Source organism: Fukomys damarensis, unplaced genomic scaffold (assembly GCF_012274545.1).
Source record: "Fukomys damarensis isolate Sample0158 unplaced genomic scaffold, DMR_v1.0_HiC HiC_scaffold_16, whole genome shotgun sequence".
Lineage (NCBI taxonomy): Eukaryota > Metazoa > Chordata > Mammalia > Rodentia > Bathyergidae > Fukomys > Fukomys damarensis.
Genome location: NW_022900928.1, coordinates 47,577,128 through 47,649,216, shown reverse-complemented (window position 1 = coordinate 47,649,216; position 72,089 = coordinate 47,577,128). Strand labels below are relative to the sequence as shown.

At 33.7% G+C, this 72,089-nt stretch overlaps 1 pseudogene; it reads left to right on the top strand.

Moving 5' to 3' along the window:
- The first annotated feature begins 12,420 nt into the window (after positions 1-12,420).
- On the top strand, positions 12,421-53,202 carry LOC104874833 (annotated as a pseudogene).
- Positions 53,203-72,089: the final 18,887 nt, after the last annotated feature.

Here is a 72,089-nt window from a genome sequence, read left to right as displayed (position 1 = left end):
TTTTACCCTTCAGGAATGAATTTGGCAGTGTTCCTTGCCTTTCATTTTCATGAAAGAGTTTGAAGCTTATTGGAAAGAATTCTTGAAATTCTTGAAAAATGAAATGATAAGGCAGTTGGGCCATTGGGTTCTGGGTTTTTCTTAGTTTTATTACTCTCTCAATTTCACTGCCCTTTATTGGACTACTTAGAGTTTTCCTATTTTTGGCTGAATTTTTGTAATATTTATGTGACAATAAATCTATCCTTTTTTGTAGATTCTGCAATTTTTATTGGAATACAGATTATCAAAGTTCTTACAGTCCTCTGGATTTTGGCAATGTCCACTGTGATTTCACCTTCTCTGTCTCTTATTGTATTGATATGGATCTTTATTTCTTTCTTTCAGTAAGTTTGGCTGAGAGTTTGTCTATTCTGTTTATCCTTTCAAAGAACTATTCAATTCATTGATTCTTTTTATTGTTATTTTAAATATCAGTATCATTAATTTACAAACTGGCCTTTATATCCTTTTTACCTATCCCTATTGTGAATTTGGATTGTTCCTGTTTTTTAGAAACTTGAGGTGCATCATTAGGTTATTTATTTGGGATCACTCTTTTTCTACTGGCATTCAGAGCTATAAACTTGTCTCTCAGGACCACTTATATTTTATGGTATAAGTTCTGGTATGTTTTATTGCCATTACATTTGACAGTAAGAATTTTTAAATTTCTTTCTTGGTTTCTTATGACCATTAATTATTCAAGAGTCTATTATTTAATCTCTGTCTGCCTGAGTTATTTCTGTGATTTTTTATTGATCTTTACTTTCCTTGCATTATGATCTAATAAAATGCATGAGGTTATTTCAGTTACTTGCATTTCTTTTAGTGTGCTTTATGGCCTAGTATATTGTCTATTTTGGAGAAAATTATATGTGCTACTAGGAAGTATGTGTTTCCTGCTATTTTTGGATAAAATATTGTATTAATATTCTCAAGGGAGCAGATTTATTGCTGGACACAGAAATTTACAAGAGTAGCATACAAGAGTTCTCCACAGAGTCAAATGTAGGAGTGCAAGAGATCTGTTCACATGCTAGAGTTTCAAAGAATGCAGCCAAGGGCCTGGATCCCATGGCAATGTGCTGTAGGAGTCCAGCCAAAGGCCCAAAGGCCACAGCAGTGTCCTGCACTGGAATCTGCCATGGAAGACTGCAGGGTCGGCCCCAAAAGACCAAGAGGTGGTGCTGGAGGATAGAGAGTCCGTATGGGTAGAGAAGAAGGCTGCTGCAGGAAGCCGAAAGTATCTGTGACAGAAGCCAGGAGATAACGATTAAAATGAAGGTGGAACTGAAGGTTTAAATAAGGATCCAAAGGCATAATAGATAATGTGAAATAGGAAGAAGAGGTCAAAGGGGAAGGGGAGTGGCAGGGGTTCGGGAAAGGAACTGAATTTATATGAGAAAAGGAAAAAATGGACACAAAGTCATTGTAAATAGGGAGCAGTAGAGGGGTTGAAGGGCGGGCAAGAGAATAGGGAAAAATAAGAACTAAGATATATTATGTAAAGATCCAATTTGCCAATGATGAATGTCATAATATTATATACCTAAACTATACCAGTACATAAATAATAAAATGATGAAGGTGCAAACCCAAACTCCTTTGAAGAGAATAGCAGACATACCTGGCAAAGGCTCAGCTGAAGAGAACAGCCTAACTCCTCTGAAGAAAAGCAGTCAGAATGAAAATCAGCAGCAGGAAGCTCTTACAAAGGAAATCAGCGTAACCCCCCACACCCGGTCTCCCCTAATTTCCTTCTGATCACAGTCCTCCTGGAGTGGGCCTTCCATGCCCAGAACCACGCTAAGTCAGTTCAGGGAGTCGTTCCAACTCAAACTGACCTTTAATTAATTAACCACCATTACTATAGATATCTATTAAGATATAATTTGTTCTAACGTGAATAGAAATACTGGTATTTCTTTATTATTTTTCAAGTTGACCTACTTGTGACAGTGGTGTGTTAAAGTTATCCACTATGATTGTGTTGAGGTTTATCTGATCTTTTCTGTTCAGAAGTTGTGTAACAGCATTCAGCGCATATATATGTATAGTTGTTACCACTTCCTCTTGAATTGGTCAGTTTACCAGTATGTAGTGATCTTTCTCTTTTCTGGTCGGACTTGGCTTGAAAACCCCTTTGTCTGAAAATAGAATATATACAACTGCTTCCTTATAGTCTCTTGTTGCAGGAAATATCATTTTCCATCCCTTGATTTTTAGTCCATGAGTTCTAGCTAGGTGTATTCCCTTGGTTTTATTTTTTATCCCATCTGTCATTCTCTTTTTTTCAGGGGGGAGTTGAGATCATTTATATTCAAATTTATTGCTGAAAAGGTATTGACTCATTCTTGCCATTTGGTTATTTTTCTATTGCCATTTCCTTTATTTTTCCTTTATTCTTAAATGCTCATCCTGTTTGACATATTCAGTCTTTTAGGCTCCTTGGTGTTGTTTGTTCTCTGTCTGGGATTTCTTTGAGTACTTTTTCTAGTAGTGGTTTGGTAGTTATGAATTTATTAAGTTTATTATTTTTCATGGAAACCTTTTATATTTTGTCTATTTTGTAATGTAGTTTTGGAAGATATATTATTATGGTCTGAAAATTTTTTTTTCTTTGCTTTTTGCACTTAAAAAACAAATGTGAGAGAATGAAAAGATGAAAGTAAAGTGTTTGTAGATGGGGAGGGGAGGAGGGGGTGAAAGAAGGGCAGAGGTAAGGGGAAAAAATGAGAATCAAGACGTCATGTAGAGGTACAAGATCCCAACAATGAATGTAACTGTACTGTATCCCTAAAATGTACCAATAAACTCAATTAAAGCTGAAAAAAAAACATCATTCAAGACTCTCCTGGCATTTAATGTTTGTGTTAAGAAATCTATTATAATTCTATATAATTATAAAGGTTTGCCTTTATAAGTTATTTTTGGCTTTCTTTATTTGCTTGAAAATCGCATGTTTGTGTTGAAGTTCTGAGATTTTAACTATAATATATCATGGAGAGTTTCTTTTCTGACTGTGGCTATTTGGAGGGTTATATGTTTTATTTGTACATTGAACTTTTGGCCTACACTTGAGTAATTTTTTGTTATGATGTCTATAAATATATTTTATATCACTTGTGCCGACTTTTCATTTTTCTTTAACTCTGGTGAGTTTTCACTGAGTCATTTAGTGTGTTTTGAATCTATTTTCCACAGTCTGTTGTTTATAAGTTATCTCTGAGTATATATATGGTCTTATGAATCAATCCTATCTTCTAGCTCTGATACTTTTTCCTAACATCGGTTATTTCTGCTATGTCCTGTATTTCTTTTTGATATTTTTTCTTGGAATCTAATTTCTAAATAAAATAGTCACTCATGTTTTGCATTGCTTTGCTAATACATCCAACCTTTTTTAAGCTTCCTCATTTGATTAATTCAGTTCTTTATCTGTTTAGTTATATAACCTTTGAGCTCATTAAATATCTTATTGATCTCTTTGTTTGTTTCTTTTTTTCTTCTTTTTTTTTCATACCAGGGATCAAACCCTGGTGCTTCCACTTGCAAGGCAGGTGGTGGCACCACTGAGCTAAATCCCCAACTGTTTGATTTGGTATTTATATACCTCTTTAACCTATGCATCTTTTTTATTAATTTTATTGGTACATTTAATGTATACAATATAACAACATTCATTGTTGAAAATTTGCACCTATACATAATCATTCTTGGTTCTTGTTTTTTCCCCATTGCCCTGCCCTCCCTCCAACGCTTCCACCCCTCCCTATCTACAAAGACTTTGTTTCCATTTTTTTCTTTTTCTCATATTAATTCCATTCCCTTCTTTCTTTTCCCCTACCCCTCTCACTTCCCCTTCCTCTTTGAGTTCACAGTTGGTCACTGTGTTGCAAGGTGAGAATCTCTAATGGCTTTATCAATATCAACAGATCGAACTCTATAATAATCATGTACATTAAAACTTCTTTTAACAATTTCAGCTTTTTTTCTCAATGATCAATAAAGACTGTAATATAATACTGACAGGTAGGCTGGGATATGATAGGGAGGAGAAAAGAAAAAAAGAAAGAGAAAGAAGGTAGATCATAAGGAAAAGAAAGATGAATAAAGAGATAGCAAATGAAAGAAAGATGAAATAGAACTGTGTTGATGTTATCTTTAAACTGGAGTAGAGAGGAGATTTGAGAGAATATTTTGGGGAGCAGGAGAAGGGATTCAGATGCAAGGAAGTGTAATTGGAAATTGAAGGCAGCTATGAGCTATCGGAACCTGTTACTATGTTGATAAATGCCAGGTGTTTGAATTTTTGATACATAATTTTCTTGACGGTCACTGTGACTTGCACATGACAAGTACTATTTAGGTTAAAATATTGGTTAGTTCTTATTCTACTTTAAACACATATGTAGACAATTTCCATATAGTTTGTATATGAAAGGAAGAAGAGCAGGAAGTTAAAGGAAAAATAATTTAAAAACTCCACAGTTCCAAGTATAAAAATTAAATCATCCTCTCAATTCTTTTTATACTGCAGTCTGAATTCAACCACTGAGCTCTTCCCCCTATTGCCATAAATTAATCTTTGATTTGTGGTGGTTTGAGTATCTGAATGGATTTCTGGATCTAGCTCTCTCCTGCTCCTCTACTCTCTGTAGAGTAACACTGTTTTGCAAAGGCGCTTTTTGTCTTTGCCCTTCAGTCCATAGCCTGTTCCTGTGGGGTTCATCTCCTGCGATATGTTCATTTTCCTGTCAGTGAAGGCATCTGGGGACACTGAGGCTGCCTCCCCTGCCCAGTCTGTTTTTTGCTTAATTCCAGTTTCATCTCTGTGGGCATGGCTAGCCAGAGGTTTTGCCTTTGACTTGTGATTGGACACTTTCGGTTAAGTTGCACCATAGCCCTTCCAAGTTTACAAAAACAAAAAAAAAAAAAAAAAAAAAAAAAAAAAAATTGGTACCAGGGATAGACTCAGGACCTTGTGCTTGTGAGGCAGGTGTTGACATCACTGAGCTAAATTCCTGGCCTCACAAGTCCACTTTTAATTTGTGAACATAGAGGGATGTGAACATACTGGTTGTGCCTAACAAATACATGAGTTTCTAAATTGCTAGATGTGGTCCTGGAGCCTGTAGATTTAGTTTGTCTAAATTAGAACTAAGAGTAACTTTGGTACAATGAGAATATGACTCAACACACAGGATGAAGGCTTAGGTTATATTATTTTGCTATCATTAAACATCCATAACTGATTCAAAATAATTTCCAGTTGAGTTGAAATAACTTCAATCCTAATTTTCTTATATGTAAAAGAATTTCTTTTTTTTTTTTTGCTTTTTTAAATTGAGTTTATTGGTACTGTCTAGGTACACGGTACAGTTACATTCATTATTGGGATCTTGTACCTTTACATGACAGGTCTTGATTCTCATTTTTTCCCCTTGTCCCTGCCCTCCCTTCACCCCCTCCTCCCCTCTCCATTTACAAACACTTTATTTCCATATTTTCATTTTCTCATATTTTTCCTCTCCCTCTCCCTTATTACCTTTCCCCAACCCTTCCCACTTTCCCTACACCTTTAGCCCTGTACTTCCTATTTCACATTATTAATTCTAAACAGTATCCTAGAAAAAGACAATGAAGGTAACAACACCATGAGGCCCAACAGAGCTAATCAAATAGGCAAGGCAAGAAACTAAAAGGAGAAGGTGAAAAAGTAAAATGAGTTAACAAAAGGCCAACAATAAGACAATAATATGTCAGTACATATCAGTTATAACCATCAATGTCAATGGCTTCAACTCACCAATCAAGAGAAATAGACTCACAGAATGGAATAAGAAGCAAAATCCAACAATATGTTATATAGTGCAAAAGAAGCCCATAGACTGAAAGTGAAAGGATGGAGAACAATTCTCTATGTGACAGGAGCCCAGAAAAAAGCAGGGGTAGCAATCTTATTTGCAGACAAAGTAAATTTCAAACCAAAACTGATTCTAGTATTATAGATGTAGGACGACGGTACTGTAGCATACCTCTGTGAATGTAAAATATCTTGCACCTGCTTTATGATACGTAGTAGTGACTATGCTTTATCAGAGCTATTTTTAATGATGTCACTCTAGAATGTTCTTTTTCCAGATGATAATTAAGATGCTAATAAAAAAAAAATGGTTCCAGGTACCACAACAGCACCAGAACTTTGCTATTTTCTGGGTATCATTCTTTTGTTTTTTGTTTTTGTTTTTTTAATGGAGTGTGCTGAATGTCTATAATTTTGTTCAGATGACTGCAGAAACTGGAAAAGCTGTTGCTGCTATTGATGCATAACATACTGCTATTATTGGTCTTTTTATATAAATATAAATATATATATATTTGTGCTGCCAACTTTGGAAAAAGTCATCCTAAATTTTTACTGTGTTGAGTTGGCATTGTACAGAAATTAAAAGCCATACTGGTCTAGAAATGTTAATTTTTTTTTCCATTTGTACAGGGGTAACGCACTGTATTAAATATGTAAGAATTTCTTTTATATTAAGTGTTTTTGATGTCAAGAAGTTTGTTGATGGTAAGATGAAGCAAGATAAAAATGATATACTCTATACTGTAAAGACAGGAAATTATTACATAGAAAAACTGAGCCCTTAACTTTCTTTCACAGGAAGCATATTCCAAACATAAAATTCAGAAGCCTGATGAATTAGAAACAAATTGCTTTGTCATTGAAGTAATAGGCTGGATAAATTATAGCTCCAGTTTGAAAAATGTGTTAGATATAAAAGCATAAATGAAAACGAAGATGCTTGATGTCAAAAAGGTAGAAATAGTAAATAACAATTACTGTCTTAACAGTCACTCCTTAAAGCTTTTACATGACAATTAGATACCTCAGAAATCTTCATGACTGTAGTTTGAAAGTAAGAAATATTCAAGCATCTTGTTTCATCACCTTGTTTAGCTACATCTATTTCATAAAATAATATAAAAATATCTTGAATAGAATACATCATTTCAAAGTCAGAGTCAAGGTTATTTTCTCAGCTAAGCTTTATTGTATACAAATGCATTCCCTAGACTTTTATCAACTGTCCTATCCCCTCTGTAGGCATAGATGGAGAGTAGCCAGCTGGTAAGTATTTAAAAGGCGAGTCTGAAAGCAAAACAAGTCTTAATTTATAGCATCCCAATTTCAACCCACCAGTGTATGGCCACTAAAGTCAGAGTTGCAAAGAGGTGAGTATAATCAAACATTAAAAGACCAACACACCACTGTACGCCATGGCCCTTCATCTGCTCTGTCTTACATTATGTAATCACCAAGACTGCACCATGCTGCTTTGTTCAGTAATTTATATTGTAAGCATTCCATATGGACAGTGCCATATACTATAATTTTAGGCTTTACTCAGCAGCTTACATGCATTGAAATGATAATGTGAAAGGCAGTTTTAACTATTTAGCTTATGAGTTGGCAGTCTGTATTGGACAGGCCTAAAATAGAGTCAGGGGATTACAAAGAAATTAGCAAGTACACTGAAAGATCCTTCTATCCCTTCTTTACTGCCCTCCCCTGGAGAATAACGCCTTTAAAGGCATTTACCAAATATCTCATATTCTTAAGAGAAATAGCACTATTAGTCTTGTGGGGTCATTATAAAACAATAGATTTTTTTTTAGTTTATTGGTAGAGTACAGTTACATTCATCATTGGGATCTTGTACCTTTACATGACAGATCTTGGTTCTCATTTTTCCCCTTGTCCCCACCCTCCCTTTGCCCCCTCTTTCCCTCCCCATTTACCAACATTTTATTTCCATTTCTCATTGTCAATTATTTCATTAGGATCTTATGAACTGTTATAGTTTTTTACATCAGAGAAACTATTAAGTATTTACACATGTGTAACTTATTTATTTCACTTATGAGTATATCCTCAATGTATCCATTTTCCTATGAATGAATCTAATTTCTCATTCTTTATGGCTGAGTAGTATTCCATTTTATAGAAGAAACACATCTTGTTTATCCAGTTTCCAATTGATTTCTAAGTTTTAGCTATTACAAACTGTGCTGCTATAAACATAGGTGTGCATATATCACTGTGATGTGATTCTTTTAATACTTTTGGAAAGATACCCAGCAGAGGGATGGCTGGGTCAAATGGAACCTCTAGCCCCAGCTCTTTGAGGTATCTCCATATTGATTTCCATAGTGGTTGCATCAGTCTGCACTCCCACCAACAATGGAGAAGGGTTCCTTTCTGCCACAACCCTGCCAACATTTGTTATTGTGTGATTTCTTGATAGTAGCCATTCTTTGTGGGGTGAGGTGGAATTTCAGTGTTGATAAAACAATTGAGTTAATGGATAAATCAAACAGTTTTAGGGACCCTTACATATTTAATATCTGCTTTAGACAAAACAAATAAGAAAGCTAATAGTTACTGCACCAGGGTCTCTAAGGGACTGCATCTCTCCTTATGGTTTCTCTCTGGAGCGTATTGCAAGGCTGGCAAATGAGTTCTATACTCAGACATATGTTAACTGGGGATGAGAAAGGAGCAACCAACTGCTTGTATGGACTATGAGGTTACAGGATTGTGACGAAAGGAGGCATACAAATTCTGGTAAGAGTGAGCAGTCCAACCCTGACCACTTCTTCAAGCAACTCTAGCTTGCCATCACTGGCACTAGAGGGATCAAGGCTGAGAGACACTTTAGCTTAAGAGACAAAACAAATAAGGTTTATAGAAACACCGTTTTTCCCTCCTTTTTATTTCCAGAATGGGAACCCTGATATCAATTCAACTTCCCCTATCTTTTGAAATGTATAATTAGAAGCTAGGACTTTTTTGATTCCCAGACTCTATAGACATTCATAACCTGATTTTTTTTCTTGCATTCTTCCATGGCATTGATATGCCTTGGGAAATGGGAAAAAGAGTTACAAGAGGAAAGTATAAAACACAACAGTACAGTTTTAACAAATATGTCTCATTGGGAATATTTACATGGAGAACAGCTGTGGTCATCAAAAGAGCACTTTCCCCTACTAATTCTACTACTGAAGACCTCAAGAAATCAAGAAAAAGTGGAAGGAGGCCCATTGAGAGGTAACAGCTATTCTAGAGATTAAGTTACTAAGTCCAGAGGTCAACATGGCTAGGTTTCTTCTTAAAACAGTTCTTGCTTTCACAGACATAAGAGAGACAATGCCTTGAATTTTGTTTTGTAGTAAAAAGCAATATTGAAAAAGTGACCCATCTGGTGGTAATCTATAGCTCTTTACTTCTTTCTACGTAGAACTCATTGGCTATAAGTCTATTGTATTAACTAATAAAAAAAAAAACTCAGTAGCTTAAGACATTAAAAAATAATACTGCCACGACGTTCTTAAAATAAATTAGCACTGATTTATTACCTTGAAGGAAATTTCTCCTTAGTCTATTTATAGTTTCATACTTTAAAGTACAGAAAAGATTATTATACTTCTATATGTTTTGTTATCTTTCCATCTTTTTTGTTAAATTTTCAATTTCATTGTTTATTTTCATTATTTATTTGCATATCAATTTCTTTTTTCTTTTACTTTTCTTTCTTTTTTACTTTTTTTGTGCCATGTAATCTTCTGGCTCCATCAGGGCTTTCCTTGGAAAACCAGTTTTACCAATTTTCATCCAGGTTATTATCCAATCAAGAAAATATTTATCTTAACAATTGTTGTTATAAATGCAATGTCCATTTTATTCTGTGTACAATAAGGGTTTTCTTGTTTAAAAATATTACATACATAACTTACAAAAGTTAACTATGCTGTTTTGGTTCTCATGAATCATCTAAGTAGTTGTTAAAATGAGGAAGTAAGTAAATGTAAATAGGATTAATGCTTATGAATATTTTTCAACAAAATCTAAGCCATCAATTACCAAATATAAACTCAAGTACTCCTGGGACTGAAAAGCGACCAGACAAGACTCCCCTGAGTCTTTGAGCTGAAAGCAGCTGCCTGAATCAATTTGCTTCAGTTTTGTCCATTGAAGGGTGACTTCCCTGGTTTTTTATGAGTCTTACTGCAGCTCACTCCAACAAGTGTTATTAAAATGTATTGTATAAATAGGCTGGGTATAACTGAAAGTTTTTTTTTTTTTCTGTCTAAGCCAATTTATGTTTTAATTTTGATTGAGTTCATTGGTCCATTTCGGTGTAGTTTATGATCACATTCATCAGTGAGAATTTGTAATTGTACATGATATATCTGGATTCTTATTTTTTCCATTCCTCTGCCTTCCTTTCAATCCCTCTACTTCCCCATATAGTAGCTTCATTTCCATTTTTTCCTTCTTTTGTTTTTTTTTCTTTCCCCAAAAAGGTTTTCTAAAAAATAATAAAACACTTTTTTACACTTACAAAAACTTGATTTAGAAAGTTTTTATATTTTACTAAGAGAATCTCATGTTTTCCATTGTTAGGCTTACTAAAAAAAAAAAAAAATCTTGGTGTTAAGAGTGAAGGAGTACTTATTTTGATTTAAAAAAAAACACAAGGTCTAATTATGTAGTTTAGGCTGGTCTTGAACTCATTATGTAGCCTAGGATGGCCTCAAACTCATGGCAATGCTCTTGGCTCAATATCATGACTTCTGGGATTACAGCTGCTGTGGCACCATGCCTAGCTTAAAATATTTTTAATAATCAATTTTTGACTGGTTAAATTAAAAAAAAATCATCTTAGCTTGACCTCTATATTTGGGAATAAGGATATGAATACATCCAAATATAAAATATGCTCTTGGTCTAAGCTTTAAAGTTAAATTTATTGGGTTGATTTAAAACTATATGTTTCATACATACAAAATAACTGAGTGCTCTCTGTTATACAATATATGTTATTTATTTATTTATTCATTGAGACAGGGTCTCACTATGTTGTTCAGGGCCTGGCCTCAAATTCACATTGATCCTCCTACATCAGCCTCCCCGGTTCTGGGATTAAAGGCAAGCACCACCATACCTACCCTTATACAATGTCAAATCTAGACTTTAGACATTTGAAATGATCAAAATTTTTGTCATTTCTTTAAATTTAATCCATCCAGTTAAAATTTCAACTATGTCTATTGTCTCTGATTCTATTGCTATATAAATGAGATATTTATATATTCGGTAATAAGCTTATTTGTAGTCAATATTATTGTTTGCTAGACTTTTAAGAGGGCTAAAGATTTTTTAGAAATTCTGGTACTGTAGTTACACTATGTAAAATGGTTGAAGGCTATATATTAATTGTGCTAATTACTGCTAATCTCATGGTATATTATATACATTTGTGTTTTCCAATTAGTATTGGCTTTTAAATATTCAAAACTGGAAAATATCTTACCATACTGATAACCTCTAGACTAATGTTATTTATGATGCTGAACTTCTTTAGGTATATGTTTGTGTGAATATTATGTAGTCATGTTTTAAAAGTTAGATGTACCTAGACACTATACATTTCAGGCAGTGTCACACTAATGATTAGAGGTTGAACATTAGTAACATCTATAAATAAGCACAGTTTCCTTAAAAGACACTATTAAAAGTTAATAAATCTAGATGAGAGTTTGTCATTTAATATTTTATAATTGTATAAAGGTAGCTGATGAATAATATGAAAATTTAAATATCTTTCAAGATAATAACAAAAACCTAATAGTTTTCTATTAACATAATAATGTCAACTAATTGTTATACAAAATTCCATTTACTCTCTTGATTTCAAATTTTCCCTGTGAAACATTAAAAATTCTATGTGTTAATATTGTACAGGAAGTTGACTTTTATAAAACAACCATAACTTATAAAATAAATAGCAGTTTTCTGGCCATACTTTTAAATTTCCAAATGCCCAGTATCCATATGAGAATATAATAGTTGAACCTACTTCTTCCACTTAAATACAGGTATAACTGACCTTCTGGGTATTCAAAAACAGGCTTGAAGACCAAAGCTAAAAAAAGATATGTGGGCTACAAGGACAGCCAATATTTTGGCCCTTGCCTTCCAAGGTTAGCCACAGGACCATGGATGTGATGGGATCCCTCTAAAAATATCCTGAAACTCCTGTGAGTCACACAAACTCCTGCTCAGGGAAAGTGCTGCACCCCAGAGGACAGGAGACAACCAGTTTACATTGTGCTAAAAGGAGATCACCAAGAGAGAAATGTTTCCTATGCTTCCAACTATGGTCAAACAGAACCATGACACATCCTGGCAGATGACATTCACGGAGCAAAAGACTATAGAGGAGTTAAGAGGCTCCTCACAACATTAGAGGCAGCCAAGTTAGATAAAAGCTAATATACAGTCAGAGAGAGGCTGAGAGGTTAAGTATGTCAGTGAAAGATGGAGATATCAGAATTGTGGCTGGAGGTGCATCTGAAGCAGGTGAGGCATGCAGATTAAAATCATAATGGCCAGATTTACATACTTCCCTAAGAATGGATAAAATTTGAAATTATACTTTAGTTGTACTACCCAGCCCATTAAGCCCAGGTATGGATAAAACAACTGAGTGAGTCATGAGAACTTTACCTGAACCCATCCCTTCTTCAGAAAGTTACTATTTTAGAAGTCCTAAAAAAACCAAGGTTAAAGATGCCATTCATATGCCCTTGCTACAAGCCCCTCTTCCCTTTTGGCTCAATAGTAGCTAAGTGGCTCTACTGGTAGCCTTATTGGTTGATGATAGTTTGACCCATGATGTACCCACTTCATGTTTTTGCCTTATAAAATATTCTCAAAAAGATGACCTTGGTGGCAAGCAACTTGGAACACCTGCTGTCAGGAGCTATTCCTATTCTCCATTCCTATTTTCATTTTTCATCAGGGGACACAAATTTAAACCTGGCAGATCTGACTAGAGCAGGTTGGATATTATATTTCTCCTATATTATTTTGTCTCCAAAATTAATCCCCAAGGAGCTCTAACTAACATTAACACACAAACACTCACATGCATATACGCATATACATGCTATATATGTGAATATCTATATATGTTAATTTGATTAACACAGTCTTACTTTGACTTGGTCTCATATATCTAGCAGAAAAGAGTACAAACAAAAAGATAAATAGAGAGAGTAAAAGTAATATTAAACAAAAAGCTAGGATAGATATAAAGGGTAGCTCCAAACTCTGCTCTAGTCTCTGGTGGCAGTTTCCAGCTACACCTGTAATAAATTGCTTATGGTTTGTGAAAACGCCATGGTAAAGTTATGGAGCCATACAGAAATCTTTAAATTCCTTAACTAAAATAGTCATTGAAAAATGTGGATACCTCAATTTCCTCACAGCCAAAGCAGAGAAGTTTAAGCATTCATAAATAAAACTTGTTGTCTTTGGATAAATAATTCCCATCATGTGGAAGAAGATCTTAAAACAATTTTGTTTTAAAAAATAAGATAACAGGAAACATCCATGAACAGGTAGATATAGGCCATGCTAATTACAAGCTCTATTTCGGTCTTAACAACAGTGTCTGGACTTGGTGCCTTGCCTTAATCACCCCATCTGACTTTTCAATCATTTTATATGTTTGGGCCATAAATTCTTAATCTCTTGTAAAATGTGTTTCTTTTCACATAGAGGATGTCAGATGGAGCCAATAGTAAATATGCCAGACTCCTTTTAACAGGGTCCACTACACTAACCCTCCGGAGGGAGCCCATGACTGCTGACCACCAGAATAATTTCTTTCATGGGCCTCTTGTATCAGTCCTCTAGAGAACATCCAGATGCCATTCCTGCTTCCTCTTAAGCTCAAAAACTTAGATTGGTCATTGCCCCCATACCTTAATGGGAGTTAGGGATGCACCTTCAGAAGGGGAAATGTAAAGGCAGATTAATTTAGTTTACAAGTAGGCCATTAGTAAGAAACAGGCACAAGAGAGTCAGTGGGTTACAAAGTAAATAACATGTACACTGAATTAAGAGCAAATTCAAGCCTTACAGCTAACTAAGCTTTAAAAAATGTAAAAGCACACACAGGAAAAGGGGATAAAGAGTCAAGATGAAAACCATAACTCTCAGGAAACAAATTTCTCAGCCAGAGTACTCTTAGTTAACAACTCTTCCCTGTCTCCAGGATAAGTTTTGAGGAACTTAGAAATATAGAGCAAGAGATTTGTTTTAAACGTGTTTTCCTTTAAATTTTGCCACCTAAGTAACTAATTTTCTTTAAACTGTATCTTACAAAGGCTAAACCCTAATTGCTTATTCTAAATCATTGGAGTCACATGCAGTAGGTAATCACTAGATAACTAAAGGAGTTCTAGTGCTTTGCATGTCCATAAATGAATAAGGCAAAGTAAAGAGCCCAGCATATTTTCTAGAACTCCTCTTGCCTACTAGGAGCCTTTTCTTTTCTTCTTATATTTCCAATAAACAGTTATCCTTTAATCTTTCTGTCTTCAATTTTATTTTCAACTTAATTAGACACTAGGCTCAGTTTGCAATGTGATAGCTGTGTCAATAATATCCCTAATTCTAACCAATCTGTTTAAAAGATTTAAGAACTAAATAATAAAATCAACAACTTTACAGTATAGTTACTTAGCACATGAAATTTTATGAATCTTTGCACATAGAGTATCTCAAATCGCTCAAACTTTGCAGTAAATTACGTATTATTATTCTCACATTTTAGATAATCAAAATCAGATATTTAAAGATTAAGAGACTTGGACCTGATCACAGAATGAGAGTCTTTATGGAATCAAAAAATTCTGAATTGCAAAAATAGACATGCTCATCTGTGGAGCTGTTAGCTAGGTAGCCAGTTGGCAAAATGGGACTTCAAAAGTTAGATTTTCTTTTTTCTATAAAGACAAGATGTTTTCCCCGTACTTCCTTAGACCTACGGCAGAAACTGTTAACCCCATTCTATTGTCTTAGCCCAGATGAATGTAAGGAAGATGCAGATGTGGGCACTAGGAGGCCAAAGTCCAGTGTCATTTCTACTGACGAGGGAGGGTTGAGGGTAGGTTCTAGAAAGGGATGAAGTAAGTCTGGGTATATCTATTATCTCAGTCTGCTATCTCACTGTATTCTCTCCCTCCACTCTTCCTTGCTATGAAAGATCCTAGCACAACTATATAGACAGTGAGATGGTGATTTAGTTGTGAGACGTCTCCGTTTCCTTGGAGCTAGCTTTGAATAAATCTTTTTTTTCTTTTTTACCAAAATAAATGGTCCCCTTTGATTTAATCAGAAGAAAACAAACTTGAGAATATGGACCTAACTGGACAGTAACAATTGCATTTGTTTCCTCAGCCAACTTTAATATAATAAGATCAATCAAAACATTGTACGTTCTCTGCCAAATTCAACAAGGCGTGGTACTGGTAAGGTTTCAAGAGTCATGTCTGACAAATATGTCATGTAGACATTTAGAGAGAAAAATCAATGATAAATGCCAGGAATTATGTTTCTTTACATAAAATTCCATTCATTTCCACAATGTTGTAAGTTATACATTATTACCTCTATTTGATAGTCAAGGAATCAAAATTCAGAAAGAATAAGTAATATACTCCAAGAGACAACCCTAGCAATAACTGAAATGGAACTCATACCTAATTTCGTACAATTCCACATCCCCCAAATTGCCTTCCACTCTACTTCACTCTTTCTTAGAGGTATAAATATATTATCAGCAATTTATAAACCAGAACATAAGAGGTATTATTTCACTCACAGGATGAAATCACCCCTGGCCCAAATGCCTGCAGTTAATATGTAGAAAGAAATGCTAAAGAATCAAGAGTAATTAAGCCTTGAGCCCAAATTTCTCTATTTTTTAGGTTGATTTTTCTGGACCTTTTTTTGTCTTTTGCTCTTAAATATGTAGAATAATTAGTTCAAAGGCTACCAAAGAGAAGGCTTAGATGCTGTATAATTAACTTACTTTGTTAGAGAAGAATTTATTTTTTTCCACTCAGCTAATTTTAAATGACATGATACTTAGAAAGTAGAATATGGTAAACTACAGTTTTGTGCAAATGTTGAAATTTTAGAATTTAACACAAAACTATAATATGCTGTAACAAAGGAGATATCAAAAAAGATACAGTGTTCAATGGGAGGCCATGCCTTGACACAGTGAGAATTTAGACCCTCACTTTCTTGGTCCTTGCTTGTTTATGCCCTTCTGAAAGAAAGTCAAGGAACAAAGGCCATTTGTAAGTATAGGCCGACTTTATTGTGAAGTACATATATAGGTAGTTACACCTTCAAGCAAGAAGGCCAGCAATGAAACATGGAGTTTGGATACATTTTTTTGCACCCAAGTTACTCTTGGGGTTTGGCATACTGAGGCAATTATAATGTTCATCAGTCACATTTTACTTAGATGTTACCTGGGAATTGTAAAATGTCTTCCTGTACTTTATAGATGGTCAGTGTTTCTTTGGGGATTTATTAATGTAGAAACTTACAAAAGATACTTTCTTAATTTGAGCCAAATCCCAGTGTTAGCAGGAAGGTCTGTAAAGAACATTCCCCTTCCTAATATCATTGGATAGCAGGTTATGGCAGCCAGGAATACGGTAAGCCTTTCCTGGAGTTAGAAGTCCAGGTAAACAGGTATCAGAAGGAATTTGCTCAATGTATAAATTTAAGATGTCACTGTGATATGTGCAATCTCTCTGGGATTGAAACCTAACAAATGATTATGAATGTATTGTGTGTTGATGTATTTCTATAACTAAATAAGCAATACAAACTATTTTGGACACCCCCTTTGTCTCTCAGGCCTGCTTACATCTAACCATCTGCCTAACATTATTATCCGCAAAGAAAGAGATATTCCCAGAATAAGAATACTATATCTGTGCTAATGCAGGTGCCAAGCAAGACAAAGGATAGAGGAGTAGATACAACATCAGATGACAGAGCACATCAAGCTTATCCATGTCAGGTTACAAAAGCAGTAACCAAGATCCAAATACCATTCATCTTACAATAGTTTAAGGTAACAGGATGAAATAAGTCTTGCTTATAGGATTTCTCTTATTAATGTCATTGTTTTCTCTAGGATTTCTGAAAGAATTGGATGTGTAATAGATTGAAATATATGTATTAAGTTTGCAAATCAAATTGAGTCCAAACTAATCATGTATTCTATGAATTACACTTGTTAAGTGTAATTATGTTAAGATGACAAATTTTTTTTTTAGTAATGCCGTGAGCTCTACTGATTTTCTAAATGTATCAAATATTTATGTTTATCCTAGACATGACATAAATTGAGTGATAAGGACTCCACAAAAGTACCTAAATAAAAAGGATTATAAAACAATATTGCATAGAATAACCTCTAAGTTGAAATATGGTAGTCTTTAAAAACAGGGTTAAGAGTCCTTAAAGATGATAATGAATTCTTCAAATGACATTCTTTTCTTTATTGGTACATTTTAGACACACAATACAGTTACATTCATCATTGGGATCTTTTACCTTTACATGATGTATCTTGGTTCTTATTTTTTCCCCATTCCCCTGGCCTCCCTTCACCCCTTCCACCCTTTAGACTAATGAATTCTTATAAATACTGAGTTTTATGTGTCACCTTTGAAATCATAACAAATGGATTATTAGAAAGCTTTTTAAAATATTTACATCTTATACTTTTAACAAGATAATTGATGAAGGTGTGATGAAAATTTAGATAATTCAAGGAAAAAAGTTTTAAAATTATCAATGACCATTAAAGAATTTGTGTTATATTTTATACCTATTGTTATTTGCTATATTTCTATATCTATTATGTCTATTTCCATATCTATTATATCCCTCAAGCTATGCATATATCCTTAGTAAGAATTAAAAACTAGAACAAAACATTTGAAACTTATTCTTGCTTTCAGCATACTCAGTTATAATTATGTTAATGAATCATAATTATCATTTAATCTATAGTTTCCCATTTTACAGTCACACAGTAATGCATTTTACCATCTTTCAGTACTAAGATTTTTCAGTCATTTTCAATGTTTTATAAGCATGAATGTATGACCATTATGTCTCTGTATATCTTTGTGCACTTATTCAATCATTTATTTTAACAATGTGCTAGAATTGTAATTAACAAAGAAAATCAATAAATTTTTTAAACATTTTGCAGCATATTCCAAACTATCTCCTTGAAAGTTGGTACCAACCTAGATTCATGCAGAAAGTGTGAGCATGGGAAATGTCCAGTGAGGGCTGAGTTGATTTGACATTTGGCCTATTCATATGCTTCCCACAAAGTTGTCCTTGGCCTATCCTGTCGGCCTTATGCAAAAATCAAATACCATCTAAGTAACTGACACAATGAACCTGAAAGAAATGAAACTACTGGAAAGATTACTGAGCTCCTCCTCCAAAGCTGGGAGAGTAAGTGTGCCATGTGTGACTGATGAAACCACATTTAATGAATCCCTGGGGTCTTCAGCTGCGGCTTCCACATTTCCCTATTCTATGCTTCTTTTATTTCCTCAAGGAACTGCCAATTTATTTTGAATGCTAAACACAGTGAATGTTGTTCCACCCACTCCTCTCACTGCCTTGTCATAGCTATACCTCAATCTGAAAGAAAAGCCTCCTTAACAGTTTCCACAGTTTGCTTTCATTTGATTCTTCTTTTCAGACTTCTTTAGCGGTCTCACAGTGAGTTAATGCATATATAGTTTCCTAGTGCAGAAATACAAGAGAAGTAAAACTCTTTGTGTTTGAGTATGTGCTTATACACTAGCTTGAGTGCCTTGATCTATCATTAATGTATTTCTAACCATATTTTTATAGATTATTCAAAATAATGTAAATAATAATACTTTTAAGCTGTTCCAGCAGGTATTTTCCTCAGTTGTCTGCCATCCTAGCCTTTTAGTAAGTCCTTGAAGAGAAATTTAATTATTTTTTTCACACAATCACTAAGCTATAGAGAATTAGCTGTGGGTTAGAATTATTTGTTGTCTTGGTAAAGTGTACCAAGCACCATTCTTTATTTTCTTAAACCTTTTTAAATAGTTATTTTAATGGATTTAAGCATTTTGATTACTTCCTACTGAGACTAGAGGCTATGTGTAATATTGGCTTTGTTTTAGAAATGTTTGTCCATCAATATATTGTTAATGTCTATTTTTATTTTTCTGACTACAGAATAGTTTCAGAACTCCAAACTTCCTATGGCTGTATATGTTATTTTTTGACGGAGTTATCTATTTTTCCCAATCATGATGAAAGTGTATCAAATATAACAATAAAAATCAATTAACATTGAAGGGCTGTCTACTAAACAATCATATGAAATGTGAACAATATTTGAAGAAGGCTGTTACCTTTTCATAGTGCTCACTTGTCTATCAGCTTAACATTTTGAATCTAAAGTATTTCAAACAAAAAAGAGCTATTGAATGTAATATAAAGAGGAATGCATTTTAAGATTCTTTTCCCCTAATGCTTAAAATTTAGAAAATATAGTTGCTTTCATTGAAAATGTTTATGTTTAATTTCTATGCTATTAAAAAAATCACAATGTGGTGAAACATATATTGACTGGAGTCTTTTTCTAACAGGTTGGAAGTATAAATTTACAATTGCAATTTTGCAAATTTTCTTTTCATTCTTAAATGCACTGAATTTTGTTAAAATATTTTGGAAATAGTCTTACTAAAGTTTTTGTAGATTCCTTATGCTGACCCCTCCTTATGATATATGAAATATGGTGAAAATAAAATGTACATATCCCAGACAGTGGTTAATGAGACTACGAAACCCCCATTGTTTTCTACCTGCTAACTTATGCAATTATTTTCCAGAATAAATCCTATATTTGTTTTGGATAACCCTTTCCCTAAAAGAAAAGGGATAAGTGGAAATACTGGATGTGCTTCAAGGTAGTTCAACTTGAGAAACAATTCCTGAGATCTACTCTTTATTAAAAAACAGACATGATGAAAAAGTATTGGAAAATATTAGAGAAATGTTTCACATTTATGTAAATATTCAAGAACAATCAGACCACAGTGGTAACCGAAAAAAGAAAGGTATTAAAATAGATATGTGATTTTATTGGGGAAACAGATGCTTGACTAATTCAAGATATCAACAAGGATGTGAAAACAGTAGGCTATAAAGTCACCCCGTGATGTGTCAAAGCTTAGAATTTGTAAAACATGCAGTTCACTGAACTGTTGGCTTGTGTGAACTGCTGTTGCTGTTAAAACTGGATTTCTAAAACTTTCCTTGATTTCTTTATTACATAACCACCCACAGCTTAAAGTATACTAATTATAGCTATAACTTTAAAACATTATTCACTGAAAATGTAGCAATGCTAACACTAAAACAAAAAATTGGAAGGGCAGCTACAAATTGTAAAAGAAATTATTACAACATTTGCTTCAAACACCTCTTTGAGGGGGAAGGAAAATTCTTTTTTTCTCAATCCATTCTCATTTCCCTAATGTTTCTGGCAGTGCCTAGGCTGATTTCATAAATATGTTAATCTAGGTAATTGTTGTAAAGTAATCTGATCTCAATTAAATTTCTTAGCAGGAACATACCACATTGAGTGGCCTGTCAATATGTTTAAAACTATAGATTATAAAAAAAAAAGAACTTTATCTAATGGAGATCAAAGTGGTATAAGAATTCAGAAAGGAAAATGTGCCATATCTAAGATTCTTCATTCAGAAAGTACGTATTATTTGACTGAGAACTAACAGATAAATACCTGCATACTACAACAAGATCAATCCTGACCGGTCAAAATTTAACCCTCCCTAGGGAAATGGTATTCACATACAAATCTTTTTCTTGATGTTCACGAATTGTATCTCCTGATTTCTGTTTCCTCTTATCCCTCTCAGATTCCTTTGACACTGGGTTATTTGTATTTCTTTCAGCTAGCAGTTTCCAGATTTAGTCATGGATTGTGTGTGCCCTTTGTATTAGAAGGTAATACCAAAAAAAAAAAAAGTAATACTTATATAGGAATAATGTTATCCATATGATATAGGGTAAATATTATAACTCCCAACCTGGTACATGTCATACTCTTGAGTTCTTGTTCCAAATCCAAGAATTAATTATAATTAAAAAATGGGGGTTAAAAGTAGAAAGTATTTATTGAGAGATCCAGCTCCTGCGAGACAGAATGGCTTCCCAATGCATTGCCAAGGACTTCAGGGGATGTTTTATAAAGCATAACCATTTGGGTACAACATGGGTTAAAGCTATGATCAACCAATAAGTTTACATTTATAGTCACTTAATAGTGATCAAATGGAGAAGCAAGTCACTTAGCCAGTGTACATGGAAAGAAAAAAAGCTTTTCAGAAAAGTGATGGGTCCAAAAGTCTTAGTCACCTACCAAGGTGACTGATGTCTATCTAGACTTTATTAGACCAGGTATTACCATTTATCTCATCTCTTGGGGAAGTATGTAGGATTGGTCATTTCCTCTTTATCTTGATGACTGATTTCCAACAGACGAGCCTCCAGTCACAGTAATGTGTTTTTTATCTTTTGCACTGACTCTCTGCCTATAGGGCCCAGTGTTATCTGACTGCCTATAATATTCCTACCTAACTTAGCTATCTATAATAATTGCAGCTGCATTTGCTCCTATTCTTCAATTTTATTACATTCAAGACAAATGCAGTGGGATTTTGAACATGCACTAAAAATTCCAGGAAGAATTTACAGTCCAGAGAAGATAATCCAGTGTGGATCTTGGGAATACATAGATCATGATTTTAGTAGTTTCTGAGTTATAAATTTGCAGGAAGACACAGGGAAAGTGGTTTTCTTGGTAATTCACAGTTCTACCCTTTTCTGTATTATTTGTTTATCTGTGTTTTAGGCCATTTTTTAAAATCTGCTTGACCTACCTTGTTTATTTTCCAGTTTGAATTCCCTGCTGAGTGCAGAGAGAGACCTGAGCTTTTTATTTCGGGAGGTACAAATCAAGAATGGGGTTGATATAAGGAGAAAATGAGACAGACAGAAGTTACTCACTTTATGTAGAGTTTGGCTAGTCTAAACTCAATTTACCAAATCAGAAATTTGGGGCTAAATCACAAAAAAAATGCAATATTCATTTGCCACATTTGGCAGATACATATTCTAGATCTATTAGCCTCAGAATCCTGTAGTAGATGCTGGAAATTCTGATCCTGATCTTGACTTAACAGTCATTCAATTTATGACACCCCATACACATGCACACATTGACACACTGTGGGGAGTATTGAGTGTTTTAATTGTAGATGCATATTTAATTCACACATAGGCTTTTATTTTCATGTTAATAATTAAGACAGTTCAAAAATATTGCAGCTTTTTAGAAAATTCTATAAGAGGAGGGCCAAATTAGCTGTGTTCTAGTCTCTGTCTACCATACTGTCACAATGTTCTCAAATAGATCATGGATATTCTACATTGTAAGTAAAACAGACACAGAAAAAAGTAACCACTAACTGGGCTGGGGATTTAGTTCAGTGGCTCTGTGCCTGCTTTGCAAGTACAAGGTCTTGAGTTCAATCCCCCATACCAAAAAAAAAATTCACTAACCAAATTATGACAAATATACAGTGTTTTGATTTATAATAAATGTCTCGCCAAAACCTCATGAGCTCATAGATGGGACTTTTGGAAGGTATCTTGATCATGGGGTTATGATATTTATCAATGGATAAATCTATTTATGAGTTTATAGCTAAATGTGGTATTGGGAAGAGAAGCCCAGTTGGAAGGTTGGGTCACTAGGGGTATGGCCTGGAATGGTTCATCTCTCTTCCTCCTCCCTTGATCTCTCTCTCTCTCTCTCTTTCTCTCTCGCTTCCTGTCTACCATGTCATGAGCAACTCTCCTCTGCCGTACTCCAACATGTCATCCTGCCTTGGAGTCAGATGTCTACGGACTAAAATCTCTGCAAAGTGTAAGCCAAAATATACTTTTCCCCCTTTAATTTGTGGGTATTTTGCATTGTGCCTAGCAGCAAGGGAAGTAACTAAGACATAGTAAGAGCAGGACATAATCTTTGCTGTTTTAAACTACTGTAAATTTGGGCTTGCTTATCATAGCATAACAAAGTCTATCCAGAAAGTTACATGAAGAAACAATGAATAAAATATATTTTGGCCTTTAATATAAACATCCATAACTGAAAATATAACAACCTAGATTTGTGTAGTTCAACGCAAATTAGTATAAAATGTATTGTTTTGAGTTGTGTTAGTAAAGCTAAACTGGATCACTAATGTCAAAATACGTATGGTAAGCTCATGCATTGCATTTATATTTATTTTGTCAAAACTGTGTAAACTGGGGAGTAGATGATACTTTTAATAAAACTGATAAAAATATCTGTTTTATAACATTCACAATTTAATAAGTTAAGATATATGATAAGTGAAAACATCAGTTCCTTATACAAAGGGAGATAATAAAGCACATGAGAGAAACTAAATAAGCTAAAAACAACATACTGTATGATACATCCAGGCAGTGAAATTTTAAGAGGTTTGTGAAAACACTTTCCTTGAATTTCTCTCAAAATAAGTTCCCATGAGTCTTATGTGTGAATGTGCTTTTAACAAATTCCTTTTCTGCCTTGAAAATGTAAACGCTGTTCCTCATCTCCAGCTTTTTGGCTAAATGTTTTCTTTAGCAACAATTGTTGGGACAATTTAATTTCAGTAGTTCTATATTGTAAGTGTTGGGCAATAAGAATTTGAAAGCAGGAGTAATTTTATTAAAATGTTTAATTTTCTCCTTCCATGTATTATTTTGGAAACTTATGTATTACAGTCAATAACATTGATGTTATGTTTGCTTGTATAAAGTTAATGAGGTTCTAGAGGAACATCCTAGAAAATGGCACCTTAATATTTAAAGAAATCACAGGAGCGGGCCATAAAAACTAGAGAAGATGTTCCTCAGGTCTTTTTTCACAAAGTAGGCCAGGAAACTTCAGTGATCATACTCTAAAAATATATCTTAAGACCATCATTTCTGTAGGGTCTTGTCTAGTATCCAGACAAAAGTAGTACTACATGGGGAAGCCAAAATCCCAAAAATCTGAATAGGCCTTCCTAAGCCCTTTTTGACCCCATTTACAACCATTAGGTCAGACTTCCTTCTATTAAAGTATATTTGCCACAACTACCTACTTATTAATCAGACTTGGCATAAAATAGGCAATTTCCCCTATTCTTTCATTCTTCATTTCTGAAGGCTCCAGTGTTATACAAAACTTCAATACATTTGTCGCTCTTTTCTTATTACTCTGTCTTTTGCTATAAGCTTCTCTGCCATATACCTAGCCATGGATAAGGAAAGATAATTACTTTTTTCCCTACAAATCAACATACTGTAACTTGGTAGTACAGAGCTTTAAATTATTCCCTGTAAACTTTCAAGTCAAAACGAAATTTTAAAGAGCTCTTTACTATATCATGTTTCTTAAATTTAAAATATGAAGATTTTTCTGTGGGCAAAACAAAATGTACTTTACCAAATCATATTTTTAAATTTTAAAATATGTAGCCCTGGAGTTGGGGACTAATGAGAGGGGAGTGAGTCATGAGGGCAGAGACTGATGAACAGATCGATGCTAGTATTTCAGGGTAGGTTGCTTATGGGGAGAGTGGGATATTTTAAAAGCAAATGCACTTCTCATGCTTTTTCTTTCACACATACTCGCTTAGCATCTCACTGCCTGGCAGGAAGTCCTGTGCCAGAGGCCACCACTTACATCTGTAGGCATCTTAACCTCTAGAACCAGAAGCTAAGAAGTCTCCTAGTCCTTACTATTATAGCAAAATGCCAAATAATTTAACAGTGCATTGCTCTAACAAATGACTTAGAATTTAGGGAAGGCTTCTTTTACGTAAATCACTACAAAACTCCTTGGGATCCTTATTACAAAAGAAATGAGAAAATTATCAGAGAATTACTTTTTGTTATTGAAATCCATTTTTCTGAAGCTCTCTTTCTTGGTGATATCTATTTATCATTTAAAGCTCTATTATACTACAGAGTTTAAATGTTTCTTTTACTAACTCAAGTGGGTAGAAATAGTATAGGTTAGTGGGAATATTCTAAAAATTAAGATCAGAAATGGTGCTCTAGTTTACAGCCTTACTAAAAAAATTTCACCTCTCTCTACCCAATTTTACTCACAAGAGAAGAATAAAACACTTCTGTCATTATTTCTGTTAGGACTAGAAGAAAATATTTAATAAAAAAAATGTGTTACTTGATGTAAATAAAGAAGAATACTGAAAAAAAGTTGGTTTGCCTCTTTTTGTTTTCTGCTTCATTCCCTTAACTAGAGGGACAATCATCTGGATTTACACACCTGATCAAAATAGTGGCAGAATTGAAATTGTGTTTCCAGAGGCTAGCATTGATTGTTCTCTGTAAGAACAAGAGGCTGAAATCCAAGCTGTGAGTTTACCCCCCCAGAGTACTTGACACTCTTTTTTTTTCCCCCTTTGAGCCAATATTTTTCTTCCAGGAGTTTTCCATTTGGAGTAATAGTAGGTGAGCCTCAGGCAGGAATTGCTGTGGCATTTTTATCAAATAGATGCAGTAGGTATTTGCTTTTAGCCACGAGTCTGTTATTTTAGATAGAATCTCAGTTCTTTGTAGCAGGTGAGTCTTGAAAGAATATATTTCTGCTTTACATTAATTTCACCCCGTTTGAGAGTTCTCTTGTTTGTATATCTGAACAGTATGCATTTTCATTAATTTAGGTGGTGAGAGTAGATTATTCATGTTTTCCAATATCTATTATTTAAAACACAGTTACTGTGCTTTATCCCATGTTTTGTACAGTACTTAGAAAACCAACAGTGTTAGAATGCAAACACATTGGTGTCTTACACATCATTCAATATTTTATCTTCCTTTTGCTTAATGTTTGGTACTTGGAACCACCTTCCCTGAACTAAAATATAAATTTTCATGCATGTGCACACACAAAAACTTAGGAAACACAGAGATTCTTACATGATGCACTGTGTGTATCTCAGCAAAGAAAAATCTATTATGAAATATATTGCTAAAATTTAACTGAAAAACAAATATTTCAGACCTGTGTAAAGTGCACAGAATCCTTTTGTGATTCAGTGACCATGCTATCCATTGAGAAATGCTTTCCATGTACTACACTGATTTTTTTTTTTTTTAACCAGGGATTGAACTCAGGTCCTTGCATTTACAAGGCAGGCAGCAGAACCACTGCGCTAAATCCCCAGCCCCAACTTTCCATGTACTACAAAATCACTGAGCAACAAAACAATCTTTCTAGTCATTTACCAAAAAATCACAAATCTATTATTTCAAGAAAAATAAAAGAAACACTAAAATGAAGAAATGAAACAAACTACATCTTTCTCTCATTTATTCAAATTTTTCTACATTCCAAAGAAAAAAAGACAAAAATGTAAACTTATCTTAGTTGATACAAAGAATGACGGCAGTCAAAAAAGAAAAAAAAATCAATAAAAATAGATGTAATGTTTCCTATTAATTTATTAAGTGGAAGAATTTCCTATTTTATTAAATATGCACATATGTAAAATATGGAAATTTAAAAGAAATGTTTAAATTTTATTGATACATTGGACTTATAAAGAATGATGGAAGGTTGGGTAAGATTTTGCTCAGTGGTTCCGGCGCCTGCCTCGCAAGTGCAAGAACCCAAGTTCGATCCCCAGTACACACAAAAAGAAGAATGATGGAAAATGTATACAACAATCACTTAATGTGTTGACAAATCACAAAATTAATCCTATCATAAGTATAAATTTATTTAATATACACATAAAAATTTATCAGACTCATTCTGAAGAGATAAGTATTTAGCACCCTTTGAGTTTTCTTTCAAAACTCAATTTTTAATTTTTTAAAAAATTATTTTTGTTCCTTAAACTTTCTGATGATTATACACATTGGAGGTTAAAACTCAAAACATTATGCCAATATAGTGCATTATTTTTGCTTTTCCCTTGGTTTAAATTTATTTTAAAATGTTGATTTTATAACATTTCAACATTTCATACTCTATTATCTTTATCCTCAATCTCCCAAAATGAATTCCTATATACTGTCAATCATTGTTCAATCTTCTTACAACATAAGACCAATGACATGCAAATTTTTTTGTGATTAACACCCCTTATCTTATTCCATTAATTTCTGCATCTTCAATTTCAGTTCCTGGCTGCCTCCCAACTCTCTCTAACTAAATTGTTTTAAGATGACTCCCGGATGTGTAGGTACTCATTATTTCTGAAAGCTGTCTCCTACCTTTCAGCCTTTACTTGATATATATACAGCTGTCAAAAACCTGGATGTAATCCCAGGCACTGAGCTTTCTACTAAGAAAAATATTAAGGCTGTCACTAGGATATTTCTTGAGAAAATAGCTAAAAGATGCTGCATAATTGTCAGAGTCTTAATCAAACTTTTTATCATTACTTTACATTAGCAAATGTTAATATAGATTGCCAGGTTTATGCTTTCAACTAAGTTTATTCTATAAATAACACTAAAATAAAATAGATTTGCTACAGAAATTACTATGTGCATTAATCTATAATAAAAATTAATTGATATTCCTAATACCTATAAAGAACTGAAATTTATGAAAGGATTCTGAGTCTTTTAAAAAATACCTACAAGCTTTTTGTTCATTTGCATTCTTGGAGTTACTTTTCTTTTTTGTGAAACTTGATAATGGCACTGAAAGTTACAGCAACATAAATTATCATGTTTACAGTCTGCCAAAATTACTTAAAATTTTAAAGTATTATTTTGTATTCATTGTATAGCTAGTTATTCATATGACTAGTAATACCCAATTGTCTTTTTTTTCAGCTTTAATTGAGTTTATTGGTACATTTTAGGGATACAGTACAGTTACATTCATTGTTGGGATCTTGTACCTCTACATGACAGGTCTTGGTTCTCATTTTTTCCCCTTGTCCCTGCCCTCCCTTCACCCCCTCCTCACCTCCCCATCTACAACCACTTTATTTCCATGTTTTCATTATCTCACATTTTTTTCTTTTCCCTTTTTACCCTTCCCCTAGCCATCCCACCTTCCCTACACCTTTAGCTCCTTTCTTCCCTTTTCTCAATGTCAGTAATCTTATTAGGATCTTCTGTATTATTGCAGATTGTCTTTTAAATTTATTTTATCTTTAATTTTCTGATTGATCTTTACTTTTTTAAGTTGTGTGAATTCCAGTGAGAATAACTCCAAACGTGTAACATTCTCATCCACTTTATGAGATCTTTCCTAATAATCCAAAACTAACCTGACTATAGAAATCCATGAAACCTAAGCTTAGAACTGTTGCAACAACTTTCCTTAAATAAGTTTGAATCATTTATACTAACAACTAAGAAAGGTTACACTAAGTTACCAACAATTAATAATGTAAAGTTCTCAGCTATCAACAATGAAGATATATTTATATTTTTCCAAACAGGTCATACCACTTGTTCAAAACTTCATTGCACATTTCACTTATCATTTTCTCAAATACTTCTAGATTTATTTTAAAGAATCCATAAAAATGGTGGTTCAATTTAAAAGAGATTGTTCTCACAATAGAAATTCTGCATTATATTAATTAAAAACTCCTCATTAGCATTTCCTTCAGGATAAAAAGTGAGGGTGAGGGCAGTGCTTTAACTGCCCATTGAAACATGCAGGATATGATTCTTGTCAACATTTGCGTCATCTTGAGGATTTCTTGCTTATGTTATACTGCTCCATATTTCTCTCACAAGCACAGTGTCTCCCTCGAAGACATTCTCCTGTTACTTCTACTAATGCAGTACCCAATGATGCCTAAAATGTATATTTTGTAGCCATTTTTTTAGATACTTAAGCACTTCTTTCTGTGATACTGTCTCTTAGAACATATTATTTAAATATTATTTATTTTCAGTTTGAAAATATTGATTGTACTGATGACTTGACAAATATTTAACTTTTCTACTAAAATCCTTAGTATTGATATTTCTACTTACTGTTTTTATATCATCTAAAATAATGACAAGTAACTGGGCACCTAAAACTAATACAATTAAAAAATACCTGATCATGGCATCATAATTTGAATCAAAAAGATGATGAAAGATTAGTCTGTCTTATTTTTCTCATTGCTAAGATATAATATCCAACACCCAAAGTTAAAGGAGGAAAACTTTATTTGGATTACAGTCAGTACAGGTTTCAATCCATAGTTGGCTGGCTCTAAGACAGAGTGGCACATGGCAGAAGAGAAACACAGAGGAGAAAAACAGTTCATAGTGTGCACAAGGTAGCAAAAACAACAAGGGGCTTTAACAGTGTCTTTTTGCCCCTTTTACCTTATCCAGACTACTAAAGGTGGACAGCACTCACACCCTTAATCCCAGTGCCCTTGACCCTAGCATTGCACCATGAATCAATCCCAGCATCAAACACTCTAGATTCATCCACCTCTGGAAAAAGCCCCACTTATGACCACATGAGGCTTTGGGGGTCCATCTAAAAACAAGCCATAGAGTTTATAAATATTTTAAATTGCATCCATATATATCTTCAGCCATTTTCTAACTTTTCTGAACTCAAAGTAATTTAAAATTTAATGCATTTTATGCTTTCAAAAATTTAGTTATTTTATAGAAAACCACATCTTCTTTATCCAGTCTCCAACTGATGGGCAAATGGGCTGTTTTCAAGTTTTAGCTAGTACTAACTGTGCTGCTATAAACATGGGTGTGCATATATCACTCTGGTATGATTCTTTTAATTATTTTGGAAAGATACCCAGCAGAGGGATGGCTGGGTCAAATGGAACCTCTAGCCCCAGCTCTTTGAGGTATCTCCATATTGATTTCCATAGTAGTTACACCAGTCTGCACTCCCACAAAAAATGGAGAAGGATTCCTTTCTCCCCACAACCCCGCCAACATTTGTTATTGTGTGATTTCTTGATAGTAGCCATTCTTTGTGGGGTGAGGTGGAATATCAGTGCTGTTTTCATCTACATCTCTCCAATGACCAGTGATGTGGAACATTTTTTCATATATTTATGTGCTGCTTTTACTCCTTTGTCGGAGAAATGTCTGTTCATTTCAGATGCCCAGTTTTGAATCAGGTCTTTATATTTGTGGGGGGGCTGATACTACTCAGCCATAAAGAATGAGAAATTAGATTCATTCATAGGAAAATGGTTACATATTGAGGATATATTCCTAAGTGAAATAAATAAGTCACACATGTGTAAATACCGAAGAGTTACTCTGGTGTGAATAAACTGTAATAGTACATAAGACCCTAATGAGCTAAGTGACATTATGAAATGGGAAGAAAAGGGCTAAAGGTATAGGGAAAGTGGGAAGGGTAGGGAAAGGTAATAAGGGAAAAATATGAGAAAATGAAAAAATGGAAATAAAGTGTAAATGGGGAAGGGAGGAGGGGGTAAAGGGAGGGCAGGAACAAGGGGGAAAAAATGAGAATCAAGACCGTCATGCAAAGGTCCAAGATTCCAATAATGAATGTTACTGTACTGTATACCCAAAATGTACCAATAAACTCAATAAAAGAAAAAATATTTAATAATTAAAACTCATTCCAAATTTTAAAAATTCGGTTGATTGAAAGAATGGATAAATGTTGAGATGTCCTTCATGTTATTATATCTGATGCAATTATTCACTCCTTTTGTTTGTTTATTGAGACAGGGTCTCACTATGTATCCTAGTCCAAACTGCCCTTGAATTCGTAGTGGTCCTTCTGCCTCAGCCTCCAAAGTTCTGAGATTGAAAGCATGCACTACCATGCCCTGGTGGATTTTATTTTTATTACAGAAAACTCAGTAATACTTATGTCCATTAATGAGAAAGCTTACCAATATCAAATATTTCCCATAAAAGAAACCTATTATGTATTATAGAAAGATATAGCTGAGGATATCTCCAATTTTATATGCCAATAATGACTTTAATATATGTATTATAACAAATAGTCTTATCAAATATTGTAACATTTTACATAACATATATTAATAAACACATGCACATGTCTTATACATAAATATATGCCTCTATTAAATAATGATAAAAATGAACAAATTATATATGGGAAATATATATCAGAAATAAATATATTTATTTATATATGTTATATGTTCTGCTTTCAATCTGAGTTAGCTTTAGAATATTTAGAGAATTACATTTTTAGGAAGCAATTTTTTAAATGTATGATTTAGTCATAACATAGTAGACTGGAGGAGAGACATGACAGATATAGTGACATTACTTGGACAGATGATAACATTATATTGGCAAAATGCTGATAGCTTTAACTTGGGCTATAGCAGAGGAATGAGGAGGAATAGATAGGTGAGATATTTAGAGAGCAAATGGAAACTTTATGGACAAGATTGGTGATGAATTAGACATGGAGTATGAATAAAAAGAAAGGGGAGAATTATCACACCTGTGTGCTGATCTGTGAAAAGCAATGGGAGCTTTCACTGTGATAAAGACAACCAGAAAACAGCCAGTTACATAGGGAATAACCAGCATCATTTTCATTAGGGGAGTGTACAGGTGGGGGTAAAAGAATATGTTTTTTTCTGTCCATATTGGCTAAAGGAACCCTTTATTTGTTTTTTACTTTTAGAAGTAGAAAACCTCAAGTATATCCCTTGTCAATTCATAATTTGTATTATGTTCAAAAAGTGTGAGATATACTACCTCTTAAAAGAAAAGCCAGATGTCTCTCTGGATGTCAATTACTTAATATTAATTTCCTAAATTAAAAATCTATATTATAATCTTCCCAACAAAGAAAAACATTAATTCTTTAAAAATTCCCATACATTCATGATCAGATTTCTAAATATCCTCAGAAAGCAAATACCCAATGAACACATTTAGAGCACCCTAAAGAAAAAGTGTTCTCAACATATTAACTATTGACAATATCTAGTGGTGTGCTTTAAAGTTAACAGGTACAATTCTAATCAAGTTTACATGTGCTGATACATTTAATTCTCAAAGTTATCACACAGGAGCTTTGTTATTTTTGTTCCCACCTACCAGATTATATACAGGTTATAGATCAGGGTTAAAGTTGAAAAGCTAAAGTTACAGAGTCAGAATTTGAAACCAGTCAAGTGGTTCCACAGGTGACATTCAAGTCTTTATGACAAGTTCTGAGCTATATTCTATTGCTCCACTAAAGACAATAAGTGCGTCATTTGTTAATGTCTCAAACAAATCAAATTTGACATGCAGTCCTGCTATTCACTTATGAGAGAGTAAATCAGGAGGTCAACTTCTATAAGCAGAATGACCACAATAATCATTAAGACATGATTTTAGACACTTATTTTAAAAATTAAAGAAAAGAAAGGATTGAATATAGCATGATATTTTGAAAAAACCCTACTATTTCCATTTTGGTGATGTTAAAAATATAAAAAGGCACATTTTCTTATTTCTGATATGCTTTTAGCATGAATAATAAGTATCCCAAATTTGACTTTTAAACATAAATCTGCTAGTAGTTTGTGAAATAGTGGAGTTATTTAAAAGGTAGGAAACACTTCTTTTCATCCCAACAGTAGTGACAGTACTATGTGGAACATGTATCCATATAGAAAAAAAGAAGAAAAAAGCATTGTAAAAAGTCTCAGGTAATTGTGATTAGGAAAATCTTTAGCACAATTCAAGACAATCTAATAAATTATGCAATTGACATGTAATTATATAGTTAAAATTATTACATTGACCAGTTATTCTTTACTCTCATAAATACACTTCCAATTACAACTATTGAAAGGAATGACTTAGAACTTCTCAAAAGTAAAAGCTATTTTTAGCAATTTAATGCTGTGAAAGAAGCAAAGTTGACATTCATGCACTCCTTAGTTAAAGAGAGGGGAAGAGAGAGATGCTTCAAAGACATTCAGCCAATTTCAGAATCACTATATTTTCTTGCTTTCCATATTCATATTCATTACATAAAAGGTTTAAGAAGGTCAAATGGGGGAGGGTCCTGATGACAAAGTATTTTAGAATCTTTTAACAAAGAATCACCAACCCCATTTTAAAGGTCAGATGAGCTATTATATTTTTACTTAGTTTTGATTTAGAGGTAGAGTAAAAATCAGATAAAATAGCTAAAGGTCAAAGTAAAGTAAAGAAATAGCTGGCAACTGTGGAAGAGAGAGAGATAATATGAATCTGAATATAGATTATAAGCTAGAAAAATAATAGGAGAAGAAAGGAATTTAAAAGGGAGGAAAAAAGAAATTACTATCTAATGTGTACCAACTGTGCATACATTCTGGTAAGCCAAATCATTTGTTTTGTGGGACTATTTTAAAAGCTATATAAATACTATAATATTTATCAGCACATTTGGAAGATTTATGAACTCAAAATTGCATTATTAAACAAGATAGCCATAATTCTAATCTTATTGATCTATCATAACAACATCTCACGATATCTCTGAGTATATCCATTGGTATCACTGGACCTAGTAATAAGTCCTTCAGGGTCATCCTTTAGATTTTTTTCTGTTTTTTGCTGATATAGAATTTGGGTGATTTACTTCCCAGATGATACTTTATAATTAGTTACATGAAAATATCTCACACCAAAGAAACTGTTCGGTATTCACACATTTGTGACTTATTTCACTTAAGAGTATATCCTCAATGTGTATCCATTTTCCTATGAATGACTCTAGTTTCTCATTCTTTATGGCTGAGTAGTATTCCATTTTATAGAAAAACCACATCTTCTTTATCCAGTTTCCAACAGGTGGGCAGTGGGAAGGGTAGGGTAAAGGAAATAAGGGAAAAGAAAAAATATGAGAAAATGAAAAAATTGAAATAGAGAGTTTTTAAATGGGAGGGGAGGAGGGGGTGAAGGGAGGGCAGGGACAAGGGGCAAAAACGGGAAACAAGAACTGTCATGTGAAGGTACAGGATCCCAGTAATGAATGTAGCTGTATTGTAGACCTAGATTGTACCAATAAACTGAATAAAAAGGAAAAAAAAAAGAAAATATCTCACATATTTCAGCAAACATCTAATATTATTATGAGGAAAACTTTTAGGTTATGTTTTCCCATCTAGGGCAATGAGGACCCACTTCTACCCAATGAACGGCAGGACCTACTCGGCTAAACATCAAATTGCAAACGTCATTACATTCTATAACCTCCAGTTAACAGAAAAAAAAGTTATACATTATCAATATTCAATAGTATGTTTATGAAATAGTCACAGTATGGTAACTCATCAAGAACTATTTTTCTAAAGGCTTAAAACTAAATATGACTGATTTTAATTCACTAACTGCCATCAAGAAATTATTATCACTATTTTTAAACATGGAGGAAATGAGTTTTAAGAAGTCTAAATAAAAGTCCACTATCATGGAAGGTGCTGTGAATTGCATGGAAAATGTATGAATGTTTTAGGTTTTATTTTGTTTTTCCTCAGAAAAGTTAGAATAACAAATTAAGTTAAAAGGGGCATGCACGTATACATATGTAGAGACTCACAAAGTGAAACTTTCACTTATTCCAAAGCAAGTCTGACAGAAGGAAATATATATAATTCTTTAAACATTTCAAAGTTTTTCAGGAGAGAGAAATGTTCTTGCCCCTTTTCTTCTCTCACAGAATTTAACCTGAAACTTATTTTTCTCCAATTTACTAAGAGATAGTTTAATATTTTCTAAGCATGATATGTAAGTTTTCTTATGCCTTGAAATATGAACACATAACTACTGTCCCCTTGCATTACTAATAAAGTAGTCTCATATGGCTATCCCAAGGAGCATAAAATGAAATACATATTCATAGATCCACTATTTACTAATTTATAAGGCAGTCATTGAATATTTAATATCTGAATGAATTAATAGAAAAGCTATAATGCCAACAAAATGGATAGGCTATGCTTGAACTACTCTTCATGAGCCTGTTTCTCTCACAGCTATCTATCTGCAAGAAATCCAATAGATTAGGGCTGGGATTGTGAAAATGACTTGCAGGTTCTTCAGCTGAAGAGCTTCTAATAAAAAGCATGTACCATATCTCGGAGATTTCCATGACATAACATTACCCAAAACTGAATTTTGGATTACTGGAGAGGGAATCAGTGCAAAGAGGGTATGCTTTATCTTAAAATCAAAACTGATTTCAACATAAAGGAAACTATAATACAAAGTTCAAATACTTCTCAAAAATTTAGAGTACTTTTCTTTATCTAATTTAATCCACTTAATTGAGAGATGATATGAGCATTCATAAAGCATCTGGTTTACAGAAGCTGAGAAACCATCTGTAAAGTTGCAAAAGACAACTAGTAGAGAATAGAAACCATGTGGTGCATATACATCCTGGAAATACCTAGAGATTTAAAGCAAACCTGGCAAACTGCAGCCAAATATGTCACTGTGTCTCTGAGTCTGTTGTCTGTGTGCCTAAGGCTTTCCACTATAGACTATAGATTTATTTGTCAGGCTGGAAGCTCTAAAGCTTCCTCCCTGTGATTCATCTCCCCTATCCACAGCTATACAGAAACTAAATTCTCCTTCACTTGCTACAGAAAGTTTCTTTTTAAATTTTTTTTTAATCCACAATAACATCATAGTACAGAAATTTTTGCTTTCAGCTGCATGGGCAGATGTAGGCACACACATATCTAATTTGCTAATTGAATAGATCTATAAATTATCTATGAGTCACAAATAGACATCCTGCAAAAGAAGTAAATGGCATGCTTGAATTAGCTTTCCTATTCTCAATCACTTACAATTTTAAACTTTTCTTCACATCCTAGCAGCACTTTATACCACTACTACTCTTTTTCCTCTTTACTTTTTTCTCTTTCTCTTTTAAAATTCAGTTTCCATGGTTTTGTAGCTTTATTTTTAAAGTGGAAGCTTCTGCATTTTTTGGTTTCCTTTAAAATTACTGATACAGAAAATATTTCCTGAACATGTGTGCAACAGTTAACAGAGAAACCTGATTAAAGCATGTGCTGTTTCAATTCTGACTTGGTCATTCTCTTTTGGCTTATAGTTTCAGGAAAATATTCTGTAAGGAAAGGACCTTACCATCATGGAGATTCTCATTTTTACTACATGATCAATTCTTCTGTAAAGTTTGAGATCTTTTAGTCAACAAATATCAATCTTGTCTAAATTTCAGAAAGACATATGCAAATTCCTTCTGTAGAGAAACTGAAATATAGAGATTGGTTTGAGCTACACTCTACATTTTTATTTAGTTAAATAGATTTATATTTTAAGTATATATATATTTTTTTCTTCAGTGTCCCATGTTTGAACCTATTACCTATAAGCATGTTTGGGGAGAGATTAAAAAGGAGGGATGGTGAGTAAAAGGATGTTTGATTGCTTTGCGTCACTTGTCCCCAAACTTCAATGTTAACTCAGTATTGGGAAATTTTATCACCTGAAATTAATGTCTTTAGATACTTTTGCTCTGCCTTCATTCGGAGAAATAGTAATTTACATAGAGATATAAGATCATTGGTTACAAAGTTTAGAAATGAACATAGATATAAAAATCAAATCACAAACAACATCAACAAACCCTGTATATTTTAACCTACAAGGCTCTATAGTCATGCTGCAGAACATATTTCAAAGCTCAAAGCCAGAAAAGTGAAGTGTCTTCAGAGTGCTGGTGATACCCCCAGAAATTCTGCTTGGTAAAAAAATCAGTCACTAGAGTAACTGAAGGAGTCTAAGATGTCCCATATCCTAAAACCTTAATTTGGGCAACTGATTATTGCTTCTCTTTGCTTTATGGATGCTGGAAAATATCAAACGAAGGCTAAGTAGATAATATATTTTGTTAAATTGTGTTCCCCAAAAAGTAGATGCCAGCATGGGGTCAGAAATATAAGGGATATAGGGGCAAATAATGTTTAAAGATAAAGGAGAATAAGGAAAGGAGTAGTCAAGGAAGAACTTCAGATAGAGTGAGGTATACATGAGTAGAAAGATAGAAAGGATGAAGAACTGAGCAGAAGATCTCCCTCTCTCTCTCTCTTTTTCTCTAGTGCATCTCAGAGGAAAACCCCACCATCCCAGGAGGAATAAGGTGCAAAGACGTTCTACAGAGTAACTCCCAATTAGTCAGAAACGACCAGTCATTAGTAGTATATCAAGAGCATTTAGTTAGGCATGCTGAAGAAGATACTGGACTCAGCCTACCTTCTGCTTCAGCTGGAATCTGGCAAGTATATGTACACCTTGAGGTTGAGGACATAAAAATATGGAAGTGACTGCATAGAACAAAAATCAAAGTAGAAAAGGGAATGAAGAAATAAAGACTAGTCAGTGAGGATACGAAATAACTCCAGTGTTACCATTCTACATCGACAAAAATGTTTGGCTTCTCTGCTGGTTTTGTTTATGGAAAAGCCTCACAGCATCTTTGTTTTCTGAATGTTATCTTACAGTGAGTCTGAGAAGATAGTGAGTCTCCATTCCTAGGAAAACTCAAGAGAAAGTTTCATTACTCCATGCACCACAAAATCTGATGAGATTTCTTCTTGTCTTAACATTCACTTTTGTACTATGAGTTTTCCAGACTTGGCTTTTGCAGTTTGGCGAAAGCTTTTTCATTTTCCCATGCAATTATTCTCTTTATAAGAACTGAATAACTACAAAGCAGAGAAAGCTTTTTGTAAGTTGTCACTGAACACCTGAAACGGCAGTGTAATGGCACATTATAAAGTCGTGAATTACATCTCATGAGATTAATAGGAAGAAATAATTGATGTCATTCTTTGTGCTACAAGTGCTTTTAAGCAGTTGATCTCATTAGTCCTCATGGTATTCCTGTAAGGCAAGTCAGAGGCCGGGTATTCTTTCTTATACTCATTACAAAGTCAGGAAAATGAGCAGGGGGAAGGAGTGACTGGCTCAGAGCTGTATGTATTTCAGGGACATGACTAGAAATAGAAATAAGAAATTGGGTCCCAAGATATTAAAAGTGGACAACACTAAAGCTCTTATTCAACATTACTAACCTAAAATATAGACGAACGAACAAACTAAGAAGGATGTCAGGAAGAAGCAGTATTCATTGCTGAGGCCCTTGCATACTACTGTTAAGAATGAACTTCCATTAGCATATGAGAAATATAACATCTCAGAGGCTGATATCCGGGTGTGATTCAAAGGTTATAATAGAAATGCTTACTAGTCCCAAAACACAAAGCAATACGATCATTATGTCTTCTCTAAGGCAGGATGGTAGAATAAAAGGTTATCCAGAGAAACAGCTTTCCACTTAAGCAAACAAAACACAATTGCCATTAATATCAGTAATTAATATGTGATAACTAACTGTGTGTATGGTGTTTACTTGCTTAATTAGATTAAAAATATATAGAACTAAGCAGGTTGAAAGCAGGATGTGTCAAAATATGAAAAGGGGAAAAAGAAGAAAAAAATAAGACAAAATTTAATTGTAAGTGGGAAGACCAGGATTTTCATTATGGCTTTGAGTCTTACACTTTTTGTAACCTCAAGCAGTTTATTTAATATTTCGGAACCTCAGTGTACTAATTTATAAAATAAAATGTACATTAATAAGTTATTCTGAGATCTATTTGGCCCTAGGATTCCATTGCTAACAAACCATATACGTGTATTTTTACGCAGACTCAGATGCTGTCAGGCTGCATTCTTCCTTAAGCTCTTTCCCTAACACAGCCATACTGTGCATAAGTAAAAAGAGAGTATGCTTACCGCAGAGAAAAGTCAAGATAATATTTTCTGTGACAGTGTGCTTGGCTATGAATCATTCTCATTTCACAGATATTATTTTGAGTGGCACAACCACTCAAAGAGATTAATGAAAGGCTAGGCATCAAGCAGAAACGAGCAAAGTAAAACAATTTGAAATGAGTAAATGCACTCATTCCTCTTTCAGAGATATATCTTTTGAAGGGAAAGTCACAAACACGCCAATTTCTGGTGAGATATCACAGAAATATAAGTAACTATGATATTTATGCTAGTAAATAGTATAAAACTAAGCAACTGTTATGTACTATCACAAAAACAAAGCAAGACATAAAAATGTGATTTAGTCTTAAAACTGTCAGTTTTTAGGAGACACTGAGAAAAATTTTGATCAGTCATATATCCCACAGAATTACAGAACTATGAGCCAGATACTGTCGGGCAATGGGAAATGAGTGACTGAAATAAAAAATACTTTGTAATGTTCAGCAGACAGAGTTTGGTTTCTTTGACTTTTTTCCTTTGCCTTTTAAAAATAGACAGCATTTTATTTCCTCTCAGACTTTCCTCTGTCTTTTTTTTTTTCTTTTTATTGAGTCTGTTGGTACAATCTAGGTATACAATACAGTTACATTCATTATTGGGATCCTGCACCTTTACATGATAGGTCTTGATTCTCATTTTCCTGCCTTGTTCCTGCCCTCCCTTCATGCCCTCCTCCCCTCCCCATTTACAAACACTTTATTTCCATTTTTTCATTTTCTCGTATTTATTTCCTCTCCCTTATTACCTTTCCCCCACCCCTCCCACTTTCCCTTCACCTTTAGCTCTTTACTTCCCATTTCACATTATTAATTATCTTATTAGGATCTTGTGTACTATTATAGTTTTTTACATCAGAGAAACTATTCAGTATTTCAGTTAAAGAAATCTCTGTATGAACATTAAAAATAGGGAATCCTAAAATAAAACTAAAAAGGAAAGTAAAAGAGAAAAGACAATGATGTAAAATTAAAATAATCCTTAATTCTGAAGATGAAAATTGTCCTTGAACATATTTAAATTGCTTCTTGCTCTTGTAGTCTTATATTATTGTTTTTTTATTATTTAGAGAATACTTTATTAGTTTCTGCAATCAAATCCATGTAGATATGACCTTACACATTTAATACAGTGTGTTAACCCTACACAAATGGAAAAAAATAACATTTCTAGACCAATATGGCTGTTAATTTCTGTACAATACCAACTCAATACAGTAAATTGGGACAACTTTTTTGAAAGTTGACAGCACAGTTAAAGTTTACAAAAATTTGAATTATATATATACATATATATATATTTATATAAAAAGGCCAATAATAGCAGTATGTCATGCATCAATAGCAGCAACAGCTTTTCCAGGTTCTGCAGTCATCTGAACAAAATTATATATATTCAGCACACTCCATTAAAAAAACAAAAACAAAACAAATAATAATACCCAGAAAATAGCAAAATTCTGTTGCTGTTGTGGTACCTGGCACCATTTTTTATTAGCATATTAATCATCATCTGGAGAACGAACATTCTAGAGTAACATCATTAAAAATAGCTCTGACAAAGCATGGTCACTACTACGTATCATACAAGATATTTTACATTCACAGAGGTATGCTACAGTACCGTGCTACATCTATGATACTAGAATCAGTTTTGGTTTGAAATTTACTTTGTCTGCAAATAAGATTGCTACCCCTGCTTTTTTCTGGGCATCTGTCACATGGAGAACTGTTTTCCATCCTTTCACTTTCAGTCTATGGGCTTCTTTTTGCACTGGGTGTGTTTCTTGCATACAATATATTGTTGGATTTTGCTTCTTATTCCATTCTGCGAGTCTATTTCTCTTGATTGGTAAGTTGAGGCCATTGACACTGATGGTTATAACTGATATGTACTGACTTATTATTGTTCTGTTATTGGCCTTTTGTTGACTCTTTTTACTTTTTCACCTTCTCCTTTTAGTTTCTTGCCTTGCCTATTTAATTTGCTCTGTTGGGCCTCATGGTGTTGTTGCCTTCGTTGTCTTTTTCTAGGATCTTGTTTAGAATTGCTTGTAGTGCTGATTTGGTATTCATGTAGTTTCTCAGGTGTTCTTTGTCTTGGAAGTATCTTATTTCCCCAACCATTTTGAAAGAGAGTTTTGCAGGATATATCAGTCTAGGTTGGAGGTTGTTCTCTTTTAGTTCTTGAAATATCTCACTCCAGGATCTCCTTGCCCTAAGAGTTTGTGTTGAAAAGTCTGCTGTGATTCTGATGGGCTTTCCTTTGCATGTGATTTGTTTCTTTTCTCTTACTGCTTGTAGTATTTTGTTCTTCTGTTGGGTTTCTGGGATCTTGATTATTATATGTCTAGGTGTAGATTTTCTTTTTTTTATTGTGGCTAGTTGGGGTCCTATATGCCTCAGTCATCTGAATGTCAGATTCTTCCCCTCTGTTTGGGGAGTTTTCTGTCATTAATTCTGTGAACAGTTTTTTTAAATCATTTGTATTTTCTACTGCTACTTCAAGGATTCCTATCAGCCTTATGTTATTCTTGTTTGCATCATCTAGAAGTTGCTGGATCAATTTCTCATGATACCCTACTGTTTTTAGGAGACCTCTCTTTTCATGGTCACTGACTGAAATCTTATCTTCTATATCTGAGATTTTATCTTCCCATTCTTTTATTCTGTTGTGTACACTTTCAATGGAGTGTTTAATCTCTGGGATATCTGTTTGAATCTGTTTTATGGATTCCATTTCTTTCCTATGTTGGTCATTTATTGTTTCCATTTCTTTCTTATGCTGGGCCTTCATGGCTTGTATCACCTCTCAGTCTTCTGAATGGTCACCTTATCAATAAGAAAGTCTGAAAAAACTGAAAAATCACTCTTCCTGGCCAGTCACAGAAGTAAAGTCATAGAGACCCTAAATTGGAAAGATATAAGAAATTATAACTTATTTGGAACACAGGCACAGGGACTTGCTTCTAGAGCCAATATAAGAAAAAATATTTAAATTATAATTGAAAAACTGTTGATTGTTTAGTGTAGACCAGTTTCATAGTTAAAACCCCAAGTAGAAAAAAAACAGTAGAGGGCTAGGGATTTAGCTCAGTGGTTTGGTGGTCTGCCTTGCAAGCACAAGGACCCAAGTTCAATCCCCGGTACCAAAAAAACAAACAAAGAAAAAAGAAAAAAACAGTAGAGTGATGATTACTTTTAAAAGGCAGTAAGTGACTTTTCTGAAATAACATCCTAAATTAAAGGTTAGTGATATTTTCCAGTTCCCATTGTAATTTTATACCATGAAGATTATCTAATAAAATGGAAAAAAAATATTATCTACATAGGAATATTTACAAAACAAAGATTATGTTGAAAATTTTGAGTAGGATATTAGAGTTACTAAAAACATAAAGAAAAATTTAAATGGCCACTTATGTGATAGGTTGGTACAATCACTTCAATTGCAACTCAAAAGAACAAACTATTTGGTAGCCTATTAAATGAAAAGATTTGCTCTCTCATAATTGTCATAGCTGTACTAACATTCTATAACTCTTAGATGTAGGTCATCCAGATGACCTCCATCTAGAAGCCTAGGCAGGTTTTGCCACTGCAGAAGGAATAGAAGAACTCCTAGGTCTGGCACATGAAACTTCTTATACATGATCTTTAAAAGTCTCTCCTTGCACCTGTTAGATAGAGATCACTATAAAATTTTAGCAAAAGGCAGCATCATGAGATGGAATGATCTTGTGCCACTACTGACTTGAAAGTCTTGATTATACTTTACTGAATGACAAATTTCACAATTGTTAAGCCACTGAGACTTGTGGTTTATCTGTTATATTCTATGCGTTTCTCCTTTTTAGAGTTTTGAGTCTCTTCCTTTATTTTTTAAATGATCTTGCCAATTTAACAGTGAAAATTTCTGATACTAGATTAAAGGGTAAAAGGGAGAAAGACAAAGTTATCTACTCTCCCCTCAATTGTTACTTCTTGCAGTGGCTACTTATCAGGATTGAGCTCCCACAAAAAGGGTCTAGACACAGTTTTATCTTCTGCTGTGTGACCTTACCTCCCAGACTGTGATAACACCTTGTTCACTTCAGCCCTACAATTGAGAGCACCTTCCTACTTTCAATAATCTCAGAATTACCACACAACTCCTGATTGTTCTTCCAACTGTTTTAAGAGTTGTATAATTTATTTTCTGCCTTAAATTCCTTCTTAGCTACCTAGTGTAGGTTTGTTCTTTTGACTACATATTGAAATATTATGCTCCAGTTGCTAGCAATGATTTTGTGAGGTTAAATATAGGTTTAGATGAGAGCAATAACAACTAAACTGGATTATCAATTGATTGGCTTGAGAGACACCCAGTAGTTCAGAAATGTCACTTTTGGCTATGTCTGAGTGGATCAAGGAGGTGTGACCTTGATAGGGGGTCTTCAGGGCCTTTCTCTCTAGAACTGTTCCCTTACCCTGCTTCCCTGTGCCAGGAATTTTGCTCCTTCACACACTTTCATCATGATATTTCTATACTGGAGCTAAATTATTGTGGACTACACCCTCCCAAACATTGAGCCAAAACTTAACCTCACATCCTTTAAGTTATAGGTACCCATTAGTTTGCCCCAGCATCAGAAAAGCTGACTAATAGCCAAAATGGCTTCATTAAACATCTCATAGTAAAGTTCAATTAATAACTCTGTTTCAAAAAGTGAGATGGCAAGTTAAAATAAATGTATTACTCATGAAGCTTTCAGTTGTAACCGAAAACTGAAATTGAAATGCTTCAGGCAATCAATATTTCGCAATTGAAAACACAGAGGTGGTTGAGTAGTAGAATTGCTAGATTTAGTAATAGTATGGTCACAGTCTTATTCCTTTGTTTTCTTTACCTTTACAAAGTCTTCAACTAAAGATTGCACTCTAAAGCTTGGCTTTGGTCATAATTGCAACCTGGTAGGCAGTATTAGCTAATTATAATGCTTTTCTGCTTATAGTTCTGAACACTATTTTCTTCACTCAAGTCATTAGCTTTCCACTCTCTGGAATATAGATATGGATATAGATAAGGATATGGATACAGATATACGAAATCATAAAGTTTTAACGCCACATCCAGCAAATAATCAATCTTAAAGCAAAACGATATTAACAGCAAGGAAGAGAGACAATGAATGTTATGTAAATATTCAACAGGTGTGCATTTCAGTGAATATTCAAAATTTCAAAATTTTTAGAAATATTTTTCATTTGTTTCACTCTGACATTTATACAGATCTGAAAATAAATCAGCCAGCTGTCATCTGTTATGTCATAGGGTTGCAATTGAATATTTGTGTAGGCAGCATTTACAAGATAATGGGGGAAATGCTAAGGAAAGCTAGATCAATGCCACAATCTTAAGTTTTTTTATAAAAGTAATTATTAAAACTCACTATATTCAAATGCAGATTCATTTTCTACATTATTTCAAAATATGCATGACCAATTAGTCAATCCACCTATGCACAGTATCCTGTAGGTGCCTGAGATTATATTATATCAAGAATGAGAAATATAATGATCAATAGCAAAAATAAAATGTTATAGCCAACACGCGTGCTTTCCTGGGGCACGTGTTTTGGAATTTCATGGCCAGTGACTAGTTATCTGAAATAAAGCTTATACATTCAGTAAGGAGCTATATAATATCCATATCAATAGGACTCAGGAATATATTTGAGTGTTTGGTCTTTTTATGATGAGCTTATCTCATTTCGGTTCCACAATAGCCTTATTCATTATCTCTGCCTACAAATAAGAAAATTGAAGTTGAGAAAGTAACTACATAAGTAAAGATCCACAAAATACTAATGTATAATTAGTAATTGTATGACCATAGTAAGACTTTTGCACTCTTCTTATAAAATACTACTGTAAACTAATCTTTGCTAAGTAAGCAATGCATACAAAGAAGGAAGCTTTTTCATTGTTGTTGTTGTTTTTGTGCTTTTTTTTTTAGAGCATTACCAACACCACTACCAACAACAGAAGAATCACATCCAGTTTAAATATACCTAATTAGCAAAAACAGAAAACAAGCCCACCAAGAAGAATCAAGAGGCTAATAAACTAAAAATCATTTTTCTCACAGCTAAACCCTGATATTGGAAGATTTTAACCCAGAACTCAGTAACCTAAAGGAAGTACTGGAGAAGGCTGGAACAGACAGTGGGGAACTACGGATATGATTCCTTTTCCCAGATTCACCTTCGCAGTAAAGGAAAAGAAGTCAACATATACACTCCCTGCAGGTTATCTATACTTCTTTGCCTTACTCACATACAGCTTCACTTCTACTCTTTCTGGTTCTTTTCATCTCAGACCATAAAACCAGCATTTCCTATATCAGTCTCTCTCATTATACCAGTATCGTTCATATGCAGGTGTGTATGTTAGCATTTTTACTCTACTCCCCATCACCTCTTCTCTGCTGACAACTTCCTACTGTGCCAATGGAACTACTGTGCCCTTGGAACTAACAGGCACTAATCAGCATAACACAGTCTCAGCACTTCAATAAAATGCTACTTTTTTTTGTGCTATCAGGAACTTGATCTTCCATTGAAAAAACTGTTTCTTTTTCAGCCTACTCAAAAAGTGAAGTCTTTCCCTGTCTTAAGTCCTAAAATAGAGTGAGGGCCTTCTACTTGTTAATTCTTTCAACCTCTGACATTCTTTGCTTGAAAATTTCTACTCATTAATAGATTCTATTATATGATTCTTGTTGAAATTATCTAAAAAAAAAGACTGGATCATCTCCTTCATCTTTGAAAACTTTAGTTCTAGAAATGTTACTTTTTGTACAACTCTCCTGTGATATTTTCGTTCACTTCACTGTGCCCATATTATATTGCAGCATTACTGCTGTCTTATTAAGTCCTTAACATGTTCATTCCACTTAATGTTAATTTTACTATACCTCAACAAATGCCAAGGCATATGTAGAATACCATCATTATCAATAATTTGTATTCACTGGGCATTGTGGTGAACGCGTGTAATCCCAGCACTTGGGAGGCTGAGGCAGGAGGATCACTGTGAGTTCGAGATCAGCCTGGGCTACATAGTGAATTCCAGGTCAGTCTCACTACATAGTGAGACCGTGTATCAAGAAAAAATGAGAATAATTTATATTCTATCATAATTCTAATTTTAAATACCTCATTTGCTAATGTGTCTTATAGTTTGAATTCACATACTCGGGAACCTAGCAACAATAGCAATCTATCCATACCATCAAATTTTTATTTATTTTTAATTCCATAATGTTTTTTCTTTCTCTTAGACCTAGAAAATTCTCATCATCCAATATCCAATCAAAATAATCAATTTTACCTTACATTTGTTTTTTTTATTTTTGTGAATTCTTTTTAAAGTAGAAATTTTTCAATTCAACTTTTTACCTATTCTGATTTGTGCCTGTATAATTGAGTAATACTGTAATGCACACACGCACACAAACACACACACACACCAACAACACACACAAAGCTGTGTATTATGGTAATTTATGACAAACTTTAAGAATTTTACTAGGCTAGTTATCTGGATGATGATTTCATATTTTACCATTTCTCCCATAGATCTTGATGCCTTCTGTTCTGGAATTATTTCCCATCTTATTGACAACAATACAAACTTTAAAATTGCCCACTCCATCTATTATCTTCCTACCTTTTTTTTCTCCTCTCATAATTATGAGCATGCTTTGTTTTTATGTAAGGCCAATCATTTTCTATTAGAAATCATTGTCATTTGCCTACTCAATGACTTTTGCTATTGAAATTTAACAGCCTCCTTCTGTTTAATTTAAGACTATACAGAATATTATCAATATATATTATTATGTGGCACACTCTAGTAGATATAAATATAATATAATACTTGTCATTTCTTTCATTAAAAATAACTCTCAAGCTGATCATGGTGATGGATGCTTCAAATGATTGCTATTCTTTCTTTTATCTGTCACTCATTATTTACTCCTCAGCAGAAAAATTCCCCCTAAATTTATGTACAATGGTTGCCTAAAATTGTCCTTATGTTCTCTTGAAACCATTCAAAAAGACTTTTGAACTTATGGTTATTTTTTAGTTTATATCTTAATCTCAACAGACAATTGGCACAGCTATACATATACCCTTTTAAAGCCTACTCATGTAGCTTTCCAATTACTATCTTGGTATTAATTCCATCCCTCTATCTGGTTGATTCATTATTGTGAAAAGACACACACATCCTCTGAACTTGGTAAATGTTTGCTATATATTCAGAATGCCAAAGGAGACTTTACAGATGCAATTAAGGATCTTGGGATGGAGACATTAGCCTAGATTAGCTAGGTAGGTCCAGTGTAATCACAAAGCGCTTACAAGAGATAAGAGTGTCATAATCAAAGAAAAGAATTTGGTTGCAGAAACAGAGGTTGAAATGATGTGATTGCTGGGTTTCAAGATGGAGAAGGGAACCATTAGCCAAGAAAAGCAGGTGGCCTTTAGAAGCTGTAAAAGCATAGAAATAGATTATCCCCTAGCTCAGCAATGACAAAACTTTTAGAGCTGTCAATGATTACAAGCAAGCCACTGCAACACACGTACCATAAACTTGCCACCACGGGTAATAAGGGAAAAGAAAAAAATAGAATAAAATGAAAAGATGGAAATAAAGTGTTTGTAAATAGGGAGGGGAGAAGGGGGTGAAGGGAGGGCAGGGACAAGGGGAAAAAATGAAAACCAAGACCTGTCATGTAAAGGAACAGGATCCCAATAATGAATGTAACTGTACTGTATACCTAAAATAAACTGAATGAGGAAAAAAATAAATAAACTTTCCACCACTGCCCTAGATGCTCCCACAGGAGTCCAATCCTGTCACTACTTGAATCATAGCCCTAGGAATCTGATTTCAAATTTTTGATTTTAAGAACTCCAAGAAAATACATTTGTATTTCTTTAAGCCACAATGTGTGTGTCATGAGAATTTCAAGAATCCAAGCTTAATTGAACTTCCTTTTTTTCTCCTATTTATTTCCTTTCCAGTCCTTTCAGATTGCATTTATTTATTTCTCCCCTGTTATTTTTTTTCTCTTTATTTTCATTCACTCTTTTAGTGATCTCTTATGGTTTCATGGCTTTGGCAAATATCATAATGTCAATGAGTCCTAAATTCTTATTTTCAAACAAAATATCATTCCTGCTTCATCCTTCATTAGTTAGCATCTCCTTCTAGATAGAATATTTTTAAAATCACATATTCATAATTAAAATAACTAACTCCAACACTGTCCTATACAAAATTAACTTCCCCTGAGTCCATTAATGACTATTCTATTTCTTTATTCCTTAGTCCAAAAGCTTTCTAGTCATCTCTGAAGCTTTATATTCTCTCACATACCAAATATTGGGAAATTCTGTTGGCACTACATTTAAAAAACATCTTAAATCACACTTATCTCCACCGACACTGCTACCACCTTGTCCCAATTTACTATCATCACTCCTTGACTTTTTGCAAAATCTTTCTATATTGACCTTAATAATGTCCTTTTCACTTATAGCCCAACATCACAAAGTACTCAGATAATTATAGTAACACAAAACTCAGAATGGGTTTTGCCAAAAAATAAGTCAATATCTCTACAATGATATACATATTTCTACCTACTTGATCATCCCATTGTTTCTCAGATGTGATCTTCTAGTCACACATTTGCTTTCATCTTTCACAAGGAAAGTGGCCCTCTTCCTAGTTCGTGTTTACTGAAGCAGTGGTGTGGAATAAAATACTTTGCTTAGGTGGCTCTCCTATTAGACACCTATGTGATTCACTTCCTTAATTCTACCAATCTTTGGCCAAGTGCCTGTTTTCTCAGCAAGGCCCTTCCTTACCGCTTTAAATTAAATTGCAGTGATCTCAAACTACAGCTCTTATTTACTTTGTCTATTTTATTGTCCTCAAATGTTCTCATCATTTTCTCATTCACTTTTTAATGTATTTATGCATTTGTTTCTTATCTCTTGTTATTCACTTGGATTCAAGTTCCTTTAGATTATAAATTCACCTGCTGTTTTTATATTGCTATATCTTCAGTGTCATGAACAACAGTCAGCCTATTCTATGGATTGTATTAGTCATATTAGTCATATTTAAATGAATGTAATTGCACCATATGGCTTTTAGATCACCAATATAATAAAAATAAGATAAAAGATTAGATACCCCATTATATATCAACTTCATACTATTTAGAAATAAATATAGTTGTTTTTCTGTCATTTTTATTTAAGAAGCTTTTATTCATTGTTTACCATGATTGGGTTGCTGTGTAGTCATCATGGAAAATATAGCAAAGGACAAAGCTCAGCTTGGATTTTAAAAGGTTATCCTTGAGTAAGAATTCACAATATTATGATAATATATAAATAGTATAAAAAACCAGAGTAGAGGTAAAAGTGAGAAAACTGATTTTTGAAAAACACGGAAATCATAAAAATGAAACTATATTTTCCTTTTTCCTGAATGTTTCTAAGGTCAATCTCTAAATTCAGGGTCACATTTACTCTCCATTTCTCATTAAGGACATTCTATCATATAATATATTAATTACTAATAATTCCAAAAGTTAGGCTGCTCATGACCTTATACATATACAAGACAGGTCAATTCATTTGCATTAATCTGTGGTGTACATTAATCTTATTCCTTATACACAGTCATGATCTATCAAATATGATACAACATAATTATATTGCTATGTGGGTCCAGGAACATTTTTCTCCAAATAGATCAAACCACTTCTATATATTTACTCTTGTTCTTCTAAATAGATTGATCCTGCTAGTATCATAGATTTATCTTTTCCTAGACTTACTGGAGCCAAAAATAATACCACTAACTTAGGCCATCCTTCTTATAAATATGCATCATTGCAGAACAAGTTAGGCACAGGGACAGAGAGTAGATGGAAAAGAACCAATCCATAATTTTTACTCAAAAGAGGATATATTCTGTGGACTGCAAGTAGTAATATTATATTTAGCTATAAAAGTTGGCATTAGTATTATTGAAGCTTTCACTATTATTGAGAGCATAATTTAATGTGGGTTATATAGATTTCCTTTATAGATTTTTATGCCCCAAATTTCTAAATATCACATAAAATATATGGAGATAGGAAATCATGCCGTCACTAAATTGATAGTGAGAGTCTATAATTTCCAGCGGAAGAAAATCAGTGAGAGTAAATGGTTACAGTATAGTCAGAGAAAGTTAATTCAAACAGTGATAATCATTATTATCTGAAATCCATCATCGGGAGAAAGGCATATTGGAATATTAACCAAAAACTTTCTACATCCTTAAACTCATGGTCTTCCCTATTTTCACCTCCATTACCCTAGCAATGTGTTACATCTCCCAAAATGGAAGAAGTAATTGTCATAGTTTCAATTATAAGTACACAAAGTAGGAAAATATTATCTTAACTTAGGCCGCACAACTGCAACTGCTTTACGTTAGAAATCTAACTCAGGTGCCAGTCTCGTCTTTGTTATGCGTGAGCCATGTGATCGTACACAAATTATTGTACATGATATGGCTTTTATCAGGAAATGGGCATAAAGATATATGCCCTGCACACTTAAAAAATGTAAGAATAAAGTGAAGCTGTATATTTGGAATGTTTGTTTTTATAATCATAAAGATAGTGAAATTTAAAAGACTTTATTGTATGATTCTAAACTTTACTATTACTTGGCATTTTTTTATATTGATGCAATGTAGTATAAACTGCTGACAGCACCAACTTAGCAAATAATTCTAATTCAAGGTAAAATCTGGGCATTTTCAATTTATCAAATGTTTATAACCTAATAATTCCTCCTCCTCTCGAACTTTATTAAAAATGCCACTTTAATTTTTACTACTAATACTTGAATTTCCATTTGATTTTTCTCTATTCTTCTTCCTGGATATTTCATTTACATCCATAGCTTTGCTATCAAATTTTGAGGGCTCATTTTCAGTATATTGCTCAGTGTGGTATCATCAGTAATTCAACCTATGCAAATCCTTATTTACTCCCTGCACACACACTTTGGACCACCTCCTCCCACTTTAGCTCATGATTTTGGAATCTTTTCTTTTTTTAACAATTTTTTCTCCCTTTTCTCTCTTACCTCAACAATCTCATATGCCCTTGGTGCAGACGTCATTCCCTCTGTGGTACGCATTGGCAACCATTCTGGGATTACCTGCACTAATAAATAATATCGCTACCATCACAGGTTCAGGAGTTTATGTGCCTATTAGAATCTTCTTAGCTGTAGAAGTATTTATATCTATTGACTTGGCCACAAGACTTGGTATAATTCATCTTCTTAGTTAGAATATTGGCTTGATGCACAAATGATTAACTTCTTTCTAGATTCTTGCTTTACAACATTTACATTTAGACTTCTTTCTTGTACTTTTGCTTTATTTTGTTACTATTAAATTTGGTCTTGCATCCAAGTTTTAATTTAGTTTTAATCTACTGCAGCTTCATAAATTCCCTCTGAACTGCATAAAAATTCTTTATGAGACTGTTGTCTTTGACATTTTACAGAGGTCCTATGATGGCAGTGGAAGCTGCTCAAGGGGCAGGTGTGACCACAGTGACTGAATCAGCGCTGACAGCAAAGGAGAGTTGAGTCGCATGAAGTTAAAGGAGGTGGAGTGGTGTGGCGGGTGAAGAGAAGGACCCGGTCACCAAAGCAGTGGAGGCCTTGGGGGACAGCAAGGAGGACAGGGAGAACGTATTCAAGGTGGAGCGGATCCTGGACATAAAGACCAACATGGGCAGAATCCTATATGAAGCTTGATGGAAAGGATATACAACAGATGGCAATACTTAGGACCTGAGATCCATGTAGAGGACTGTAAAGAAATTCTTGAATTTAGGAAGAAAGTTTCAGAGAACAAAGCTAAAGCACCCAAGAAGGATATTCAGATACTGTCCTTAAATAATGACATATTTAGGGCAAACTCTGATAGTGATCAGCAAAGTGAGGCAAACGAAGATGGTTCCCTGAGGAAGAAAAAGAAAAAATGAAGGCAGAAAGAAAAGTCCAGATGATCTGAAAAAGAAGAAAGCAAAGACTGGGAAACTAAAAGATAAGTCCAAATTGCAGCTGGACAGCACCTCTAAAAGTTTTTTTTTGTTTTTTGTTTCTTTTTTTAAGGACAAAGAAAAGAATTTTGGAAGCCAAAGAAGAATTAAAAGATGCCAAAAAAGCCAAAAAAAAAAAAGAATGAAATAAAAGAAACTAAGGAATTAAAGAAAGTTAAAAAGGCTGAAATAAATGATTTAAAGACTAAAATAAAAAAAGATACCAAAGAAAACAGAAAAACAAGAGAAATGTGTTGATTCTCAGCTAGAGATTGAGTCAGGTGTACTTAATGAACCACTTGAGGAAGATAACACCGAAGACTTACATTCTGACAACAGAGGAGAGAAACAAAAAAAAATTGAACGCCCCAAAGATAAAACAGGTGAGGATGCAATGCATCTGACCGACAGCTGGATGACACTGGGAGTGCAGATGAAAGTGCTGATGTCAAGGCCAACAGAAACAAAAAGAAGCTGAAGAATAGTGAAGAGCCAAAAGAGGGCTTGAAGCTAAAAAACAAGAATGCTTTTTCAGAGAAGAAAACTCTACCTGAAAAGCAAACGAATTAAAACAGAGGCAAGAATAACACAGAGTCAGATAAGCTGTGGGACCAGCATCTGTCCAATCACAGAAGAGCTCCAGGTCAAAGGGGTAAGAAGGATGCCTCTGCTCATCAGGCTCAGCTGAGAAGGAGAAAGAGATTTAAAAAGAAAGAATGAACCCAAAGAGGAATATCAGAAAAGATGTGATTCAGAAAAGGAAGAAAAGCACTGAAAAGAACCAAAGGATTAAAGACATTGAAGACGATCAGAAATGCATTTGATTTATTAAAAAAAAAAAACTGCAGAAGAAAAAAAATGATGTTCCTGAGAATAATTGGAAAAAATAAAAAAGAAGAATAAAAATATTGGATTGTAAAACCATAGAAGAGCAGAAAGCCAAGAAAAACAAGTATTCCAGTAAAGAAAGAACTGCAAGAGATGAAATTGACACTTGGGTGCACCTCGCTGGAGAAGATGAAAAGGAGGGTTTGGATGGTGTGTGTCCAACAGATGAGTTTGGGTAAGTTTGTTTGATACTGTTTTGCAGAATGCTTTCAGAGCAGTGTGCCACATTGGTTATTCTTATCTACCACTATAATTCTGATCATAAAATAACAGATTTTATTTGGATTTCTTGAATAAAAACTTTATATTGAAAAACTTATTATGTTTGTGTTAGAGAAGAGTAGAAGGTGTACATACCAAATGACTTCATTAAATTCACACAGTAAACTGTATAAAGATTCATATATTAAGTTTTAAGAATACTCTAATGTTCACAGAATCTTCAGAAAATCAGAGTCAATATCTAACAGAGCTTAGAAGAGATATAAAACATATAATCAACATCTGGACCCTAATTGTAAAAGTGAGATAATAAGACCTAGAATGTCAATATTTTGATGAATAAACAAGAGAATGTTGCCATTGCAGACTGTCCTAACCCTTGTGTCCCAACAAAAGCAGCCACTGACAGCCCCAGAAACACCTACACTTGCTGGAGAGCATAGTCTGAATTACATGTCTCACAGAAAGGTAATATTTATTTTGTTCAAGATTTGTATATGCCTTCCACAGTTGCTGTCAAGTCAATTCTAGGTTTCAAGTTCAGAACAGCCTGAGCAAAAAAGTATAGGTTTTCTCCAGAGTGAATAACATACACAGCCTACAACAAAATGCAGAACTTGATTACTACATGTGTGCAGAACCTGAGAAAGTATGTGCAGAAGTGGATATTGATGTGTTAAACTGGGCTGAAGCTGAGGTTGCAGAATACGTGATAAGAAAGGGGAGACTAATGATATGGAGAACTCATCTGTTACCTTGGGATTAAATTTATTCATAATGATACCTGCAGCCAGTCTTCAGAGTCATTTTGAATGGCTACTGGAAATATTAACATAAAAAATTACTTGCAGCAAATGAAACAAACTTTTTTGATATAAAGCAGGAATGTTAAGATTGCTTTACATTGTGAGCACTAAGAATGCACTACCTTTAATATTTGCACAGAGGATCTCTAGGCTAATAAGTCACATACATCAAAATAAAAGAATCTATGATGTGCTTGTTGCTAGCTATTCTTTGCAGGATGAAATTAATAGTAGGAGATTCTTATTCCAAAGTAGACTCCATAATTTAAATTGGGGATGATGAGATCCAAGAGTAATAGAAGCTAGGTGTCAACGCCTCATCTGTATAGCAAAGGTAGATGTGATTGGTATAGATGCTGACGTGACAGGCTGAGGTGACAGCGATGATGCTCTGTACCATAGGCACGGGTGGAATAGGTAAAAATGTGTGTTCCTGAGGCCAGTAACAGACAAGAGACTAAGAGATTGCTCATGTTATACATTTGTAAATAAATACATAGATAAATAAATAGATAATTGTGAGGCAGACAATGGCCATCAAAGCAATAATAAAAACTGTTCTCCCTCACTGAGTTTTAAGATTGAATTCAATTCACTGACCTAGGGCTCCTTGAGAAAGAAATTTTCCCTGTCAATATTGGATTTTCTAAAATGTCTCCAACCGCCCCCACAAGCGACATGAGCCTCTACTATACCCCAAAAAGAGAAATAAACTGATGCTTCAAGGATAGGACATATAGGATCCAATATCATCATGAACTTCTGATTAGAATGTGGCAAATAGAGGTTAGGTAATTAAGTGATTCTGTAGTGTGAATACATCATATTGTGTTTCCAGTGAAATATGCAGATCTAAGTATTTTATTTTTTATTTTTTACTTTTTTGGGGTTTTTTTTGAGACAAGGTCTCACTATGTATTTGAGACTGACTTGGAACTCACTATGTAGCCCAGGCTGTAGACCCAAGTATTTAAATGGATAAATGTTCAAATATATTTAGTAACTTACAAAACCCTCTATTTGGTTTTATTACCTGTGTAGCTGGGATGGCCTTCTTTAATACTTGCTGATTGTTAATATAATAAAGAGCCTGACTTCATTTTGAAATATTTATTTCATGATGAGAGCTATTTTGCCTTCTAGGACAGTTCTGTTCTGCTTCCAGACTGTCTCTCAGCTAGTGATTGGATGAAATGGAATATTAGGGTCATGCTCTGGCCAGATTCATCTAACTCCATGTCTTTACCACTTCTTACTTTATGCTGCATCTCTCACTCCATTATAGGTTTTGTACTAAAATCAAAATATCAAATAAATCTACTACACAAAAACCTCATCTCAAGTTCCTCTTCTTAGGGACCTAAACTAAAATATTAAAATATTAAAATTATCCCAGGTCAATCCCCAGTACCAAAAAATAAATAATAATAATAAATAATAAATAAATAAATAAAATTATCCTAGGAAATGGATTCTGAGATTAGGATCCTGGAGTTGTTTTATTCTTGAAAATCAGATCACTCTGGAAAAGTAAATAATAATATTTCCTTTCATGTCAAAGAAGTGCAATGTTTTTCTAAGATAAAATATTCTAATTTGGTAAACTGTAAAAGAATACAAGTAGAAGGGTGTACAGTAGCTCAGGCATAGAGAAGTAAAGGAGAAAGAATATTTATAATGGCTGTAGATATTAACATCATCAATACTTTGCATAATAAAAAAGACTAGCTGAGATTGTGATTTTCTATATAATAGAAAGTATGAACACTGAAAATTTTTTTCAAGTCCTGCAGCCAGATGGCAGATTGAGCTGAAAAGTAGGCATATAATTCATTACAAGAATTGCTAAACTTAAGAGGAGATTTGGTTTCCAGCCAGCTTAAGCTCCACTATTTTGAATGGTTTAAATGAGTAGGTTAAAGAATGTTAGAAGCTCCAATTACACTGAATTCTCTGGACTTCCAGAATTTACCCATTCCCTTTGTCAGACAATACTTGCATTTATTTTCTACTGGACTTTAGGCAGGTGCTTGATGTAACAATGCTTTTGTTCCTCAAGTCTACATCTATCTCTTTTACTGGCCACAGTGAAACAGATTCCTGCACTAATGACCAACTTGCCCAAGTACAGTGAGATAGAACAACTAAGTAAGTGCACAATTACATGAAGAGAATTTGTTTTACAAATACAGCAAAGGAAAACAAAAGCACTTAGGATTGTTGAAAGTTTGTCCCTAAAAGCTCAGGAAACCTACCCATGGCAAATAGAAGTCTGTATTAGTTATAAGCTAATTGCATCTCAGGTGAGTGACTAAAAGGCACCTAACCTAGTTTACATGCCACAGTGACATGATAAGCAGGGCTAAAGAGGTGAAAGACTTTGATACTCTATAGGGAAAGAAACACAAAACTCTAAGTGTTGTGGCCAGTACTTCCCCTATTTAAGGACATTGTATACCCAGTTTTTTTCTACATTATTTTCAACAACTATAAGCAAGTACAGAGTGAGAACTGGGTTTGTTCAAGAATACCATAAAGTAAATAAAATTTAATCTAAGGTGAAAGCACCAGGAGAAATGTTGTATTACATAGACCATGAAGTTCATGACAAATACGAACTATAAGAAATGTGAGAGTTGGCCTGGGATTTGTTCCTGAGGTTGTGGAATATAGAGAGGAAATTATATAGCTGGAAGAAGGAGATTTCATCAATATAGTAGAACTTTCTTGCCATAAGTCAAGGGCCCTGGAAATCCTAAAGTTTTGGTGCCTGACAGATGGTTGGAGAGAGCTGTGTCTCTCACCAATTTAGATGATAAATTTTCCATGATTAATCATAAAAATAAGGCTTTGACCCAGCACATAAGAAGAGCCCAGCAGCAGCTCACTATCCTCTGGTAGGCCTGCCCCTTTAACCCAGTTCACCAGAGAAGGGCATCAACACAGTGGTCCTTGTGCCCCCCCATCAAGAACAAGAGAAAGAGGGCCTCTCTGAGGCTCCTAGATGAAAATTGAAGCCCACTGGAAAAGTGAAGAAATTCTCTGCAATAAAGGCACACCAGACCACCATAGTTGGGACCAGCACCTCACATCAGAGCCTGTTCTAGCTTCAGGGGAAAGAAGATACCTGGAAAGACAGGTGGAAACTGCATTAGAACCTTGAGGAGTTCAACCCAGCCAGAGTCCAGAGATCTCAGCTTGGGCCTTGCAGTCAAAACTTACATGCAGGGAACAGCTACTAGCTTGCTTATACCTGCACACTCCTACTCACACTATCTGTTGTGTCAACAGAGGCATAACCTGAAGTAAGCCCTCTATTTCAATTTGGATTTATTTTATTTTATTTTATTTTCTCTTATCTTTAAAATCAACCTCCAACCTAGACTGATGTATCCTGAAAAGCTATCTTCCAAAATTGATGGGGAAATAAGATACTTCCACAATGAAGAACACCTGAGAAATATCATGAACACCAAATCGGCACACCAAACCCTTCAAAAAAATATCCTAGAAAAAGAAAATGAAAGCCACAACTCCATAAGGGCTAACAGAGCAAATATACTGGACAAGGCAGGAAATTAAAGGGAGAGAGGGAAATTTTAAAAAATAAAAGAAACAACAACAGGAAAATAACATGACAATGAAAAGTCAATACATAACAGTTATAGCCATCAATGTTAATAGCCTCAATTATCCAATCAAAAGACATAGGCTGGCAGAATGGATTAAGAAGCAAAATCCAACAATATGCTGTAGACAAGAAACCTACTTAATCCACAAAGAAATTCATAGACTAAGAGTAAAAGGATAGAAAACAGTTCATGTGACAAGAGCCTGGAAAAAGTGGGGGCAGCTATCTTACTGGTAGATAGAATATATTTCAAACCAAAACTAACTAAGACAGATGAAGAAGGCCAATACAAGGGAAACAATAAAATAGGAAGAAATGAAAATCATAAATATATATGCACCAAATACCACTGCCCCCAAATATACAAAACAAACATTAATGGATATGAAAAAAATGAAATAAGCACTAATACAATTGTAGAAGGAGACCTCAACACTCCAGTAACACAAATAGATAGATCATCAAGACAAAAAAAAAAAAAAATCAACATGAAATAACAGAACTGAACAAAGTCTTAAAACAAATGGTCTTAATAGATGTCTACAGAGTGATCCACTCCACAAAATCAAAATATACATTCTTTTCAGCTACAAGCGGGTCATTCTCCAAAATAGACCACATGCTACCTCATCGAACATGCTTAAGTAAATGCAAAGGACTTGTTCTTATCCCCTATATATTATCAGACCATAGTGCTATTCAACTGGAGATCAGTAGCCTAAGAAATCACAAGAACTTCACAAACATATGGAAATTAAGTAACACGCTGCTGAACAACCATTGGGTCACAGAGGAAATTAAAGAAGAAGTTAGACAGTTTGCACAATCAAATGATAATGCCAATACAACATACAGGAATCTATGGGACACTCGAAAGCAGTTCTATGAGGGAAATTCATAGCACTAAATGCCCATACTAGGAAAACAAAGTGAGCTCAAATAAACAATCTAATATGTAATGTTAAGCTTCTAGAAAAAGAAGAGCAACACAAATTAAAGGCTTGTGAAAAGGAGGAAATTATAAAAATTAGAGCAGAAATTAATGCAATGGAGACTAAGAGAATGATACAAAAAGAATGAATCAAAGAGTTCGTTTTTTGAAAGAATTAATAAAATCAATAAACCTTAGCCAATCTTGTCAAAAAAAGAAAAGGCTCAAATTAATGTAATTAGGAATTAAAAAGGTGAAGTCACAACAGATCCAGCAGAAATCCATAGGATCATCACTACCTACTTTGAAAATCTATACTCTAATAAAATGAAAAATACAGGATAACTGGACAGACTCCTAGATACATAAAGTTGAATGAAGATATATAAAGTCTGAACACCCCAAGTGCACTTAATGAAATTGAAAATGTAATTAAAACCTTACCAGCAAAGAAAAGCTCAGGTCCTGACAGCTTCATTGCTGAATTCTATAAGACATTTAGAGAATAACTATCACCACTACTCTTTAACTCTTCAATGAAATTGAAAGGGAAGCAATACTTCCAAATTCTTTCCTGGAAGCAAGTACTACTTTCATTTCAAAACCAGGGAAAGACCCAACCAAAAAAGAGAAGTACAGACCAATCTCCCTAATGAGCGTAGATGCAAAAATCCTCAATAAGATATTGGCAAACAGAATACAGAAGATCATCAAGAAGATCATCCACCCTGACTGGATTTATCTCAGGCATGCAAGGATGGTTCGACATATATAAATCAATAAATGTAATATGCTATATCAACAGAGTCAAGGACAAAAACCACATGATCATCTCAATAGATGCAGAAAAAGCATTTGACAAAATTCAATACTTATTCATGATAAAAGCCCTACAGAAAATTGGAATAGATGGTCTTTATCTGAACCTGATAAAGGCTACCTATGTGAAACCAACAGCCAATATCATTCTAAATAGTCAAAAACTAAGAACCTTCATGCTAGAATCAGGAACAAGACAAGGATGTCTATTATGAACACTCCTTTTTGACATAGTTCTACAATATTAGCCACAGTAATTAGAAAAGAGAAAGATATAAATACAATATTAGCCACAGCAATTAGACAAGAGAAAGAAATAAATACAATAAAGATAGGAAACGAAGAAGTCAAACTGTCACTATTTGCTGATGATATCATACTCTACATAGAAGACCCAAAAAATTCTGCCAAAAGGCTGCTAGACTTAATTGACAGACTCAGTAGAGTAGCTGGATACAAAGTCAACACTCAAAAATCAATAGCCTCTTATACACAAATAACAGACTCACTGAGAGAGAAATTAGGGAAATGATTCCTTTCACAATAGCATCCAAAAAATGAAATATCTAAAAATAAATCTAATGAGGGAGACAAAAGGCCTCTATACTGAAAATTACAGCACTCTGAAAAGAGAGATAGAAGACAATATAAGAAGATGAAAAGAAACCCCTTGCTCCTGGGTAGAAATAATTAACATAGTGTAAATGGCCATACTTCCAACACTTCTATACAGATTCAATGAAATCCCAATTGAAATCCCAACAGTATATTTCACAGAACTTGATAAAATAATCCAAAAATTCATTTGGAACCAGAAGAGACCTAAAATAGCAAAAAAACTTTCTAGGCAACAGAGACAGGGCAAGGGGTATCATAATCCTCAACTTGAAACTATACTACAAAGCCACTGTGATTAAAAACAGCATTGTACTGGCCAAGAAGTAGACCTGAGGTACAATGGAATAGATTAGAAGATGCATAAATATCACCAGACATACTCAGCTGCCTCATCTTTGACAAAGGAGCCAACCATCCTCATTGGAGGAAAGATAGCCTCTTTAATAAATGGTGTTGGAAAAACTTGCTTTCCACTTGCCAAAGATTAAAACTAGATCTTTATCTTTCACCATGCACTAAACTAAAATCCAAGTGGATTAAAGATCTAAATATCAAAATAGAAAAACTAAATTTACTGGAAAGTAAATTAGGTAGAACAGTCAAAGACATTGGCATAGAAGACTATACTTAGCAGCATGAGAACTTGCACAAAGAATCAACAACTGGGATCTCATTGTATTAGAAAGCTTTTGAAGTGCAAGAGAAATCACCAACAGAGCTAAGAGACAATCTATAATGTGAGAAAAAAATTCACCAGCTACTCCTCAGACAAAATACTACTATCTAGAATATATAAAAATCAGACCCCCCAAATATCAAGACCTGATTCACAAATGGACATCTGAGGTGAACAGAAATTTCTCAGACAAACAAGCAAAAACATCAAATAAATATATGAAAAAATGTTCAACCTCACTGGAGAGATGAAGATAAAATCAACAATGAGATTCCATCTCTCCCCAGAAAGAATGGCTGCTATCATGAAATCAACCAATAAAAATGCTGGCAGGGCTGTGGAGAGAAAGGAACCCTTCTTCATTGTTGGTAGGAGTACAGACTGTTTGTAACCACTGTGAAAATCAATATAGAGACACCTCAAAGAACTAGGATTACGGGTCTCATTTGACCCAACCATCCCTCTACTGAGTATCTTTCCAAAAGAATCATACCACAGCGATACACAGACACTCATGTTTATAGCAGCACAGTTCTTAATAGCTAAAATTTGGAAACAACACAAATGCCTATCAACTGGAGACTGCATAAAGAAGATGTGGTTTTCTATAAAATGGAGTATTATTCAGCCATAAAGAATGAGAAACTAGAAACATTTATAGCTAAAACGATGCACATTGAAACTATGCTCTTAAATGACATAAATAGGACACACTTGAGTAAATACTGAATAGTTTCGCTGCTGTGAAAAACTAAAAATGTAAATAAGGCTCAAACGGTATAATTGAGAGTGTGAAATAGGAAGAAAATGTTTAAGGGGGAAGTGAGAAAGGGAGGCAAAATTAAATAAGGGAAAAAATGCGAAAAAAGGAAAATATGGAAACAGTCTTTGCAAATAGGCAAGAGTAAAGTGGGTGAAGGGAGGGCAGGGATATGGGAAAAAAACAAGAAACAAGATATATCATGTAAAGGCGCAAGATCCCAAAGATAAATGCAACTGTATTGTTTGCTTTAAATGTACCAATAAACTTAATGGGGGGAAAAAAAAAAGATCCCAGAGAGCAGTGAGCAGCAGTCAGGTTTGTAAGGGAACTAAGGATGTATGTGAGAACTGTCTCCCTCCCTCTCTCTCTCTCTCTCTCTGTCTCTCTCTCTCTCTCTCTCTCCTTTCCATCTAATCTGATTTACCATGAGGCACAAACTCAGGTCAACCAATTCTTTGAATACTATTCATGCAACTCAGAACTGAATGGCTAGAAAAATTTTCCTCTCTATATATGCTCACAAAATGTGAAAAAGTACATCAAGACCTATTTTAAATGCCTTATAGAAAATTAATTGTTAAAAATATCATACACTATGATGAATTCTCGTTCTGATGATGGTTAATCAAATTTGTAGACATTGATTTAATTCTGAAGCATGAACACATTTCTTTTTCTAAGTGGAAATGGTGATAAATATATATTTCTATTGACAAAATAAAATGAGACTATGAAACAAAAAAAGAATCATAAAAATGAGCCCAGGTACCCAAGAAGTTGGTTCTTAAAATAGCATTTTAGACTAACACACAAGCAGTTGCCAATACTCTTCAGGAGGATAAGGAGGGTTGTTAATTTACCAAAAAGAAAGGCATATGCTCAGAAGGGCAGTGCCAACTCTTGAGAAATCTAGCAACGGCCGTCCTCTGTAGGCAACTGTATTAGTCTCTTATTCTTTTAAATATCTATTACACATATACATTTTTATTTATGTGAAATGAACTACATCACTTTGTGTTTTACTCTTCTTCATATATCCCCTTCTATTTAATGCTAAGCACCTGACATTATGCATGTTATGTCATAACTAAGAAACATCCTGGTTAAAATTTTAAACATAATATCGATTAATGTCAATCTCCTGAAACCTAACATGATATCTTAAAACAGTAGGCACTCCATAGATAATTGTTAGAAAAAAGATATTACACTACCAAATAATTGTTTCTATAAAGCCATTAGTACCCTGCACAAATATCTGAAATAGTTTACCATTCAGTTAGCGTAAAAGTAAACTTTCGTGTTATTGTCAGATCCTTTCAACATCTGTTCTTAAATTTTACATCTGCTACCAAATACTGTATTTAGTCACTTTTTTTTACTTCTATTTAACTTTATGCTTGCAAAATAAATTATTTCACTCTACTCCCACCTAGCCTTTGGTACATATCTCACTCTTTTAATTTGTGTGTGCTTTTATTTTATCCTGGTAGATGGTATCTAACTTACATAGGAAAACAGGGAGAATAACTAACAAAAGATTTTTTTCCTCAAATCCAGTAAATTTTATCCTGCAACTTCAGTTTTTGTGTTGCAAAGTGTTTGGGGGAGAGGATACAGTGACAAATATTCTTTCAGGACCTCATGTTTCTCCTCACTCTTCTGTTGCTCTCTTGAGATTGTGCTGCTGAGATTCCTTCAACATGTTGCGTGACTGGCTGGAAATTCCAGGAGCCACTCTCAAAACTGACGTACTCTATCAGTACTGTCTGTATTTTTGTTTCATCTATGCTGCCCATTTTCTTTTGAATAACTGGGCTTTGTGACTCTAATGTTCAGAATGTGCAACTGTAAATGGTCAGTTACACAATTCATTATACAGGAAATAGAATTAAGTGAATTGTCCAAGTATTATGCTTGGAAAAATGACCAAATAAGAACTTCGGCTAGTAGTTTATGAAGATTCTATGTGACATAACCAAAATATCACAGAACACTGTCATTTAAAAACAAGCAGTGAAGGCCAGGGATTTAGCTCAGCAGTACAGCACCTTTCTGGCAAGTGCAAGGTCCAGAGTTTGATCCCAGTACAAAAAAAAAATTAAAATAAATAAATAAATAAATAAAAATATAAGCAATGACTTTGCTAGATTTAACTTCAACAAAGCTCAATATATTACACTAATAATATCACACCAAAGTTTTGTTCAGAACAAGTAGCTCAGTGGGGGCCTGGTGAAATACAATCAAATTACCAGCTTTCTATTAATTTAATTCTCTTTTGTTTAGTGTTTTATACATTTGCTAACTACCCCTTCATATTCTCCAATGTCATAGCAACTTCCATGAATGATTATCTAATTGGTGTCTTTAATTTGGAATATTTTTGGATGAACTTTGTAAATTCTCTTACAATGGCCTATGTTCACGTGTAGTTCCAATCATTTATTATAGTTTGATTGAAGTTCAATTTCTTCTGAGACTTTTATTTCAACTGTGTCATTCCGAGTTTGGGGTTTAATTTATGAATAGTACATAATATCTTAAGTCCTGAAATTGGTAGTAGCAATCATTCATTACGTTCTAAATTTTATTTTGAAGTACATTTTTTCAATTTTTTTTTTTTTTTTTTTTTTTTTTTTCTTGGTACCGGGGATTGAACTCGGGTCCTTGTGCTTGCAAGGCAGGCCACCGAACCGCTGAGCTAAATCCCTGGCCCAATTTATTCAATTTTTTAAAGTTGATTATTAGCCTTCTAAGAAGTAATTATTAATTGATAATTTTGATTGGTTGCAGAGGGCTTTGCATTTCCTCTCAAATAGATGAATGAGGAAAACTGTTTCCTTATTATTTCAGTTTGGTTTTTCAAATATCCTTGCAATCACTTGAAAGAGCTCTTATTGAGATTACCAATAATAATAATGATGATGACAGTAATATTGAGATTCCCAATAATACTAATTACACCTGCATATTTTTGTGTATATATGTACTAAAATTTACTCCGAGTATATGTCCACTAATTATTTTGTATTTGAATAGCATAAAGCTAAAATATACTACATGTTTTCTGTCATGTATATTCCTTATTTTAACTGAACGACAATGTATCATTCCACTAATGGATAATATAGAAACTAATTTTTGTCTTTCTTTCTTACTACCTACTTTCATACTTTCTCTTTCACTTTTAAGGAAAAACTAAAGGAAGTTTCCTTTCAGATAACAAAGTTCATGTATCACCTTATAAAAACTGACTTAAAATTTCAAAGTTATATAATATTTCAGAATTATTTATATTCAAATTACTTATTTTCTGTATTTATTATAATTTTCTGTATTTATTTATAATCAAATTACTTATTTTCTGTTTTTGGTTTTGTTTAATAATTTTATCATATAACTTTTCATTTTAAAACTATGTAATATGGATTTATAAAATTTGCATTATTTTTCCCTACTTCAAAATCATTTCCTACTTTCTTGTCATTAGTTAGTGTATATCCAATGTTAGATAATAGACATCAGACAGTTTAGTATGACAGAAAATTGAAATACTTATATTCAATAAAAAATCTTGCCAGATGTACCTTGATTGACCACAAATACAGTATTCTATTTAAGAAAAAAATATAATAGACTGTGATCAAACTGTTGGAATCTTCAACCATATTTCTTTCAGCAAAAAGTTGCTAGCATTATTGTTTTACACAGAAATATAGAGTTACAGAATCATGAGATACAACTTAGAAAGTGAGGGCCAGGGATTTAGCTCAGTGGTTCCATAGCCTGCTTTGCAAGTGCAAGGACCCGAGTTCGATCCCAGGTACAAAAAAAAAAAAAAAAGGAAAATTTACAAAGTGAAAAATATTTATAAAACATAAGAAACATGATCCATATAACAAAATTAAAGACTCAATTACAATTCATAGAAAATTACTGGTAACAGTATTAAAAGTCAGTCGGCTCCATTCTGCATTGTCACAGAAGTTAATTTAATATGCAAACAAATAAAGATGAGGAATTGAAATGAGAAAACTTCTCTAATAAGAATTCTTTCATACCACATCGCCATTTTTAGCTGTCTACAAGTTAATTTATTCTATTTAAACCTTTAAAATGAAAGGCTAAATAATTCAGTACAGCATTAATCATCAGCAATTTCATCAAGTACTCTGCAAAACAGAATCTGAGAAAACATATGGATCAAAAGGCAAATCACACATTAAATGTAATTTTCTTATTTTGCAATTTAATATAGCTGGTGACATAAGTGTAAGCTAGAAAACGCTACACCTTGAATATGTGGCTTCTAGTCAGCACTTTGCTTCTCTTGGGCTAATTCATCTAATCTGAGGTCTCAGATCTCTAATATATAACTAGTCAAAATTCAAAGGAGGAATTTCCTGCATTATGCAAAGGGTTTTAGCACTGTGGAAGATAAATGATGGAAAATATTCCATTATCTTTAGGGGAAAAAAACATTGTATCAGTTGGTAAGATACTAGGAATTAAAGCTTATTAAATCATTCCTAGATTTAAGAAAGTGTTCTATGTCTTTTTACAGTTGACCTCACATGAAAAACACGAGGTAAATATAGTTATATCTCCATACTGTAAATGAGGTAACTATATCATGGTAATTTTAGTTAACTAACCCCAAATTAAATGTAGATATAAAGATCTGAAATTTGTACCTCAGAAGTTAAACTTCTGAGCATGTGCTCTTGTCTACCACTACAAATGACTGAAGTATTTCATAAAAACAATACTTCAAATAAATATCATTGCTTTATATGCACAAAGATCATAGAGTCAGTAGTTTAGTTCTCAAAGGCCTAGGTAACAAGTTAAAAAAAGATAAACAATTTCATCTAACTATCCCTGCAGCTTAGTAATGGAGCTGCGTTCCAAGTCAGTCCCGATTTAACTGGAGTAAAGTTATGATTCACTCCTTGGTGCTATTTCCATACAAGCACATACCCACACACAAGAAAATTCACTGCCACTAACCTTATGTTTTAACTATAGGTATCAGCTTTCATAAGTATTGTATGTGACTTTAAATTTAGCCTATAAACGAATCATTCATTTTTATACAAATACTTTCAAAAACAAGGAGAAAAAAAAAACTCCAATTCACTTTATTCACCAGAATCAGATACAAGAGAGCAATATTATAATCCAGTCTCACTTATAAATATAAATCTAAATATTCTATAAGCAAATCATATCTAGTAAATAATAAAGCATCATATTCAAGTTGAGTTTATCCTAGGAAAACAAATATAATTTATCCTTAGATAATGCTTATGTGCATTATTTGTGTTAACAGATGAAACAATGCAGAAAATTACTTAGTTTCTTAATCTTCACACATTAAAATAGGATTTACATTTAATCTCATAATAATCATACAATTAGAGCTAGGTGTGGTGGTGCACATCTGTAATCCCATCACTTGGGAGGCTGAGGCAGGAGGATCCTTCTGAGTTTGAGAGCAGCCTGGGCTACATAGTGAGTTCTAGGTCAGTCTCAACTACATAGTGAGACCCTGTCTCAAAAAAACAAAAACAACAACAACAAAAAATCACACAATTAGAACTTGCAGCAATCATTACTTTAAGAATAAATAAGTATTAAAAGTATTCATTTCCTATCATTCCTATAATAAATTTCTATAAAGTAGATGACTCAAAAATCAGACATTATTCTCACAGTTCTGGTGGCAACAAATCTGAAATTATTGCTGTGTTAAAACTACAATTTTTATAATGTGCTCCCTCTGGGGGGCTCCAGAAAGCAATCTCTTCCTTACCTCTTTCATTTTCTCAGAACCACTGGCATTCTTTGACTTTTGGCTACATCATTGACACTGTGCCTCCTTTGGTCACAATGACTTCTCTTATTCTGTCTATGTCAAATTTTACTCCATCTCTATCCTGTAAGGACATGTATGATTACATCTACAGCCCATGCTGGTAACACCAGACAGTCTTCCCATGTCAAAACCCTTAACTACATCTGCAAAAATCTTTTTAACATACATAACATGAATAGGTACTTGGAAGTGGAGTGTGGTTATCTTTCAGGGATCATTTTTCAGTTTAGCACAGAAAATGTAGAACTATTATAAATAAGAAAAATTATTTCTGCCTTTGTATAATTATTATAATTTAAAATAATACTACAACCTTTTATGTTTAATTACTTAACTACAACTACAAACCTATTATTTTACTTTGTTTTGATTATAAGGTTAAAGAAAATAAATACATCTATAAGGATTTTCATAGGACAAAAAAAACTATTACAGCTGATATGGCTGTTTACATTGTAATTTTTTTTTTTTTTTTTTTTTGGTACCAGGGATTGAATTTATGACCTTGTGCTTGCGAGGCAGTCACTGGAACCACTGAGCTAAATCCCTGGCCCAAAAGCATCTAAAATTCTAAGGATATATTTTTAGAGTAAAGGATCTCTGTATCATTTTTAGAGTAAATGATGTCTGAATTAACAATATGTAGAGAGCAATCTCATCTTTCAAGATAGATATAAGGCAGATTAAAATATAAAAGTAATAATATCCTTATTTCCAAAAATTATACTGTATTTAGGAATAAATTTAATTACATTTATATAAGATCTTTTATGTAACATACTTAATATTTATTGAAAATGAATATAAAAGTCCCTAAATAATTTAATGATTATGGTATAATAAGGGACAGATGAATCAATATATTATAGATCTAAATAATTCCAGAATTTATCCATTAATTCAGTGCAGTTTCAGAATCCCAACAGCGATTCTTAAAAAAATTTTACAGACCAATTGTAAATTGAACTGAAAAATCTCATGACTCAAGGATAGCTAAACACTCTCAAAGAAAAAGAATGAAGTATGGACATTTACTCTACCTGACATTAAGGCTTATTACAAAGTTGTCATAATTAAATATACCTAATATTTGTAAAGGAGTTAGCCAGTGAAACAGATCTAGAATTAGAGAAAAAAACAACAGTTAACAATTCTGTTGATTTTGATATATCCTAGATACCACCCATGGACAAGTTATCAGTTATTTTGAAATTATTGGTGACTCTTCTGCACTTAATCTTATGCCTGTGATAAAATGCATAGTTCAGCCTGGATCTGCCATTCCCTTTGATTAATAGGCTGCCTGTAACATTAATGTTCATCTGGGTTCTTAACATGTTCTGGTTAACCACAATGATCCAAACTTCCCTTCTGCATCTGAAACAACAAATCTATTATAATGAACACACAGAAAAGTAGAAGTATTAAGAATCATTCATGGTGACATGCGTGATTCAACTTTGACTAAATTTCTGTGGAAATGTTATGATGTAGAAATAATATTTTAGATTCTCTTTGCCACATATAGCAAACCATTTCTCTTTAAATAACACTATTTTGAGTTTTGTTTGTATCGTTAATGTAAATACTCAGGATCGAATAATTTAATTGAACATATCAAAGAGACAAGTTATTCAATTAATTAAAAATAGAACCATACCTATGTAGAAATTTCATATTTGACAGAAGCTTTAGAGATCAAAGTGAAGCAATAGATTATTTGATACATTGTACATATTGTGCTTGTACAGTTGGTTATCCAAGAGGGAATAAAATTAGAATAGCAAATTACCTCAGACACAATATTTATTTCTTATGCACAATAATTATGCAAATGTGAAAGAAAAAATTCAAAACTTTTATAAAACACGAAGGAAAATATCTCTGAATTCAGAATAGGGTAGTGTTGTTAATATATAAAATATTAAGCATAAATGAGAAATTGATGAATTTAAATAAATATAATTAACTTCTGTTCATTAGAAGATATAAAAAGTCAAAAGGCAAACCATGAACTGAGTTGATTTGCACATAAATTGAAAAATTGGAGTAGAAAAAATAGCCAATAAACATATAAGAGGATGTATAACCTCTTTGATAATAGGAAAATTCAAATGGAGGCCACAATCGGATACTTTGTACACATCCGCTGGGAAAAAGAAAAGTAAAATGACTGGTATAATAAATGTCAAGAATGTCATTAAAAGAATTTTTAATATTGCTGCTTAAACTCCATATGGATATTACTATTTTGGAGAAAAATTGGTATTGTTCCAGAAAGCTGAATATACTTGTACCCTTTGACCCCACAAGGACCCAGTGGGAAAGATAATTTTTGAACTGATAAACTTTAGTAGGCTTCAGCAGTGTTTACACATATTCACAGTGGTTTTCTTATAGGCATAGAGCTGTCCAAGATATCATTTACTCTCTCACTTCTAAGTATACTCCATATCAAGAACTACAAATTCTAGTTTTTTTCTATTATCAAGATTGTGGTAGAATCAACCATAATTTGTAATCAGAATACAGAAATAACCTACATTCTAGACAGTATCACCCCTTCCCACCTACTCTCCATTTAGCATAAAAATGTTATCTATGAAATGTAAATGTGATCACCTCACTGTCTTACCTTAAGTTTCATTATGATTCATCGTGATTTTTTTTGAATAAAGAAAAAGTGAACTTGTGGGTATGTATGATAATCATTGTCACTCACACCTCCAAATGAAACTTGCACCATCCCTGTCCTTAATACATTTAGCCATACATCACTTGTTTTATTTTTTAATATACCAAACTCTTTTCTACCTTGGGATAATTACATAACATGCTTCCCCATTATTCCTACAAAACATTTTCTCCATGTCACGCTTGTGTCTAGATATCTCCCAAACCTCATGTCGTCATTGGTGGGGCTTTTTGGAGGTGGCCGGAACTGGAGTGTGATGCTGGGATTAGGGGTGTGTGAATACTTAATCAGCCCATTGGTTTGTCTGGCATAGCTCTGGGTGTGGATAGTGGGAAGGCCCACCTGGGGTGTGGGAAACACCACCCACAAGCTGGGTAACCTGGAAGGGATAAAATGCAGAAGCATGCTGCTGCTGCTTCCTGGCTAATTTGTTGCTTTACTACTTTCCTAGTTTCTGCCCTCCATGAACTGTTTCTCCTCTGCGATGACCCTCTGTCATGCCACCCATCATTGGAGCCAGCCAACTACAACCTGAAACCTTTACAAATTTTCAGCCACTATATATCTTTTTTTTTTCAGCTTTAATTGAGTTTATTGGTACATTTTAGGGATACAGTACAGTTACATTCATTGTTGGGATCTTGTACCTCTACATGACAGGTCCTGGTTCTCATTTTTTCCCCTTGTCCCTGCCCTCCCTTCACCCCCTCCTCCCCTCCCCATCTACAAACACTTTATTTCCATCTTTTCATTATCTCACATTTTTTTCTTTTCCCTTATTACCCTTCCCCTATCCATCCCACCTTCCCTACACCTTTAGCTCCTTTCTTCCCATTTCTAAATGTCAGTAATCTTATTAGGATCTTGTGTATTATTGCAGATTATTCACACCAGAGAAGCTATTCGGTATTTACATGTGTGTATCTTTTTCCTTTAACTTTAAGTGTTAAGAATGTTTTTCTCAGCAACAAGAAAAGTAACTAAGACATTCCATATCTACACTTAGCTAAAAGCCCACTCAATCTTAAGGTCACAAACTGAATAGACTCCTTGAAGAAAGCACTCCCTTCCCATCGCCTGGCATCTCCCTATCCTGTACACTCAGTCTCAGTGAGCTATCTCCATCTTTTCCATAACAATGTATTTGGCTATTATAATCCACATCAGGATGATTTTCTGTTGAACAATTGTTAACCCAGATCCTATAATTTAGAGATCATATCTACCTTAATTTTCATTTTCTTTACTTTTTACCAGCATAATGTTCGGAATCAAATGTTAGTTAAAACAATACCAGTACAGATTATCAGGGTTTAATACAACTATGAAAATGCTATTAATATCACAAACTGCTGATATTTAATAAAAACCTATTTATTTAAATTAAATTAAATTAAATTTTAATTAAACATATTTGTTTAATCAAAAATTATGTTTTAAGTTAAAAATAAAATATATTTTATTATTACTAAATTTATTTTATAAATTGCTATTTAATAAAAACAATTTTAGCTAAAATGAATAAAATATATTTATGATTTACATCATGGTATTTTAAATATTTCAATCCACAAGTAGTAAACAGAATGACTTAAGACAATTTAATTTGATAACCACATATTTATTGAGTACTCTTTGCAAGGCATTGTGTAATAAAATAGATAATCCTAACCTAAAACTGCCAAATTATCGGACTGCATTTCAAAGACTGAAAGAACACCATTTACTGTACTATGTCATTAGCCCACCAAAACAAAATTGCTCCCAAAAAGGCACGTTTGAGTGCCCATCTGAAACATCTGAAAGAGGCTTCACAGTGGATCTCCCTAAGCTCTCGGGAGAATTTGGTTAAACCTAAGCACTTCTTACACTTAGCTTTCAGGATGCTGAGTTTAACATTTTGTACATAAACTCTTGTGAGGAGATGGTTGTTGGAGGAAATTACAATGAAAAATACATATGTACATTACATTATTATAGCTTAATGTTATTTTTATTTATATATTTTAGTACATGTTTGTAGT